Source organism: Lycium ferocissimum, chromosome 11 (assembly GCF_029784015.1).
Source record: "Lycium ferocissimum isolate CSIRO_LF1 chromosome 11, AGI_CSIRO_Lferr_CH_V1, whole genome shotgun sequence".
NCBI classification, from domain to species: domain Eukaryota; kingdom Viridiplantae; phylum Streptophyta; class Magnoliopsida; order Solanales; family Solanaceae; genus Lycium; species Lycium ferocissimum.
In genome coordinates, this window is record NC_081352.1 from 45,671,783 (window position 1) to 45,743,871 (window position 72,089).

Sequence of the window (72,089 nt, forward strand, 5' to 3'; positions counted from 1 at the left end):
TAACATTTCGATATCTCATCAGTTTAGTTGTACATGAAAACCTTGAAATACATCTAATGGATGTGGTTACAGCTTATCTTTATGGCTCACCTGATAATGAAATCTCTATGAAAATTCCTGAAGGATTTAAAATGCCTGAAGCAATTAGTTCAAAGTCTCGGGAGATGTATTCAATTAGATTACAAAGATCATTGTATGGTCTAAAACAATTAGGGCGCATGTGGCATAATCGCCTCAGTGAGTACTTGGTAAATGAAGGTTATATAAATGATGCCATTTGTCCATGTGTTTAATTAAGAAAACAAAGTCAGAGTTCGTTATACTTGTTGTTTATGTTGATGACATAAACCAAATTGGAACTCCAGATGAGCTCCAAAAGGCGATTGAATATTTAAAGAAAGAATTTGAGATGAAAGATCTCGGAAAAACAAAATTTTGTCTTGGTTTGCAGGTTGAGCATTTAGCAGACGGGATCTTTATCCATCAATCTGCTTATACCGAAAAAGTTTTAAAACAATTTTGCATGGAGAATGCGCATCCTTTAAGTACTCCAATGGTTGTTCGCTCACTTGAAGTGAGTAAAGATCGGTTCCGACCTCAGGAAGAAAATGAAGAGCTTCTTGGTCCTGAAGTACCATATCTTAGTGCAATTGGTGCACTTATGTATCTTGATAACGCTACAAGACCTGACATAGCATTCTCTGTTAATTTGCTAGCAAGATATAGCTCTTCTCCTACACGAAGACATTGAAACGGAGTTAAACATATATTGCAATATCTGAAGAGAACTAGCGATATGAGTCTGTTTTATACTAACAAAGGTAGTATAGATCTTGTTGGTTATGCAGATGCAGGTTACTTATCTGATCCACATAAAGCTCGGTCTCAAACAGGCAATCTGTTTACATGCAGATGTACTGCTATATCATGGTGATCTACAAAGCAGTCCATTTTTGCTACTTCTTCAAATCATGCTGAGATAATCGCTATTCATGAAGCAAGTAGAGAAGGCGTGTGGTTGATATCAGTGATACATTTCATCAGAGAAAGATGTGGCTTGAAGTGTGATAAAAAAATACTCACAAAGATTATATGAAGATGATGCTACATGCATAGCTCAATTAAAAGGAGGTTTCATAAAAGGAGATAGAACGAAGCACATTTCACCAAAGTTATTCTTCACACATGATCTCCAGAAGAATGGTGATACTGATGTGCAACAAATCCGTTCAAGTGACAATCCTGCAGATTGTTCACCGAATCTTTACCAACTTCAACTCTTGAGATGATGATATTCAAGATTGGAATGCGAAGACTCCGACATCTGAATTTTGGTCTTCATCAGGGAGAGTGAAATACGTGTTGTACTCTTTTTTTCTTAATCAAGTTTTGCCCCATTGGGTTTTCTTAGTAAGGTTTTTAATGAGGCATCTCTCAAAGAGTATTGCTAGATATGTGCACTCTTTTTCCTCCATTAGGACTTTTTTCCCACAGGGTTTTTCCTAATAAGGTCTTAACAAGGCACATCAACTAATTAATGGATATCCAAGGGGGAGTGTTGTAAGTTGGATGCCCATCACATGAACTTGGGTACCAAGAATACTTGCCCACCAAGTATATATGGCCACCAAGTTATTAACTCATTTCCACCCACCAAGTTGTTAACTTATTTCCTCCTATAAATAGGAGTTCATTTGTAGAAGTTATATATACAATCAATTCCTCTCTATATACTTTTCTCTTGTGTATTTACTTCATAGTCCTTATTTTATAACACCTACGGATTTACCTGGGGAATTTTCATGTGGAATTACATGGGGATTCCTATTCTTATGAGTTTCTACCAAAACAATCATCGAATTTTATTTTATTTTTTTGCAATAAATCCGCAAGTAATTTACATGGGGATTTAAGTCCTCACGTAATTTACTTGGGAATTCTTAAAATCCGCAGGAAAACTTATCTGGGGATTTGAAAATCCCTAGGTAATAATTACCCACGAAGTTTTTTTCATCGATTTTTTTTTTTTTTTTTGAAAAAAAAAATCCGCAGGAAACTGAATTACTTGCGAATTTTCTTGTATAATCCCAAGAAAAATACCCATGTAATTCGCATTTTTCTTGTATGAAGTTGAAAATCAGTTCGGTGGAAAAATAAAAAGAATTAGAGGTGATAGAGGTCGTGAATATGAGTCCAATGAGTTTAATTCTTTTGTTAGATCATTGGGAATAATTCATGAAACTACTCCACCTTATTCTCCTGCGTCTAATGGTGTAGCGGGGAGAAAAAATAGAATTTTGGTTGAGTTAACAAATGTCATGCTTATTGAGTCAAGTGCACCTCTAAATTTTTGGGGTGAAGCTATTTTGACTTCTTGTTATGTATTGAATCGTGTGCACCATAAAAGTCAAAATAACACCGTTTGAGTTGTGGAAAGGCCACAGGCCAAATTTGAGAATTCCTATTCTTACGAATTTCTACCAAAACAATCATCGATTTTTTTTTTTTGCAATAAATCTGCAAGTAATTTACATGGGGATTTAAATCCTCCCTAGGAAAATCGCCATGTAATTCACATTTTTCTTGTAGTGACATGAAGTTGAAAATCAGTTCGGTAGAAAAATAAAAAGAATTAGAAGTGATAGAGGTCGTGAATATGAGTCTAATGAGTTTAATTCTTTTGTTAGATCATTGGGAATAATTCATGAATCTACTCCACCTTTTTCTCCTGCGTCTAATGGTGTAGCGGAGAGAAAAAAATAGAACTTTGGTTGAGTTAACAAATGTCATGCTTATTGAGTCAAGTGCACCTCTAAATTTTTGGAGTGAAGGTATTTTGATTGCTTCTTATGTGTTGAATCGCGTGCCTCATAAAAAGACAAAATTAAAATCGTTTGAGTCGTGGAAAGGCCACAAGCCAAATTTGGGATATCTAAGAATTTGGTGTTGTTTAGCCTATGTCAGGTTAATGAATCCCAAAATTTCTAAGTCGGGTAAAAAAGTTACTACTTGTGCTTTTCTTGGTTATACTTCAAATAGTACAACCTATAGATTTTTTAGTCTCGAAGATAATATGATAATAGAATCGGTGATGCTATTTTTCATGAAAATAAATTTTCATTTGATTTTAAAAATACTGGGGGTCATAGGACTGAAATCACTACCTAGTTCTTCTACTTTTGTTTTGAAAAATAGAGAAAATGATGATTTTGAGTTAAGAAGAAGTAAAAGAGCAAGCGTAGAAAAATATTTTGGTCCTGATTTTTTTGTTTTTGATGTTGGAGTTGACCCTCTCACTTTACAAAAAGCTTTATCTTCACATGATGCTATTTTTTTGAAAGAGGCTTTAAATGATGAAATATAATCACTTATATCCAATAAAACTTGGAAGTTAGTTGATTTACCACCGGGTTGTAAAAGAATTGCGTGTAAATGGGTCCTAAGAAAAAAGTTAAAACCGAATGGTTCTGTTGATAAATACAAGGCTAGACTAGTTGCTAAAGGTTTTAAACAACTAGAATTAAATTTTTCGATACTTTTCCTCCGGTAACTAGAATTACATCCATAAGACTTTTAATTTCTATTGCTGTAATTTTTTATTGGCATATTCACCAAATGGATGTAGAAACTACTTTTTTAAATGGGGACCTAAATGAGGAAATTTCTATGGAACAATTCGAAGGTTTTGTTGAAGCAGGACAAGAAAGCAAAGTATATAAACTTACTAAATCCCTATATGGCTTGAAACAGGCCACCAAAGCAATGGCATGAGAAGTTTGATTCCTGCATGATTGAAAATGATTTTAGAACAAACGAGTGTGATAAGTGCATCTATCATAAGTCTTGGAATAATTCACATGTTATTGTTTGCCTCTATGTTGATGATTTATTGATCTTTAGCTCTAACATGAATGTTATTGGTGAAACTAAAAATATTCTTAGAAGCCATTTTGATATGAAAGATATTGGTGAGGCAAATTTTATTCTTGGAATAAAAATTGCTAAAACATGTGATGGAATTTTCCTTGACCAGTCACGTTATGTTGAGAAAATTTTGAGAAAATATAACTATCTTGATTGCAAGCATGTTGTAACTCCTTTTGATTCAAGTGTTCACTTCTTTCCTGTTCAGAGTGAAAATGATGTGGTAAATCAAAAGGAATATGCTAGCTTAATTGGAAGTTTGAGATATGTGACTGATTGCACTAGGCTTGATATTGCGTATGCAATTGGAATACTTAGCAGGTTTACAAGCAAGCCAGATTGGAAAACTTTATCTGGTGATTCCTGTTCTACCACTGGCTGTATCTTTATTTTGGGGGTTATTAAGCTGCACTTTGGAGAATATAACGACTTGATTTTTTTTCATTGATTTACATACACTGGTATATCAATATATAAAGTACAAATAGTGAGTAGTGTTCAACATAAACTCAACTACCAACTAATAGATATAGGAGTCCTAAACAGCTTCTAACTACTGGACTAATTTAGTCGGTCTAATACCCTCCTTGCAAACTGAAGGTGGGTCGATCACCTTGAGTTTGTCTTGTAAGAACTGAAATCGTGCAGCGGATAGTGGCTTCGTAAGTATATCAGCGACCTGGTCCTTAGACGAAAGAAATTGGATGATGAGGTCACGTCTAGCTACCTTGTCTCGCACAAAGTGAAAACCTATCTCGATGTGTTTGGTACGAGAGTGAAAAATAGGATTAATGGAAAGGTAGGTAGCACTAATGTTATCACACCAGAGAGTGGGAGCACGAGGTAGCTGAAGTCCAAGCTCGAACATTAATGATTGAGTCCATGTGAGCTCAGCAGCAACATCTGCTAAGGCTTTGTATTCAGACTAAGTACATGATCGCGCCACTATTCGTTGTTTGCGCGAAGACCAGGAAATTAAATTCGGGCCAAGTATATTGCATATCCACCAGTGGATTTTCGATCATCTATGCTGCAAGCCCATTTAGAATCTGTGAACGCCTGTAAACCAATGTTAGAAGCTTTTAAAATGGAAAATACCATGGATTTAGTATGCTGAAGGTAGCGAAGGATTTTCTTTACGGCAGCCCATTGATTCACTGATGGATTGTGCATATATTGGCACACTTTGTTCACCACAAATGATATATCCAGTCGCGTGAGGCTGAGGTACTGCAGCGCTCCAACTATCTGCCTGTAGAGGGTTGGATCATCAAACGTAGAGCTGTCACCCTTATGAAGCTTCACAGTAGTTTCCATGGGGGTGCTTAGAGGTTTCTGAAGACTCATACTAGCTTTGGAGATTAAGCCTTGAATATATTGAGATTGAGGCAGTGAGAGACTGGCATTGCTACGGTACACCTGAATACCAAGGAAGTAATGTAACGGTCCGAGGTCTCGGATTGAGAAGGTGCTGCCAAGTACTTGAAAAATGAATTAAGAAAGGAAGTATTATTCCCTGTAAGAACAATGGCGTCAACATACACCAAGAGATAGGCAACAATAGTGGCATGAGAATAGATGAATAAAGAGACATCCGTTTTTGAGGTGGTGAAGCTAGCAGTAATGAGAAATTGATGAAGCTTGTTATACCATGCTCGTGGAGCTTGCTTAAGGCCGTAAAAAGATTTGTGAAGCTTGCATACATGAGTAGGGAACTGAGGATGAGAAAATCCTGGGGGTTGAGCCATGTAGACATCTTCGTATATCTCACCATGTAGAAAGGCATTTTGAACGTCTAATTGACGCAATGGCCAGCCATATGTTACCGCAAGAGACAAGATTATTCGGACGGTGGTCGGTTTTACAACCGGACTGAACGTTTCATGGTAATCCTGACCCTCAACCTGATGAAATCCCTTGGCAACTAACCGAGCTTTGTAGCGCTCAATGGCTCCAACAAAGTTCCGTGTCATGCGAAAGACCCATTTGCATCCTAAAACGTTCATTGAGGAATTAAAGGGAACTAATGACCATGTTTGATTTTTGAGCAAGGCTGTCATCTCATCCGACATAGCAGTGCGCCATTCTTGAAATTTGGAGGCCTCGATGAAGCTTGTAGGCTCAATTGACGGAGGGATATCGAGAACTTGGGAAGATTTAGACACAAGGTGAGACGTAGGCTTTTGTTTTGAAGCTGGACGTAGATGCATTGGATGGGTTCGTTCGGGTGGATTATTAGAATTAATAGAACGGCTGGACCCGCGGTGTTGAACCAAAATGGAAGGTTATGGGGGAGGGTCCATATGGAATGGAGTAAGGGGAATGGAGCAAGTCATGGGAGAAGTATGTGGAGGATTAATTGGGTAAGAGGTTGGACTCGACAAGGGAGGATGGTGAGGAGGAGACGACTCTGAGTCTATAGTTGTTTGGAAACTGTCGAGATTCGAAGGAGGTAAAATTGCGTGGGACAGGTAGGAAGATAAGTATGGTAGAGTGACAGGGGAGGATGCCCAAGGTGACATACGGATTGGAGGTGGAGGTCCAAGAATGGACATGGTTGCAAACGGAAATCGGGATTCATCGAATTGAACATGCCTGGCAATGTAGAGCTTGCCAGAACATTTATCAAGACATCTGTAACCATGGTGCATCGGACTATAACCTAAGAAAACACACGGTTGGCTTCGAAAATTAATCTTGTAGTGGTTGTAGGGACGTAAATAGGGAAAACAAACACACACCCAAAAACTTTGAGGAAGTTGTAATCTGGCACAGTGTTAAAGACAAACTCAAATGGTGATTTGCCATTGTTAGTTGGAGTGGGAAGACGATTAATTAAGTAGACAGCAATATCAAAGGCAAAGTGCCAATATTTCGAGGGAGTAGAACTATGTGCCATAAGACTTAAACCAGTTTCAACGATATGCCAATGCTTGTGTTCCACCTTTCCTTATTGCTCATGAGTGTGAGGACACGAGAGTCGATGAGCTATCCCTAGTTTCACACAAAGAGTCGACAAAGGGAGAAATTCACCACCCCAATCGGTTTGAAGTGACTTAACTTTTGTGCTAAATTGTCGTTCAACAAAAACTTGGAATTGAGTAAAAATTGATAAGACATCAGATTTTTGGGAAAGTGGATAAGACCATGTATAACCAGAAAAATCATCAACAAAAACTAGAAGAAAACGATTGCCTTGAGAAGATAAAAAAGGAGAAGGGCCCCAAACATCCGCAAAAATAAGTTGCAAGAAAGAAGTACTTTTATTAATGTGAATTAGAAGAGACAACTTACGGGACTTGCCAAGTTGGCAAGCAGTGCATAAATTATTTAATCTAAAACTAGAACTAGAAAGCTTGTGTGTGGACATCACTTGACTGAGAACTTTCTGAGGCGGGTAACCCAACCGAAGATGCCAACAAGATGCGAAAACTTTGACAGCAGAGAAGGCTGAAGGAGAGCTTGAAGATTGCGGCTTGATAGACATGGAGTAAAGGCCATCGCTACTCCGACCTGAAAGAAGTGAATCTTGGAATCCCAATCCTTGACAAGAAAATGACGAGGGTGAAATTCAAAGAAAGCATTATTATCATTAGCAAACGTTCGAACAGAAAGAAGCGGTTTAGTTATAGAGGGGACATGAAGAATGTTATTGAGAAAAACTTTATGATGATAGGGAGTCGAGAAAGAGGCATTACCAGTGTGTTGAATTGGCAAACCTTGTCCATTACCAACGTGTAATTAATCCGAGCCTTTGTATTCCTCAGCATGAGTGAAGCTTGAGAGATCCGATGCAACATGATGGGTGGCACCTGTGTCAGGGAACCAATTCTGAGTCAATGGAATTGGTGCCTGATGAGTGAGATGTGCTGATGGTTTGATTATAGCGCTGAAAGCAAGTAGCGGCGAGATGATTAGTACCATTACAAATTTTACATCTTGCACGTCCATCTTTATTTGCATTCCAAGGCTGAGAAGGATAGTTGGGTCCATAATTGTTGTGTGGGTATTGATTATGACCACCTCGTCCCCCTCGTCCCCTATACGATCTGTCACAACCACGGTGAGAGGTCCTATTGCTTTGTCCAGAACTCTATTTATCAGCAGAGAAGACACGCTGAGCAACATTAGCCGATGGTGCATTAGAGTTATCACCTGGAACAATGGAAAGAGAAGATATGGAAGAGCCATGGATGACTCGTGATTCAAGAACAAGTCAGCGAAGCTCCGAGTATGAAACGGCTCGGGTCTTGGCGATAAAGCAAGAACAATATCCTTAAAATCAGGGCACAATCCTTTAAACACATAGATATTAAAATCGGAGGCATTCAATGTTCTTCCCACGGCTGCCAACTCGTCCGATAATAGTCTTGCTTTTTGGAGAAATTGAGAGACGGTGAGGTCATCTTGTTTGAGATTTTGCAACTGCATATGAAGGTTAAGAACCCTAGTGTTGGAAGGAGAAGAGAGCAAATTCCAAGGCATCCCAAATTTCCTTGGAGCTATTTAGGCCGATAACTATGGGTATGGTTTCTTCGAGAGAGTAGGATATGAGTGCGACTCATGACAATTTGATCCTGTTGAATCCAAGTAGCAAATTTAGGATTAGGTTGCGTTTTAGTTGAACCTTCAACAGATATAGTAGCCGACGGACATGGCTTGGGTTCATCAATAAAGCCATGAAGATTTTGACCTCGTAGGAAAGGCAACAATTGTTTCTTCCAAAATAAATAATTTCGGGAAGTGAGCTTAATGGAGATAAAGTGGTGACCATGGTTTAAAGGATTAGAGGAAGAGGACAAAGACATGACAGGGGTTGTTTGAGAGGCAACATTAGACGGGAGGGATAAAGTAGCAGAAGAATCAGAAGCGGCGTCTGATACCATATTAAGCTGCACTTTGGAGAATAGAACGGCTTGGTTTTTTTTCATTGATTTACATACACTGGTACATCAATATATAGAGTACAAATAGTGAGTAGTGTTCAACATAAACTCAACTACCAACTAATAAATATAGGAGTCCTAAACAGCTTCTAACTACTGGACTAATTAGTCGGTCTAATATAGGTGGTGCTATTTGTTGGAAATCAAAAAAGCAAACTATTATTGTTAACTCTACCATGGAGGCTGAACTAATTGCTTTAGCTTTAGCTAGTGAAGAAGCGAATTGGTTAAGAGATTTATTATTTCAAATACCTTATTTTTGAAAAACCAATTCCTCCTATTTTAATTCATTGTGATAGCAGCGCTGCAATTAGTAGAGTTCAAAACCGTTATTACAACGGTAAATCCAGACCTATAAAGAGAGAAACACAAGACTGAGATCATATTTGACGAGTGGTACCATTAACGTGATTATGTCAAATCTTGTGATAATCTTGCAGATCGACCAACCAAGGCCTCGCAAGAGAAAAGGTCCTGAGCACATCGAGGGGATGGGATCGAAGCCCATAAATTCATGAGTCGTATATGAAGAAACCCAACCTGGGGACTACAGATCCTATAACCAGGTTCAATGGGAAAAGCAAATCATATGATGACTTGTTGAGAAAATGCACTATTTTATTTATTCCTTCCCTATGATGTGAGTGCATTATTCTGTAACAATTTGTGGAGGTTGAGTTTATAAACTCTTAATGAAATTTTGTAGCTCATATGAGTGAGGTGTTAAAGTTACAGACCCTTGACAGATTTCACCTATGTGAGTGTGGATGTAGGCCGCTTCCTAAGAGAATTGGGCTCGTTCTCAAAAGCACTCATGAAACCGGGATAGCACAAGGCCGTAATGTGCTGGCTGTGAAAGCTCATGTCAACACCTTAATTATTATGTGTAAGCAATAATTCATTATTTCTCTTAAGCAGTCATAGTTCAAGTCTGAGACCACTATAACTCTGGAATAAAAATTATTGTTTTACTAAGTAAAGGCTCAATGCAGAGCACACCTTCATTATGCATAATAGTCTCCCTTCAGCTGGTAAACTCTCTTATATTAATATTAAAATGAATGGGGGATTGATGGCCATATTAATATTAAATATATTATATTAAAGTGCATTTTATTTGCTTCGTATCCAATTCGTTTGTGTAGAAGTTGTGGCCATACTTTGCACCTTGAAATTCTCATTACCACTACTTATTTATTTAGTGGAAGAATGTGGTAATAATATCCTTGTAACTCTTTTCTTCATTAAATTATTATTCATGCACATTCTTTTCATAACTTATGCAACCTCCAAATAATAATTCTTTCACTATCTGCCAATTTTACTACTCCATTCATATCCTACTCAATTCAAGAATGATTTTCTTAGCTATAAATAGTTATTCATCCTTAACTTGTGGTGGGTAAAAAATATATTGGAGAGTTCTTGAAAAAATGAGTAAAAGAAAAGAGAGTTTATTTCGTTGAAGGAAGGTGTTCTTTTTTGTGGAGCTTTGGACTCGACATTCGTGTCCGCAGCTTGTTTATTATATGACGTGGTTGAGTCGTTTGCGTACGAGGGGACAGTTAAGACATCACGGATCTCCTTAAAGAGAAAGCGAGATATCTCTACCTTCACCAAGAAAACTTTATTTTCTTAATCTTGTTTTTCAATTGTAATTGTATTTTCTATTGTATTATCACTAACAATAGGAATACAATGAAATTGGTGACCAGTTAGGGGCGGAGCTAGAGCATAGATTACGGGCTCAATCAAACTTAGTAATTTTAGTCAAAATCTTATATTTATCTTAGTAAATTCATTAAATATGTATAAATTATTAATTTAGAACCCAATAAATTACATGCTCCTTGAACGATTGATTCATGTATAGGGTTAACTGATCTGATCTAAAACGTTTATCACCGAACGGCAACAAAAGAATGGTGTAAAAAGTGATATAAGAAGAAAAAACAGTAGTAATTAACAACCAGGAAGCTAGTGAGAAAATAAAGCTGGCCAAGAGGGACAAATGAAACAAAAATAAAGCTCGAGTTACTTACCAAAGCAAGAATCATCGTTGAGAAGAAGACATAAAGTAACTGAAAATAGGAAGAGAGATATTGACGCGGCTCAATCCAAAATTACATGGCTAATCATATACTTAGCCACGTCTTCAGATTGAGCCACATCAATATCTATATACTCCATATCTTCCTGAATACCTATCTTCAATTCCCTTCTTCTTGTATAATTAGCCTTTTCTTTGGTATCCTTCTTTTTGCAGAATAATTTCAAAAACGAAATTATATATTTTTCAACTATCCTCATGTCGCCACAAAAGATCTTTCATTTCTTGTGGTGATTCCATCAAAAGCCTAGTGTCCTGCTAGTACTTGCGATCTAAAGCACATGGAAATATTGAAACGAACTCGGTGTTTTATTTTGGGTGTGAAAGGACGAGGAGTTGGAGTTTCTTTGCCTTGGCAACTATTGTATAATCCAATACCTAATTAATATGGATAGGTCCGTTCTTTCTTGGAATATTCTACAATTCTTCCACCTATGGGTCCATATATTTCATCCCTGAAAGACAGGTCAACAGGTAGACGTAGTTGTTTACTTGTCACTAGCTTGACCCTATACACCACAAAGCTCATGGTCAACTATACAGCTCTTTAATATAATTTGAGTTTAACTTCTATACGAAAGTGTGTAGTTTTTACACCACTATCTTTGTTAAGGACGTTCTATATTGTTAGGATACTTAAAAGATATCTACAGATAAAAATTCTCGATACAAACGGTGTATATAACTTAAATGCTTTTATTATACAAAATATTATATTAATTACAAAAACGTTCAAATTAAAGACATTACGCTTTTTTATTTAAATTTTATTCAGCTGCAGCCGTACCATTGCATTGGCTCTTAACACTGCAATTTAACTTTATTATCTTTTCAATTTTATTTGATGCCCCAAGGGAACAACTTAATTAACCCCTAAATGAATGTAGGATGTTCATGATAAAATTGGTGGGGGGCGAGACAGAATTAAGTAGTAAACATTTTTTCTAGCCAACTTTACAGTAAGGCGTGGATTATTTCTTTCAAGGGGCAAATCTGCCTAAATACTTCACTCATACTTGCATTGTTCTACTTCCTAAGATTGAATCCCCCAAGGCTTCAAAGATTTTAGACCTACAAGTTTATGCAATGTTTCATGCAAGATCATTGCCAAAGTCATCAATATTAAGCAAAATTCTTCCTAAAATCATAAGTCCCCCAAGACTTCAAATATTTTAGATCTAGAAGTTTAACTTTTAGACCTATAAGTTTAAATTTTAGACCTCTTAAGTTTAAACTTTCCTTGATCACTAAAGAGATATGTGATGTTGATTACGGGAGAAAAAAGTAAACTTTCTGGCTGAAAATACAATAAATTGGAGCCTATTTACATGTAAAAAGAAGTCTGGAAAAGGAAATACAGATAAGGTGAATACTAAAAACATGATGGTCTCCAAATCCAGACGTATCTCTCCGAAGTGGGACTTTTGATTTGGAATTTTTGTAATCGTGACAAAATGGAGAAAGTATTATTTAATGGAATTAAAACACGTAGAAACATATTTTAATCATGACAGTTCCTGCAAATTAAACCCAAATTTATTTCATGGCAAAAGATGATGCGTCGATGATGCTTCATTAACGTCATATATTGTGTCGTTATAAGTTTTAGACCTGTACGTAATTATCATTTCATTATTTTCTCTCTTTTCAATTTAGTTAAGACTGATCAGTCTTGAAATAAAAGTAACGAAGCTTTTTTAAGAGATTTGTTCATATGCTATATAAATATTTTGAATTATTAATTACTGTGACTTATAGTACTTTTTACGCAGTTTCAAATATACAAATTTTATTTCGAAAAGTTAAAAATTTCACGTCTAACTTCATAGTTAAAATTTAAAAATTTGACTCTTGAAATTCGAACAACATAAGAGTAACAGAAGTCAAACTTCTATTTCAGTAATGGTGTTGTGTTCAAACAAAATGAGATACATAAATTAGGAGTGTATATGGACCAGGTTGGTTCAGGTTTTTTAAACACCAAACCAAACCAGTTGTGTCAGGTTTTTAAATTTTCAAACCAAATCAAACCAATAAAAGTCGGGTTTTTCAACTTCGAGTTTTCCCGGTGAAGTCTTCATACAAAACATATAACTTGCGCGTCAAATATATCTTTAGTCCTAGTAATATACAACTATCTAATCAAGGTAATTTCTTAAGAAAATAACACAAAATGTGAGATGAATAATGACATTGTACTAAAATATTCAACAAAAAATATAATCAAATCGCTAAACCATAATGAAAATGATCAAAATTTAAAGGCATTAAATCATGCTAAATAAGCACGGCTAATAAGTATTAATTACGACTAAATATTAAAAAAAAAACTAAATTAAATTATGTATTTTACAATGTCTTAACTAATGCAAAACTAAAAAATAAAAATCCAACATTATTGTTATTCATATCCTATTCAACTCTCCAGTCTCCACCCCGTCAAATCCACCTACCCTTCCACAGTTCCAATCCTCTCCACAAATAAATAAAAGATTTAAATTATATCCATTCAAATATGTTTACGTCATCAATTTTATGTGTGGTTATCCCGTGCTTTCAAATATTAAGTTACCAAACTTTTGTATCACAGAGGAGACGGGGACCAAAATAGGAATACAATGAATTGGCGACCAGTCAGGGCCGAAGCTAGGATATAGATAATGGGTTCGACCGTAGTTTTAGACTTTTAGTCAAAATCTTGTATTTGTCTTAATAAATCTATTGAATATGTATAGATTATTAATTTAGAACCCAACAATTCAAAAGAACAATTTCATTCATGCTAGGTTTAACTGATCTGATTCAAAACCATTTATCAACGAAAGCAACAAAAAGAATGGTATCAAAGATGATATAAGAAGAAATTAAAAACCAGAAAACTAGTGAAAAAATAATAAAGCCAAGAGGGACACATGAAACAAGTCAAACAACTACCTACGAGTAATTAATTAAAGCTCGAGTTAGTTACCAAAGCAAGAATCACCATTGAGAAGATGACATATACAAAGTATACTGGAAATAGGAAGAGAGATATTGACGCGGCTCAATCCAAAAATCACATGGCTAATCATATACTTAGCCACGTCTTCAGATTGAAAGATCAATATCTATATATATCTTCCTGAGTATAAGGTATTTTACCAGAGTTTGTGGGATTTCACTGAGTATGTTGTTGTTATTGTAATGTATAAATACGTACCTTCAATTCCCTTATTGAATAATTAGCTTTTTCTTTGGTATCCTTCTTTTTGCCACAAAAGATCTTTCATTTCTTGGGGTGATTCCGTCAAAAAGCCTAGTATCCTCCTAGTACTTACTCTAAAGCACGTGAAAATATTGAGACAAACTTTGGTGATTTATTTTGGGTGTGAAAGGATGAGGAGTTGGAGTTTCTTTGCCTTGGCAACGATTGTATAATCCAATACCTAATTAATGTGGGCAGGTCCGTTCTTTCTTGGAATATTCTACAATTTTTCCACCTATGGGTCCATTCCATTATTCATGCCAACAGGTAGTTGTTTACCTGTCACTAGCTTGACCCTGTACACTACAAAGCTCATGGTCAACTATACAGCTCTTTAATATAATTTAATTACTAAAGAGTGTAGTTTACATCACTTATACATCGTTAGTTTAAGGATGCTTCTATACTATTAGGTCACTCAAAAGATATCTACGGATAAAAATTTCGATACGAATGGTGTATATATATAACTTAAACGCTTTCCTTATATAGCACAAAACATTAATTACAAGGACGTTCAAATTAAAGGCGTTATGCATTTTTATTTAATTTTGTTGAACTCAAACCTTTGCTTTGGCTCATAATACTCAATTTTTCTATGTATCGTTCCAATTTTATTTGATGCCCCAAGAAGACGTCTTAATTAACACCTCGATCAATGTAGGATGTTCATGATCAAATTGGTGGGGGCCCGGGTGAGACTGAATTAAGTAGTAAACACTTTTGCTAGCCAACTTTACAGTAAGGTGTTGTGAAGATGAAAGTAGATCAAATTCTTCTACAGAGTTGCCACTGCAATGGGCAAAGCAATGACAAAGGATAAGCCCGTTGTGCCATTCGGAACGGAAAAACAATTTGTGTAGGTAACAAATTTGTCTTGTGTCTCCAAAAAAACGTCATGCGTGGCATTCTCTTGGCTTGCAAACAGTTTCAATCAAAGGCTTAAATGTGATTGATAGCCAACGGTAGAATTAGGAGCACAAGGCCACTGATAAAGGAAGTGATCATAAAGGCTATTTTTACTTGCTATCTTAATCTCATGCAGTTTTGCACTTTCAAAATCATACCAACAGAAGTTTCCTTGTGTAGCTAAGGAAATCAAGTGGGAGCTGCATGGATGAAAATGTCCTATGTTTGTGTCCTGTATGCAATAATTGAAATTATTTTGGTTAATTTCTGTGAAACTCACCTTAAGTTTCATGACCCGTTCAACTCTTTTGTTGTCTGACAAAATCCATAGCTCTATAAGCACTCACTAGTACTTCTAACATAATGGATTTTGCCTCACATGACCACAAGCGAGAAATTGTGGTAATTGTTTCACCTTCTGCAGGCAATTGTGATCTTCAGCCATGGATCAATCAGAAGCCAATTGGAACTCTCGTGGGTCTTTCCAGTAAATCACATCATCTAGCAAAACGCCAAGGCAATTTGTCCAATGCATATTAAATGGCAAGACAGATATATACAAGATGAGACTGTTTCCATTCCCCAGTCAACGAAGAAAATGCCTCTATCTTGTACGTTTTAGAGTATGTTCGCAGATTTGGAATACCAACCCGGAGTATTTCATAGTTGATCCAATCAAGTGATGCACGACCATGATCCCTTTTGCAAATGAATGTCAACGCTACATGTCCTTAAACCTTGTGGGGTCAAGGGAGGACTTTGTATTCTCTGGTGATGGGGTTGCATACAATAAAATGTGACTTTTCCTCGAAAAAGTTTGGGCAACAGAGAAGTAATCCATTTGAAGAGCCCACAATGTGCTTCCAAGGCATGTTGAGGAAATTACGGGAAGCGTCCAATGAGCCCCATTCTCCATCCTGCAGATCTTTAATCGTTGATACCCTCATATTGTGCACGACCGCACATCATACCTTATATTCTATTTGACACTGTACAAGAGATATGAGGTCGGATGAACCTAGGAAAGCGGATAACTCTGGGTCCAGCCTAATCTAATCCAACTTTCGCGAGTCATAGGATTCAAATTAAAATCGAAGAAATTGCACGGTTTTCCCTTCAAATGGGATTGTCTTTAATTTTTGTCCTTCAAAATTGAACTTATAACTGTTTTAAACTTACCTGGTGCTCTCTTACACTTTTTATTACAAAATATATGTATAGTTTTATTTTTTTAAAACATAACGATATATTACGAACCATGACGGATTTTCATATATTTTTTTTTTAAAATAATTTTTTTTTAAAAAAAATATTTTAAGTTTTTTTAAAAAAATATTTTTTTATATATTTTTTATTATTATTTTTTTTTTTTTGCTCAAATGCTTAAAAATTACCTCAAATTTTTGTGTATGAAATGTGTATGTGTGAGCGAAATTTTTAATATAATTTTTATACACAAAATTGTGAGCGAAAACTTAAGCCTTGAATATTGTATGAAAGTTGTTACAGTGTTGTTGTAGTTGTATTAATTTTTCAGAAACCAAATATGAACTTTATATACGAAAAATGTGAATGAAATTCTTAGTCTTGAGCGAGATATACACATTTCATACCATTCTCATATATAAAATTTTGAGCGTAATGTTTAAGCCTTGATCGAGATATACACATTTTATACGTTCTTCATCATAAAATTTGGGCGAACTTTTTAAGCCTTGAGCAAGATATACACATTTCATACACAAAAATTTGAGCAATTACTTTAAGTCTTGAATGTTGTATCAAAGTTGTATACAATGTTATTGTAGTTGTATTAAATTTATAGAAATCTAACATAAACTTTATACACGAAAATGTGAGCGAAATTTTAAGACTTGAGCGACATACAAATTTCATACTATTTTCATACACACAATTTTGAGTGGATATTTTAAGCCTCGAAAGAGATATACACATTTCATACATTTTTCATACCGTTTTCATACACTAAATTTTGAGTGAACTTTTTAAGCCTTGAGCAAGATATACACATTTCATACATAAATTTTTGAGCAAAAAAAAAAAAAAAAAAATTTTAAAAATAATTTTTTTTATGTTTCGTATAGGGTTTGTAATGTAATGTATTGTAAATATAAAACTATCGTCACGTTTTGTAAATATTTCTCCTTAAGATGTATATATACGTAGTTGCTATATAACTAGCGGGCATAAGTTTTTTAAGGGGGGCCAAAAATAACTTGTTGGATATTATGACGCAAAAATATAAACTTATGGCCCGCGAAAAAATTATTGGCCTTGAGGGACAAAAATTAAAGACCAGCACAAAATATGTACAAAAGTGCAAATGACCCTTCAAAATCTCATTCCAGCCCAACGCAGTACTTGAACTTTGGTTCTATTGCATTTTAAATTAATAGCATAAAATTTTATTCATATTTTTGCAAGTGAACTCCTATAAACACATGATAGTAAGCAGAAGTACTTCGAATGGACATCGAGTCTCCATTAAATTGCCTTTCATGAATATTTACTGTTCAAGTGCTCAACTTCCTATTAATACCAAAATTTAAATTCCTCGTTTGCCATTTTTTAAACAAAAACAAAAAGTAATTCCCATCCTATTCAACCGACATGCACCATTTTTAATCCTGCAAAACAGATAGAAGAAAGAAAAAATAAAAATCATAACATTCAACAATGAATTAAGCAAACTAAAATAACAATAATGCAAGATTCAAAAAAAATTTATAACCACTTCAAAGTCAACTAACAAAAGTCACTCATCCACAACGCTGTCATATTCAATGATTTAGGAGAAAGAAATCCATGCGCAGTATAGACAATTTAATCACAAACAAAAAAAATAATTACAAAACAAAGACAAATATCGAGAAGACCAGTCAATCAATGTTCTAACCAATGGATTTAAAAGGAATACTTCTACAAAAACAGAAAAAAGATAAATGCTGAAGTGAAAGTTGAAAGACTTGAGAAAAGACTTTACGTTTGGGACTTTGTTTTGTCATTTTGTTTAATTAGCTAATAATTGATGCTTTTAGTTTATTTTAAAAAAAAAAAAATTGGACCACAAGCCAGCCCAATCTAGTCCCATGAGGTAAGCAGACTGACTTGAGCTACGCTGAACAGTCCCAAGTTTAAATGATCTTAAAAAATGAGTCGAGTGTAATAAAATTTGAAGAAGAAAAAAGGTAAAAGTAAATATTCCTTGATGTCAAGGTTCGAGCTAAATGATCGAAAGGCTCAAGAACTCCACATAGCGAAACTTAGTCTTGTGCCATTCTTTTTTCTTCTTGAGTACGTGTGGGTTCGCTTTTCTTTCAAATTACACAAACTTTGTTTCGGTTCACTGACTTTCCAATTTCATGGCTAAAATTCAGGGTTGAGTCATTATTTTGCTTTAGATTTTCAAAGACTACTCTTCGGGTTCTCTTCTCATCAGGTCTGTTTTTTATTTTTTGTCCTTTTTCACCATTTGCCCAAATTTCTCCCAGTTTCATTATTTTCATTTGATGACCATGTATTTGTTTACTCCTACTTCTAATCATTTTTTAAAGAAGAAAAAGGTAAAATACTCTCTCCTAAAAAAGTTGTCACTGTTTGCTTTTAAAGAGTCAATTTAACTATTTTCGAAGCTAAATTGAATTAGAATAATTTAATATCTAAAATTAAAATTTAGATATTAAAATATAATACAAAAAATACTATAAATTGTAATTCTTTTTTTGGTTTCTCATCCGGTTAAAATACCACACATTGGCGATTAATGGGGATTCGTGTCGGGTAGGGCCCATTCGAAGTCTTGCTCTACCAAGGAAGTTGCAATTCTATGTAATATGTATATCAATATAGTGAAAAGTTTACAGCTTAAAATTGTAGAAATTAGTGTTAACTGCTGCTTTTACTTGTACATTGAATAGGATAGCTTAGACTGGTTGTACACAGTTAGTTATACAGTTAGTTACATAATTAGAGGTGGTTAGTTTACAGCTGGCATTTTATAATCAATGACATGTATATATTTGAGAAGTGTGGAATGAAAGACTAAGTCGGTTATTCTCTAAACTCAACGTGCCTACCTCTCTTCTTCCTCAATCACCTTATCTCTCTCAATCACCATTGATGATTCACAGTTAGGTTTCTCTTTTTAACATGGTATCAGAGCTTTGGTAAACGATTAAGACCTAGCTGATGAATTCAACCATGGAAGAACACATTGGAGAAGAAAGGTGAAGAAGCACACAGTTCGTCGACTTCAACGTGCAATTTCTAAATCTCACAAATCGGAGATTCTCGTGATCTGCAGCTGGTTAATTTTGTGCTTTACATCATCGATTGTTCTGTTTCACAATCGAATTGGAACAATTTTGCATTCAGTCATTCAATTAGTTGAAAATTGAAGATGGCGAATGGAATTCAAAGTTCGCCCTCATCGAACAATGAACAGACTGAACAATTCACGGACATTCATCCCAAGAGTCCTCTATATCTCCATCCATCAGATAATCCAGGTATTGTGTTAATTCCTCAACAGCTCACTGGAATTGAAAATTATGCTGGTTGGAGTAGTTCTATGAGGATTGCCTTGTTAGCTAAGAATAAATTAGGATTTATTGATGGAAAATGTCTTAAGGAACAGTACAAAGGGGATTTGGAACATGAGTGGGAAAGGTGTAATGCCTTTGTTCTATCATGGTTGAGAAATTCAGTTTCGAAGGAGTTAGCCAATGGCCTTATGTTTTCATCAAATGCACATAGTGTATGGAAAGATTTGAAGGAACGTTTTGACAAACGTAACCTAACTCGAATTTATCAATGCGCATCGTGAAATATCATTGAGTCAGGACTCTTTGAGCCGAGTACTTTTCTAGGTTAAAGAATCTTTGGGATGAATCTGATTCATTGGTTCCATTTCATGCCTGCAATTGTGATAAGTATAAGGAATATTCTGAACACATAGAAAGACAAAAGCTCATACAATTCCTAATGGGACTCAATGAGACATTTGCACAATCCAGGAGTCAAATTCTCATGACAGTACCTAGTCCTAACCTCAACCAGGCCTACAACATGATTATGCAAGATGAGAGTCAAAGAGTACAAGCAAACTTGATTTCTAACTCTGTTATGTCTATGCAACACCTAGACATACATGATTCTACTGCCCTGGCATCTATCCAAAACAATAGATACAAGAAGAGCAATGACTTGTATTGTGATAACTGTCACCTAAGGAACCATACTAGAAAGTCCTGCTACAAGTTGATTGGGTACCCTCACGATCATAAATATGCAAAGAAGAAGGGTGATGATAGGAATGATAGAGGGCATAATTTTGGAGAAGATGAATAATAGAGGACAAAGGTTTGGAGGAAACAGAAAACCTCAAGCTAACAATGTGACCTATGCTGATGGAATAGAGATGGGAGAATCAAGCTCATCATTTGCAGCCGCTTCTCCACTGGTAGTTCCAACAGTGCCAACATTTACCCCTGAGCAATACCAGCATGTTCTGAAGATGGTTGATAAGGACGACCTCCAACAACCCGTTCTAACATGGCAGTATATGTCAAAGAAACTTTTCCTCTTTGCCCGATAGTTGTCTTTACTGTTAGATACAAAACCTTGGGTGGTTGACACTGGAGCTACGAATCACATAGTCTCTAGCCTGGATTCATTACTTAAATCTACTGTAGTTCCTCCCCATTTTAGCTTTGTTCATCTGCCAAATGGTCAAACTACTGAAGTAAGGCACATTGGCACAGTGACTCTATTTGGCAGTACTGAGATACACAATGTGCTTCATGTCCCTCATTTTGAGTACAATTTGCTCTCCATATCTAAACTCACTAAAGAGCTAAACTATTGTGCCTTTTTTTATCATTTTTTCTATCTTTTTCAGGACCTTTGCACTGGAAAGGTGTTGGGGATTGGTAAGGAGAAGGAAGGTCTTTACTTGCTTCCATCTACCAAGCAACCTGCATTTGTCACAACATTAGGTTCAACCTCACGTCAATGCTTCTCTTCATCCACTCAAGCTCATCCCTCTATCTGGCATATGAGATTTGGGCATGCCCCAGTTGCAGTACTGCAGAAGATCACGACCTTGCAACCTCTTTTACAGAATAAGACATTCTCCCCTTGTACAGTTTGTCCTCTTGCAAGACAGACCAGATTTCCATTCCCCACTAGTACTTCTAAAACTACCTGTATTTTTGAACTTCTACATATGGATGTTTGGGGCTCATATAAACAATGTACTTACAATGGTCACAAGTACTTTCTCACAATAGTTGATGATTAATCTATAATGTCTTGGTTGTTTCTTTTGAGACTAAAGAGTGATGCCATTGTTTGTATAAAAAACTTTCTAACTCTCATTAAAACTCAGTTTTCTGCATGTGTCAAAGTTGTTAGATCAGATAATGGTCTTGAATTCTTCAATTCTCAATGTAACTCTCTATTTTCCTCCCTTGGAATAATCCATCAAAGCTCTTGTGTTCACACACCTCAGCAAAATGGTATTGCTGAAAGAAAGCATAGGCACTTACTAGAGATGGCTAGAGCCCTTAGATTTCAAGCCCACATCCCCATCAAATTTTGGGGTGAGTGTGTCATTGCAACCTGTTTTCTCATAAATAGGCTACCCTCCTCTTCTCTATCAGGCAAATCACCTTATGAAGCCTTTCATGGAGTTTCTCCTTCTTTTGATCATTTGAAGGTCCTAGGTTGCTTATGTTATGCAACCAAACCTCAGTTTACAGATAAATTTTCCTCCAAAGCTATACCTTCCATTTTCCTGGGATACTCAGACACACAAAAGGCTACAAACTCTACTGCATTTCCTCTGGTGTTTTCTTTGTTAGTAGGGATGTCTCCTTTAGAGAAATTGTTTTCCCTTTTAAGTATCCTAGACACACCTTCTTAGCACCAGACTACTCTCACACTATTTTTCCTACTCACTCTTCATCCTATCCACATCCTACAGACACTGTTTTTCCTCCAACTGCAACACCTCCTGCTACCTCTTCATCCCCATCTCCCACTTCACCTTCTCAGGACTCTGTCCAATCAGCTATTGACCCGCCATCAATTGCCTCTGCACCTCCTATTGATTATGCATCTGATCCCTCTTTTCCATCTGACCCTGCACTCTCTCCTTCTTCTTCTTCTTCTTCTTCTTCTTCTTCTTCTTCTTCTTCTTCTTCTTCTTCTTCTTCTTCTTCTTCGTTTCCTCCATCTCTTCCCTCTCCTTCACACATACAACCTGCTGCTAGAAAATCTACAAGAGTTTCTAAACCTCCTATTTGGCACACTGATTATATCACCAAATCTTCTACCTCACACCCTATCTCCAGTTCCATGACTTACTCATCTATCTCACCTTCCTACAAGTCATACCTTACAGTTTTTTCTGCTTCAGTCCCTGAACCTTCCTCTTTCACTCAAGCTGCTCAAGATAGTAGTTGGGTCCAGGCTATGGAACAAGAGATTGCTGCCCTACATGACAACCACACTTGGGAGATTGTTGACTTACCTGTAGATAATACTCCTATTGGTTGCAAATGGGTTTTTAAAATAAAGTACAAGGCTGATGGCACTATAGAGGAGAAAGGCCGGGTTGTTGCTGAGGTGCATCCACGGTGAAGGTTTGGATTACCATGATATCTTTTCCCCTGTGGTTAAAATGGTAACTGTAAGGTGTGTCATTTCCTTGGCTGCTCAATCTAATTGGCCTCTTTTGCAAATGGATGTCTATAATGCTTTCCTCCAAGGTGACCTACATGAAGAGGTTTACATGACCTTGCCTCCTGGTTTTAGTAGCCAGGAGGAGCATAAAGTATGTAGGCTACTTAAGTCCCTATATGGCCTGAAACAAGCCAGTAGGCAATGAAATCTTAAACTTACCACAGCTTTGACAGATTCAGGCTTTTCTCAAAGTAAACTGGATTATTCCCTATTCACTAAGATTAATGGAACTGGTATAGTCATCATACTTGTATATGTTGATGATCTATTGATTACAGGCAGTGATCCAGCACTGATTCAAGAAGCCAAATCCATTTTACATCAAAACTTCAAAATGAAGGACCTAGGTGAATTGAGATTTTTCCTTGGGATTGAATTTGCCAGGTCTGCCAAAGGTATATTAATGAATCAAAGAAAGTATGCCTTGGAATTGATAGCAGAGTGTGGATTAGGGGGAGGAAAACCAACTGCTACTCCTCTTGAACAAAATCAAAAACTCACCAATCTTGAGTATGGTGATATGTTCAAAACAACTGATGGTGATGACAAACTCAAAACAACTGATGATGATACAGAACTGGAAAACAGAAGAATATATCAGAGACTGATAGGAAGATTGTTGTATCTAGCCATAACAAGGCCAAATATTTCCTTTGCTGTGCAGCACCTAAGCCAGTTTATGCATGCCCCCAAAAAGTCACACTATGATGCAGCCTTACATGTAGTCAGATACATCAAGAAACAACCTGGCCTAGGAATCTTAATGAGTGACGAACTTGCAAGATCAACTGCATTTTGTGATGCTCGTTGGCATCTACCTATATTGTAGAAGTCGATATGAGGTTTTGGTATAAAGTTTGGTGATTCCTTAGTCTCATGGAAATCTAAGAAGCAGAGCACAGTGTTAAAGAGCTCAGCAGAAGCTGAGTATAGAAGCATGGCAACAATAGTTGCTGCATTGTTTGGTTGCAAAGTTTGCTACAAGAGCTGGGTGCTATAGTTGAGTTACCAATGGACCTATACTGTGACAACAAGGCAGCACTACAAATTACCTCAAACCCCATGTATCATGAAAGGACTAAGCACATAGAAATAAACTGCCACTTCATTAGAGAAAGGATACTAGAAGGCCTAATAAGAACTGAGCACATTGCAAGCAAGGAACAAATGGCAGACATATTCACCAAGGCTCTGGGAAAAGGCTCCACAATGACATGTTGTTCAAGTTGGGATTAGTTGACATTTTCAAGGACCCAACTTGAGGGGGAGTGTAGAAATTAGTGTTAACTGCTGCTTTTACTTGTACATTCAATAGGATAGCTTAGACTGGTTGTACACAGTTAGTTACATAATTAGAGGTGGTTAGTTTACAGCTGGCATTTTTTAATCAATGACATGTATATATTTAAGAAGTGTGGAATGAAAGACTAAGTCGGTTATTCTCTAAACTCACTGGTGCCTACCTCTCTTCTTCCTCAATCACCTTATCTCTCTCAATCACCATTGAAGATTCACAGTTAGGTTTCTCCTTTTAACAAAAATGTTTATCAAAGTCCGTATAATTTAAATCTCGAAAAGAAAAACATAATTGGGACAGAGAGATTAGGAAATTAACACTTTTATTTGACCACTATCATGTTCTCACAAATTTACAGAATTGCAATTTCTTAAAGCATATGACTAGTTTTTATGCTCTCTTTTATATTAGTTTTTTATATGTAGGTCAATTGACCGAATAATATCAAAGTATTATGCGTCTTTAGTATATTTTTTTTTGTTGTTTGATTTATCGTCGTTCAAGGCTTGCAAATTATAAGCTTCCAGTGACGTCCTGTTATTTCGATTCCAACTAGTGGTATCAGCGCCAGATTCATTCATCTCAATGGATCTGTAATTTCATTGTAGAAAAAGAACTACTTTCAACCACTTTTAACCCATTTTCAACCAAATTTTAACCTTGCATTTATTTTTAACGCAGGGCTACTTTAAACCAATTTTAACCCTTACTTTTATTTTTAACGCAGGGCTACTTTAAACCAGTTTTAACCCATTTTTTAACCCATACTATTTTTAACCGTATTTCAAATCATGACAAGCAATAATCTCTCTTTCAATGCCCCACAAACCTTCACTGGTGAAAACTATCAAATTTGGTCAGTTAAGATGAAGTCTTATCTTGAAGCTTATGATTTGTGGGAAGTTGTCAAGGAAGATAAACCCATAGAACCACTCCCTGAAAATTCTACTCCTGCCCAAATCAAAGCTCACTCAGAAGAGAAAACCAAAATTTTTACAAAGCCAAAATTGTGATTCAAAATTCTGTTGCTGATTCAATTTTTTCTACAATTATTGCATGTGAAACAACAAAAGAAGCTTGGGAAAAACTTGAAAAGGAATATCAAGGAAGTGAACGAGACAGACAAATTCAAATTTTGAATTTGAAAAGAGATTTTGAATCTCTTAGAATGCAAGAGCATGAGACAATCACTCAATATTCTGACAGAATTTCTTTGATTGTCAATAGAATCAGGTTGCTTGGCAAGAATTTCAAGGATAACAGAATAGTTGAAAAAATCTTTGTGACTATTCTTGAGAGATTTGAGTCTAAAATCTCCACTCTAGAAGAGTCTAAAGATCTCTCTACTATCTCTCATGCAGAATTAATAAGCGCTCTTCAAGCACAAGAACAAAGAAGAGCTTTCAGACAAGATAAAGTTGTCGCGGGTATTTTTTATGCAAAACACCAAAAAGGAAAAGTCAACTATCCTCCTTGCAAATATTGCAAAAAAAAAAAAAACACTAGGAAAAATTTTGTTGGTGGAGATCAGATGCAATATGTGGAAATTACAAACAAGCCGGTCATGTTACCAAAGTGTGCAAGTTCAAAGACACCCTAGGCAATTCACAAGCATTACTGGTAGAGAAGATAAGGAGGATCAACTCTTTTAGATTGCCGCAACAGAAGCAACGAAGAATGCATTTTTCTAGAACAATCAAGTCTTCAAACTCAAGTTGGATACATCAACTTGAGTTTGAGGGGGAATGTTAAAATTTACTTTCCTTCCGCTTCATGATTTAATTAGTGGTAGAAATATTTACTTCCTTTTTGGCTAGAAATATTCTAGAACATTTAGTTTTCTTCTAAGTCTGGTTACTACATTAATTATAGAATATTTAGTTTCCTTTTAGTTTAGTATCTTTATTTTATTCTCTTTACTTTTCTATAAATAGAGATGTATTCTTTTATTTTTCAATGCAAAAACAATTCAAGAATCAATACAAAGAGTTATAGTTTATTCTCTCTTCAATTTTCTCTCTCGGTTTTTTTCATTCCATAACACTAGTAACCTTTATATAAATGAATATGCACATTCTTTTTAATTAAAAGGTAATCAAATTCCTCAGTTAGATTTATGTTAGCAACAGAGAAGAAACTAGTGAATGAATATTGTCAGAAACACGGAAGCTGAAAAAAGATTATTTCAATTTATTAATAAAATACAAGAGATTAGTACAATATATATATATATATAAGAAAATAAACAGAAGGAATAAAATATTCTATCATTAGCGTAGTGGATCCTAAAATAAGATATGTACTATTCACATTTTCTAATGTATATTATTCTGTAAATATCACTACTAAAAAATCTCTATTTTCCCATTGATTTTCCATTGAAAAATGTTCAGTGGCTATTTCCCACTGAATGTCGGTGGGAAAATCTTAAATAGAGTAGTGTTTTCACATGAAAAAAGTAGGAAGTTTCCCAGCGTTTCAGTAGGAACATGTTTCCCACCCTACGTTTTTCCAGTGAGTTGGTTCTGTGGGAATGAGATGGGAAAATCATGTTTTATAGCACAAATTTCCCACGTGAGAAAAACATCTTTTTCTAATAGTGTATATTTTACATTCTTTTTGTTTTTAACGCGGTGTCCGATACCCCTTTAAGACCCCAAATAATCCAAATATATGCTACCAAATTTAAACAATATGTAATATTATCGCCAACATTTTGTAAAGTATAATCCAAATATATGCTAAATATTTAAAGAGTATGTAATATTACTGTCAACATTTTGTAATATATCATTCAAATATATGCTACCATAAAACAATACTATCTAATATTACAATCAACATTTTGTAAAATATATATCTCTAAATATGTGATCATATTTTAATAATATTAAAAGAGCCAAAATAATTTTTTGTCAAAATCTAATTTGATTCACTATATCCCGCAGAATTACAATAATATAGAACTGTTATTAATTTTCCACAAATATTTGGAACCCTGTGTTATAAATGAAGAGAAAAAACTGTTAATTAGACATATTTTGTATTTCATAACCTCAAAATATTAAACAAATGGCAAAACTTAGCATCTCAAAATCTCTTTATGGCGTTATTTTCATTGTGTTCCTTCTTTCAGGTATTTAGTTTCACTCTTTTATTTTGTTTTTGGTACATTCTTTCACCCCCTTTACAGTTTACACTACAATTGACCAGTAGTAATAGTAGTATGAACCTTATGTCCAAAATTGATACTCTTTTCTTTTATTAATTTGTTATCTTTTTCGCTTTCTTTATCATGGATTATAATATGTGTCCAGCCAGAGAATAGTATCAAGAATGAGAAAAACACCCCGAAAAGGAGAAACACACACCACCACCAAAAGAAGCATTTTTTTTTCTATTTCTACTCCCCCACGTCATTTTTATTTGTCACTTTAACAAAACCAATTTGGTACAAAGTATTTGAAAATCAAGAATACATTATTTTTGCCCCCCGTTTCACCTTTAGTTTTCCAATAATACATATAGTCGTAAACTGAGAGATAGATATAATTGAATTAAATACCATTTATAATTGATTTATTAAATATATATTTTTCTTAATGTGTATCGAAACCTTAAGCGTCCTATAAAAAGCAAAACTCCAAGAAGCACGGTGGATAAGTAGTGCCACATGTGAGTCCATGTGAATTCGGTAACTTTGGTCTAGACAAAGTATATTGTATCATGAAATTCACTAAATATTGCATAAGTTCGATTTTGAAGGGCAAAAATTAAAGACCAGCCCATTTGAAGGGCAAGCTGTGCAATTATTTCTAACAAAATTGTTGGTGTGTGCAGTTCCCGAGATATGGGTTGAGGCAAAAGAATGTAACGAAGGGCTGCCGTGGGTGACGACAGATTGCGAAGGAGAAGAGCCAGGCGGGCAATGTTGGAACGAATGTCAAAATAGGCACGGTTTAAGTGTCAAAGCTAGCTGCAGAGGCGATGTTGGTATGCCCACTCAATTTTGCTGGTGTAGCTGGCCTTGTTAATGCCTAAAATACTACTCATGCAGCTTATATGTACTATTCTGGTCATTTATAAGTAATAATATATGTTAGGGTATTTTTCAAGTAATATGGAGAACAGTGTACTTTAGCTTACGAGTAGTTAGCAACTTATATTATCAATTCCGAACTCACAACGTGTTTCATTGAGGTGCCGTATTTGTGATGGAAGTGGCGACGAGAAGCAAAATTAGCCTATAAAATATAACATGCTTAACCTATTCATTAACCTGCTCATTCATTAGCTCAATCATTTTTGACCGATCTAATAGCCAGTGTAAAAACTAAGCTGACTTGGTCTAATATGTTACTTAAACATTTTGACCGGCCTAGTAGCCATGCGATTTTTTTTTTTTTTTTGATAAACAAATTATTTAAAAATAAAATAAAATAGAACTGGTATGAATTGGGCTAGATGGTTTATGACGAGCCCAAGATTTTTCTAACCCAAAAATAAATTTTTGGAACCAAACTAACCTGTTAAAAAAAAAAAAAAAAAAAAGAACCAAACTAGGCTTCACGCACAGAATCTGTGCGTGAAGTGCCTTTCCACCCCGGCCCCAACATTTATTATTTGGAAATCAAACTTAAAATTAAGCTTTTTTCCATACTTTGACCGAAAATTAGTCACGTTTCAAAACACCAGAATATAAATATTTTATATAGAGCTTAATATTTTTTTTTCGTGTACAATAATATCGACTCATTACATCAAGTATACATATACATTTAGATCGTCGTTTTAGAGGTTGTAAAGTGCTCCGAAGTAAGTTTGAAAACTTGTTATACATATACATTTAGATCGTCGTTATGGGGTTCTAATTAATATAGGACGCATTCGCACGAGTTATTATTAATCGACAATAAATACTAAAATAACTAATTATCATTAAAAAAATAATACCCAAAAATATATATAATATTAACATAAAATGTACATTTTATTTACAAATATACAATCTCCTAAGGCCTAAGGATCCTCCTAACCCCACCACCCTCACTATCATCAGGATCCTCTCTCCTCCTCTTAATGACAGGATGATTTATGGCATGATCATCCCCTTCTTCAGACCCTGGGTGAAAATATGCTTCCTGTGGGAGACGGCCGCGGTCTCCACCTGAGTAGCCTTAGTAAATGCCTCAGGAGATGACTCAATCGAAGGAGACTGGACCACAGGAGCAGAAGAATGAACCTGAAATAACATATAAAGAATTTAATGTTTCATAAACTAAACATGAAATAACATATAAACAATTATTTAATAAATTATTTCTTTGTGAAAAAACAAACATCCGTGTGTCGACGCCCCTTGAGATGGGCGGTCGAGAGGGCTCCTTACCGGCTCCTTAACGGTCTCCGAGCGCTACCCGGAGCCGTAGGCGGGAGGTGGAGACGGGTCGATCCGAACAAGAGGAGACGGGTCCACGGGCGCAGAAGAATGAACCTATAATATATGTAAATAATTTGGTTTAGATTAATAAAATAATTAATTAATACATTATTTTATTGTAACAAAACAAACCTGTGTGTCGATGGGCTCCTGAGATGGCATGTGAGAGGGCTCTGGCGCGGCCCGCGGAGCGGAGATGCGGATGGTGCCGCGGAGGCTGGTCGTAGGACGAAGAAAGTAGTCATCGAAAATAATATCCAAGTTTATGTCCTCATCTCCGTCTCCCATACGTAGATCACTAATCGGCTTTGTGGAAATGATGACCAAGGATCATAATGTGGGAACATCTCTGGCGTATATCCAGGTCTCTGTGAAGTCGACGGCCTGGAAGAAGAAGTCGACTAGATATTTGTAGCCGACGAAGCCTGATGGCCTATATTGTCAGGCTCATCTACTAGACCTCTGCCAGCCCGACCACCTCTGCCAGCTCGACCACCTCTATCAGCCCTACCACCCTCAAGAACACCCTATGGTGCAGGCTCTGGAACATCCTTATCGACACGATACCACTCCTGTGCCCATGTCATACCGGTGTCGGTAAGCTGAACTATCCGTGCTGCATATGCCGCTATCCCCGGGGTCGGTGGACTCGTCGGGGAATACTTTCTACGGCGTATCATCAGAGTCATCTGTAGCTGCATATATTTGCAAATTTTAAGAATTGAATAAATTCATAAAGTAATACTAATAAGACGATGGATTAAGTTTAATACTAATAAAACTTACTAGCGCCTCATAAGCTCTTGAGAGTGATGCATATCCTCGACCATCAGGACGCGGGGTCGAGGGGTTGGCAATCAAGGAGCGAGTGATACGCATGTACCACGTCATGTACTCATGGACCGGAGTGTCATGTACGACCGCCGCTAGAGTCGTCATCCTCGCGTTCCATGCATCGACTTCTTGGAGAATACGTGCCCACCATGCCACACTGTCGATTGAACGCTCGTCCCTGGTATAGTGGGTGTGCTCCCAACGTGTAGCCACGGGTATGTTCTGCACATGCCCAAACTGTCGTAATACGCGGTCGGGCGTGTGATGCTCAACGATGTCCATATGGATCAATGGACACCGTGCCATCCACATGTGCTCCCCAGCCCTACAAAACGCCGGCAGCAGACCCAAAATCTGATCATACGGCGTCCATATGAAAGCCTATAAAAGGAATTCAACTAGTTAACAATAAAAGACTAACAAAAATAACAAACTAATGTTAAATAAAAAAAACTTACCTCGGGCGCCGTCATGCGGTCTAACTGATCCCTAAACGGGAGAATGACATGGTGCGTCTCCACACCTCTGGTACGGCCTTGTGACCATCTCCGCGCGTATAGCATATCCTCAGCAACATAGTCATCGGGAGGGTGAGCAGCTATGGGATGAAAAAGCCTAGTCCACACCCATATCTATCATAGTCATCAAAAAAATTATTTATCAGTCATCATTTCGAAAAAATATATTTAGTGTTTTATTACACACACTTAAATATATTACCCGGAGTAAGGGCTAAATGCGCCGACCTCAAGCCTCTCGCCCATGTAGGCTCGATCAAATCCTCCGTACACGTAAGCCGGACGGCGGCCCCAACTGTAACATCCCAGCTGGTCTAGATACTCAATAAAGAGCAGATACCTCATGCTCATATCCGCACTCGACGTGTTCAGGAACATAATGCCCCTGAATATGATGAGAAGATATAAGCGAGCACGTCGGTCAACATCGCCGAGGCGTCGCTCGTCGAATCTGGATCCTCTTCGCATCTACGAGGCGCAAGTGAACATGGAGGAGGACCGTAAACAACCGACTCCGTCCACGCATATCCCTGCGGAGACTCGAAACCCGGTGAGCCTAGTCAACTCACCCGGCGATACGGCGTCTCCGTGAGGCTCCACTCTATACAATGCACATCGTCCATCAATCACAGACGATAAATCACCTTGACATCCTGCAGGGTGATGGTAGCCTCGCCAGTGCGGAGATAAAATGTATGGGTCTCCGGTCGCCAATGCTCAATCATGGCCGTCACTAGAGTCCTATCGTGCATAAGCCGACCAACCTCGATGCAGAGGTAGATACCGCCCGACGTAGTATATCTATGACACATGAGGATGTGGGGAATAACCTCGAATATCCCATGTTGACTCCCCCGAACGGGCAGAACACTTACTCAGGATACCAGTGCATCCCATACATACTGGGACCTATGCTCATGCTATGGATAAAGTACCTCTCTGTTGTCGAAGGGCCCCGGCTCCATGGTGATGTCCTATCTATTTTAGGCATTTTAAATTAATCATTAATACATGAAGTAAGGATTAAAGTGGTATATTTTTTACGCATTTTAAATTAATCATTATTTTTTTAATTAATCTCTAATACGTAGTATTAGTTATGTAATCTTTTACCGAGAAATTATACAAAGGATTGAATCCTAAACTAAGAATTTTCAATTTCTAATTAGCAAATAAATAAATTAATAATTAAAGATATAAAGATTAATAATTAACAAATCAAAAAATTAACAATTAGCTAGCAAACAATTAGCATATAATTAATAAATAAACGATTAACTAACTAATCAAATAATTAACAAATTATTAGCATATAATTAATAAATAAACAACTAACTAACTAATCAAATAATTAACAAATTATTAGCATATAATTAATAAATAAAAAATTAACTAACTAATCAAATAATTAACAAATAAACAATTGGCTTAACAAAAACTAAATAAATAATTAGTTAGTCTAACAATTGAAATAACTAATCTAACAATTGCCAAATACTAAATAAACAATTAACAAATTAACAACAAATAAACAAACAAAAAAATTTAAAAAAATGAAAAAACGGACTGAAAACAGCCCTTTTGAGCACAAAAAAAGTGCGTAAAAGTTTTTTTTTTTTGTCCATATTCGCACAATAGTAATGCTTAGGTTAATAATGTAATAGAAAAATCGTAGTAAAATACCTAGATTGAAGCTTTGATTTTGAGTTTCTTAATTGAATTATACGCCGCTTCATTGCGAAGAAACTTGTTCCTAGACTTCAATATACCAAAAATATTGACTTTTGGGTTGGAAATCAACAAGAAAATGATGTTTTTGATCGCGTGGGACCTCGAAAAGGGACCTTTAATGGCTGATTTTCCTTTTTTTTTTTTTTTTTTGAATTGGGGGACCAGTGGTGGGGAAGAAGAAGGGCGTAGATTTATTTTTACGCATCGTCATACAGCGCGTAAAAGGACTTAAGTGTAAAACTACACTGTCCTTTTACGCACATAACCAGCATGCGTAAAGTTATTTAGGTTTTTTTTTTTTTTTTAAATGGGTTATTTTGGTTAAAAATTTATTTTAGTACACAAAATCTTGGTAAAGTAAAAAGTATGCACCCTATTCAATTAAGTAACTACTCCAACTTGAAGGAACGAAGGTGAAAACATTCTAATCCCTTTATTTATGTTGCATAGCAATACAAAGAAATATTTCTAATATTTTAATATTTAATATTCTGCTAAAAATACTTAGATTAGATTTAAAATTTCATAGAAATTGATCTATTAATTTTTTAATTAAGATTATCATAGTAAAATTATAAATTAAGGATAGAATGATTATTTTGTACTACATCGATCTATCCCATTATATATGGCACGGTTGCCATAAGGAGATTTTAACAACAACTTCGTTATGAATTTTAAATTTATTTTATTAATTTTTATCAGAAAAATTATGGAATTTGAAGTTTGAAATTTACAATAAAAATTAAATAGCTTGACCCAATGAGAGGTGATCGCACTTTAATAACTTAATGTTGAATTTAATTATTTCCCACAACTGAACATAAGAAATAAAATTCTAAACAAATATATGGCTACCGACAACATACATTTTTGAGTGGGAAAGATTAGTTCAACCGTTACAAAATGGTACAAATATACCCCGCTGTTATAAAATGGTGCAAGTATACCCTATTCGCTGACAGAATTTTTTAAAAAAAAAATCATTTAGGTTATTTTTTAATTAAAAAATAACACGTGACTTTAAAAAAAAATTACTCATATTTTTTTAGAAGACATATTTTTCTAATGTCACATAGTAATTTTTTTCTGATAGGTCGGATTTGATTCGTTTTAAAAAATGGATAGACTTATTGGGCCTGGGCAAAAGCTTCGCTATCGTCACTAGTGTGAGTCATATGGCGCACAAGGGCTTCTAGAGGAAATGTAATTTAATCTTCAGATTTCGTTATCTATTGCCTTTTATTCCTTTTGTGCAACTAATTAATTAGTTTGTTAGAGGACTACGAATAGTTAGATGACAAGTGTACAATTAATTAGATTTTCTTTCTATAAATTTTACATTGTACAACTGAAGCAATGTACACAAAAATACATGCTCATTTCATCTATTTTTCTTCCATTTTAACAATATATTAAAACAATGGCCAAGTCTAGCATCTCAAAATCACTTCATGACGCCATTTTCATTGTGTTCCTTCTCTCAGGTATTTACTTTCACCCTTTTAGACTACAATTGACCTGTAGTAGTAGTAGCAACAGCAGCTTAAGTTATAAACGTTATTGCCAATTTTTTCCTTTTATTAATTCGTCACCTTTTTCGCGTTCGCCCCCATGGATTTATAATTTTTGTCCAGACGAAAATTCAAATAACTAGAGAAAGGAGAAAGATAACGCATAAATAAAATTGTGGCAAACATAAAATTCTGTGCAAACTGGTTGCCAAATCACAGTCCTCCTGCCTTTGAGCCAAAAGAATCTGATTCAAAATGATTTGACATTTACGAGTTTGTGTTAGAAAAAGAACAAGCATAATAGAGAAAATAAGACTAGCTTTAAGGCATAAAAGATAGCATAGTGACTTTTAAAACATATTAAATCTATATTCATTAGTAAATTACGGGTAAACTAATATCGTGATATAAAAAAAGCCAAAAATCATACATATTAATTTTGGTAACCACTTCGTCAGAGAAACTTAAATTCAAATAAAACCGAATTATCTATTAAATTTTAAGAAAACATATAATATTTGCATTTGAACACTCTTATTCGTATGAGTTTTAAAGTTGAAGTCGGCATTGACTTATAGCGTATTTAAGAAAAGCTACTTTCACCGGTGTGAGACAAACCCACAATCCCTATAATAACAAACTATTATGCTACAAAAAAGTCAAAATTAGTTATGAACTTCGTAACTAATCCGCCGCAAAATTGATTTTAGCTAAAAAAAAATCTGATGATCCGTCGCTATATAAAGATTAGCAACGAATTTTGTTGTTTAGTTATCAAATTTGTCCGTCACTAATTAACGTATTTTTTTTAATAATGTTACAAAATGTTGATATATATATATATATATATATATATATGCAGTTCATGAGATGATAGGGATTGAGGCAAAAGAATGTAATGAAGGGCTGCCATGGGTGACAACACATTGCCGAGGAGAGGTGGCGGAGGGGAACTGCTGGGTTGAATGTCAAAAGAGACACGGTATGGATGTCAAAGCCAGTTGCAGAGGCAACGTCGCTTTGCCTACTCAGTTTTGTTGGTGCAGCTGGCCGTGCTAATCCCTAGAATAGTGCTACTCCCTTACGCCCTTAATGCTATTGTCAAGCGATTTTTCCATTTTGCTAATCTCTTGCATCTATATATAACAATGCAACTGATAACTTTTGCTTTCAAGTGATTGATATTTGATTACAATTTTTACAAACAAAAAAAATTATAGAAATTGATGTTATAAATGCCCCGAGTAGTAGAATTCTTTAAAATACCGAATGGTCCCTAATGAAATTAATTACTCGAGGATAAATGCTTAAATTATTTTAGAGGTGTAATGTAAAGAACTCGACAAATTACGTTAGAATGGGTTCTGTTGACTAGATACCCAATTTGATCGACCAATAAAAGGCTAAAATCATTTTCTGAAGTAAATAAACGGACTCTATCATAGTTACATGGAATACTATCTTTTCTCTCTCGTCTAGCACATATATTTTCAAGAGTATAAAAGTACAAGGCAAGAGCATTAATTCTATTTCCTGAAGAATTTCAAGCCTTCCGACAAACTCGAGATCTAGTCAACAGTCAACATTCAAAGGTCAACAGTCAACTTCAACATTTTAGACTTCTCTTCTGTTTGTTTTTGACTCCATCATATCATTATCATGGAGCAGTTTAATATAATGAACTTTTATCGATGAATAGTTGGTCTCTCGACTAATTTTAACATACAAAACTATTCCAGAGATGAGGTGAGATAATTAAAATCTATCTATGTTAAAGTTTTTATTCTTTTTAGTGGTACAACTTATAAACAATGTGATCTCGCTTATCACTCAAAAATAAATGGAGAAGGAGATTTTCTTTGATACATTGAATTAATTGAAAAATGATGGAGATTTTATTTTTACACAACGAAGAAACTAAATAAAGAAATCTTTTAGAATAGACAAAATTAAACGAAAATAAGCTAATTATAAATAAGGAGGCTCTTAATTTAGTTACGCAAATTATCTAAGTATATTAATTGTGCCTATGGCAGAAGAAAAATGCACTCTTCTTTATCCTCCTATGTCGCACTATTTTATGGGTTCAATCCTTTTCTAATATCTTTTTATAAGAAAAATTTATGTTCTAATAAAGCTAAATAAAATATTAATGGGAGAAAGAATCTTTCTAAAATTATCAATCAGGTCATGCACTTTTTACCTATATGACTCACCTTTCATTTTTATAAGTGAGGAAAGTCTAAAAGTTGGATGCCTTGTTATTATAGCGTTGATAATACGCCGTGAAGTGTCAGCTCCAGCAATACCACCATCATAATATTATAATATTATACTCACTCCCTCTCAAAAATATTTGTCAAAGTTTCTTTTCTCCGGAATCAAACTTCATGAATTTTAACCAATATTTTTCAAAACTTTTGTCTTCACCACATTGATATGAAGAATTGCAACTTATAATACTTTTGATATTGTTTTTGAATATATATATTTTAATCTTAAAATAGTGAATTAATTTAATCAATTTAATTTAGGAGATTAATCAGATTGACTCTCAAGAAGCGAACTGTGACAACTATTTTGAGACGGAGGGCGTAGCATGTAATGCTAGTGAGGATGACCAGGTTCAATGAACCTACAAAAGGAATCTGCTGAAATAACAGCCCTCAATTCCATTTGCAGGTTGAGAGTTCCTATAAAGAAGCTTGATTGATGATGAAATGAAATTCAAACACAAAGGTCTTCCCTTGTCTTTGTTTTTATAGAATTACTCCAAGGATGTAACTGTGTCATTATTCTTCATCTTCAAACTCTCTTCTCCTCCAATCTCAACTATGAGCTAGCTCAGGTATTTTATCATATCTTTTCTATTTACTTTTTTGTTTTTTGGGTCTTCAAAACCTAAACTTTCATAATCTCTAGTTTCCAATTCTGCAAATATAATAATATTTTGCTCTCTATGTTTCAATTTATGTATTTTACTCTCCTTTTTAGTCTATGCCAAGAAGAACACTTTTATATATATTTAATACATAAGTCACAGTTTCTATATTATTGTTTTACCCTTAATGATGCGTTGTTAAAAGAATGACATCTCATGTTTATGACTATAAAATTCAAAAGATATTCTAGATATATTATACACACATTTACTTTAAGGCAACAAGATTAAAAATAGTACTATTTACACATTACATTTCGTGCCTAATCAGATTAAGACATACAAAATGAAACGGAAGGAGCGTTTGAAAACAATTTGATTTCTCTGGTTGAGCTTCATAAACAATCTCTTCACTGTAATTCTCTATGGAATTGGAGCAAGTTACTGGAAAAAAAGTAAATACGTCGAGAACTTTATTAGTGCATATCTAATTCAACTATGATTTTGCTTACATCAAATAAATCGATGGTTGTTGCTATATTTGGCATTTACTACCTACTACGTACAAGGACATCAATATATACAGATATTAGGCAGATGATAAGGACGTCCTCTATAATCTGTTTTTATTTATTTATAGTTCTCTAATATTTGGAATCTAATGGCCCAACTAATCCATCCTCTGTTAATTTTTTTGTTATCATCTACATCAAATTATACTAAATTGAAAAATATTTTGATTTGAGTCGATCTTTTAGTTCGCTGAGAATTTTAATGGGGGAACCTAGCTCCCCCATAGGCACATTCTTTATATGTTTTCCCTCATCCCAGTTTCATTAAGTGGAAGGAATATCATCAATATTCAAGCAAAAATACTAAAGCTAGTATCAACATGAAATAGTTTTTACTCTGTGCAGGAAGCTGTGGCTAAAGTCTACGAAGACTTCAAGACCATGAAGAGTCCTACGTATGGTACATTTACAACCTTGAATTCATGCCAACAAACTCATCTGAATATCAGAAATTTTTAAAACAAAAGAAACTCTCAGCTTATTGTGTGACTATGATTACAAGAAATGCTTCGCTTGAGGAAACTAAGGCCATTTTAAGGAGCATTTTTGCTAGCAGTTTCTTTTAATTTGACTTGAAGAACGTCCAAAGAATGGACTGGCTAATAAAAGAACCTGAAAGAGTTACTAGTAGGTATCGGTCGCGTGTCCGATGAAATAGTCGAGGTGGACCCACTATAGTCCAGATACCATACCATGCCACCATTATAATTAAAAAAAAAACAAATTGAAAGAAACAACGCACAAGTGGTAGATGCATATTCACCGAGGAGTTCATTATCTATTATATATACATAAGAAAAAAACCGTTGTTGTATATACAGTATGATTCCCGATGATGACGATGCGGATGAGCCCCTTTCGGCCCTGACTCCGTCCTTGAGCGCAGAAAGCATCAATTGATGAGTTCCCCCTGTAAACTTCATTGTTATTGTCTCAGATACTTATTTCTTCTTTCCTCGTCGAATAAAAGGATATTCACCTTCTTTTTATAAGTTAACATTTAATGAAAAATTCACACTACCTTGTAACTCCTCATTGTTTTGTTTTTGCCCCTTACTCCTTTACTTAAAAGGTTTTTGTTTTTTACATTTATGCACTGCCATTAAGGTGAATCTCTAGGCTCTTTTAGCAAAGTACATAATGTATCCTCAAATTTCCAATATGATTTTATAAGATCTAGTTTCATTCAAGTAATGGATTCTAGGCAATTGAAAGGATCTTCTGATCAATCCAAAGATCATTTGGATTGTAACTTTTCATTTCTTTAACGACATAAAATATTAAGAGGGAAAAAAAATATCTTTTTTTGTACCTATCTCCCTGTAAAATCATTTACTCCGTTTAGAAAACATGGTATATGAAAAGAGATAATTTAATACACAGCGATTGCAATATTCGCCTATCTATCACATTGATGAACCCAATGATTTATTTGGATCTCTTTGTCGATATATCTATACTTTGCATCAATTAGTAAAACAGTTCCCCGAAAAAGGAGTGTTTCTTCGGCTAATGTAGTCATCAAATCATAAACATATTTAGAAGTAATCTAGGTTCAAATTTACGTATGTTATTTTTGAAATTTGGAATTTCTTGCCTTATAAATTACTTTTAGAAACCATAACAAAGTTACTACTCTTTTTTATTTATAATTCCATATGCTCTTTCCCATTCCAAAATTGGCATAACATTGTTAGCATCCAAAACAGTGACAGTAACGTTTCTATAGCGGGCTTAGCGGCATTAAATCCACACCTAAAAGGGCTTCTGATCGGGCACCCAAGCCCAATCGATGTGGGCCTAGGATTTAGTTCCTTCTTTTTTTTTTTTTTTTTTTTCGAAGAAATTGCAGGGTTTGTTCTTCAAATGGACTGGTTTTTAATTGTTGCCTTCAAAATCGAACTTTGCCCAGCAGCCGTAAGTTCTTTTGAGGGAAATAGTCATGCGCTGCATTACTTATGAAATATTAAGATGCGAAAATATAAATTTATGTTCAGCGTCAAAATTATTTGTCTTGAGGATAAAAATTAAAGACAAGCATAAATAGGGGCAAAAGTACAGTGGACCCTTTCTTTTCTTTTTAGATGTATGTAACCTGGTTACCTCTTCCTTTCCTCATTAACTGAATACATCGATAATCTTTTAAATTTATTAATAAATTTTATTTACACATTTGAATTTATCATGTTCTTATTAAGCACATGAATATATGATAAAGTATTCCTATTATACACTTTCGCCTCAAACTTCTGAATTTTTTTTTGCTCGTATTTTTAAGCGTCCATTACATAAACACATAAAATATGTCATATCCTTTAATTATATACATCAGCATCAACTGGAACATGCCTAAGGTAATACGACTTATTGAGGATAATGAGTATAACTAAAGGAGGTGATATATCTTAATTGGTTAACGTGTCTATATGTTTGACGTTTGACACGCACAAAAACTTTTTCAAAATTTTAGTCAGAAATTTCCAACACAAACACTTTATCACATGTTAAGATGCTCAATCAAAATAAGTTATAATTTAAATGTCTAAATAAAATGTGTTTACAAATTTAAGGGGCAGTCAATGTATTAATTCAGCCTTTCTCATTTCCTTTTTCTAATTAATTAATTATAAGAAAATGCATGTTTGTCCCACTTGAAGTAAGATTCGTAATCTTTCTTTCTGGAATACTAACAACAAGAATTATTGACAAAAATTCTTATATTTAAATTGTTTTAACAATGAATTAATAATGAGATGGACTGAGCAATCTAAAGTGAATATTCATTGAGACGAATTATGATATTAAGCGAAGGAAAGGGTAATTTTAGGAAAAAGACCTTTTATCCGACAGACAGATAAATGTTTATCAAAGCAAATATTGACCAGATCCCCCAAACAAGAGTCTTTGAGCATCATAAATTTATACACACTCCCCACTTGTATCACTGCATTATCTGACATTCTGACTTGCTCATTTCATTTTTCTTTATCTATTTTTTGTTTTAATGAACCAGGGCAGGTGTTAGAAAAAATGCGCTGCATCCGATCAACTTCAACTGACCTATCTTATACTTTAATATAAGTCAACTTGACAATTTTTTAACTACCACAATAATTACAAATTGGGAGCCATTTATTGATACTCATTAAGTTAGGATACAAATAACATATGATAATTAATTTTTATGAGCAAGTGTTGGAATATTTATAAAGGAAAATAAATTTCACCATATAAGTATAAGGATACTATTATTTTTCCTATTTTGATGAAAAACAGTTTCCATAAAAAAATATTTTCCACAATTTGAAGTAACCCCAAACACTGGAAAATGTTATCCTAGGATTAAAGTGAGTGTTTTAGATTTATAAAGTTTTATGGTATTTAGATAAAAGCTGAGATGCGTTCTTTAGTAGTAATTGTAAGAGGAGCATTTGGAGTCATATGCTCATAATGTTGTGTTTTAAGACCATTAAAGGGGGAAAAAAATGATATCGAGAAGATTGTAAATGGACCGAAGGTAATGGCTTTATAGAGTTTAATATGTTAAGTATAGTTTTCTTAAATATTAATTTAAAACATAGATCATTGTCACACGGACTAATTAAAGGGGCGAGCGTCCAGGTATTTACGTTTTTTAAAAGGATAGGATCCTATGCCCTTTATTATATGTTGGAGTTCCTTTCTTTATATTTTTAAATAGAAATATATCACTTTTAATCACTTAATTATTGGTAAATCATGATTTTAGTTTAGTAATTTCAGACAAGTTATATTTGATCTTCAATAAATTAAAACGTGCACTTTGGTACCATTGTTTGTAAATTTTCACAAATTAATTAGCATAAATATCAACCGTTCCATCACTTAAATCACCCATTTGGTATTATGTTAAGTTTGTATATTGTTACTCATATTTAACGATAATGTAATTCTAAACGTAGTCAAAATTTGACATAGTTCCTGCTTAAGCAAAGCAAAAATACTCATTCTATGAGAATACTCTTACCAGTATCATTAAATGGTAATATAAGTGTTGGTAGTGATTTATCTACACAACTCATTAAAATACTAAACAATATTGATGAAGTCAGTTGTTATAGATTTTAATACCGGCACCGACAAAAGTAATGACAACTCTTCCTTTTAACTTAGTAATATTTTAAATTAGAGACACACCTAATCCTTATAATGGGCCTACAGATTCCCAGGAACTATGGCTGGTGTCACGTTGAATGTTCTTGAACCATGCAGAGGGAACATGACTATGCTAAATCGCACGTGTTTGTGTGGTGTCAAACCTTGCCCATAAGCAACCCATCTCCCTTTGGGTGAGTTTGGAGGGAGAAAAATATACAATTTTTTTTGTATTATTTTATTTTTTTAATTGATCAAAATTTATTTTATTTGAAATTATAGTTCATTAAAATTTTTAAAAAAAAATCTGAGGAAAGTTAAAAAAAAATAAAAAAATTCATAAATAGTATTCTACATCTCTGCGTCGATCCTCCAACACACTTCATCACACTTCCACCCACCAAAGCCCTCACCCCTACCTCCATGCCGCCCTACTCCACATGTATATAAAAATGCTTTTTGTAACATTGTTTTCTGCATACTTATCAAACATCAGAAAATAAGTAAGAAGAAACATTACTCTGTTTGTCTTATTTAACTGTCGCTTTAGCTCTTTACGTCCATTAAGAAAATAATAACTATACAATGTATAGTTTATAAGTTATCCCTATTTAATATGGATAGATTGATCTTTCCTCTTAAATATTGTGTATATTTCTATTTCTTTAATGTTAAGGGTATAATTAGAAATAATTATCTAGTTCAGTTTTGAATTTCTAATGTGACAATAGTTTGGGATAGTTTTATTGAGCTTATAAAACAACAACAACAAACAGTGTAATCCTACAAGTGAGCTTACGGAAGAGAGAAGTATGTCTTATTGCCGACCTTACCCCCTACCTCTAAAGGTAGAGAGGTTGTTTCCGGTAGACGACCCTCTACATTTAAAATAGAACGAAGGAAATATTCTCCGTGAAACATTTTCGGTCGAAAACATTTTCCTTCCTAACATACGCACCATTTATGTCTTTTAACTTTTTTCCGCTAGCACTATATCTCGATCTTGATGTGTGCTTAAATTAAGTCCTGATTTTCACTAAATGCAACCGAAAAATCTAATTTGTCTCTTATCTCGTTGAATAAAGGGGAAAAAAAAGGAGAATATGGATTTCCTTTTGAATTTGTATATGTTTATATTTAGAGGCTGAGTTAGTTTTAGCATAATGTGGGTAAACAGAGTAGATTCAATTTACTGTTATTTATTATTCCACTGACACTTTGCATTTTCAATGAAGAAAATCCTATATTATAGGATAACCAATGCCTAGCTAACTTCTGATACCATGGCAGCAGAATAAAGCAAAATTTAAAGTTGTCTACGACAAGTCCAAGCTGTGTTTAATACTACTTAGATCTTCGCAGTTTATCTTTCCAAGAAAAAAAAAAAGTTTAATTGTTGAAATTTTGATGGCGTATTATATTAAAATAATTTGCCAAACGTATGTAGAGAGGATAGGTTTGTCTTGCAGAGAAGGCAACGAATCAACCAAAATTTTCTCAAACTCCATTGTGCGAAAGGCATTTTAAAAAAAAAGAAAAAAAAAGAAAGGATAATAGTCCTTTTGATCCCTTAATTATAAATAATTTCTGATTTTGATCCTTATGATATATGACGTGACACAGATAATCTTCAATTAATTAAAATGTACTTTTAGTCCCTTTATGTAAGAAATATACTATATTTGAACTATTTATAAATGTATATAACCCTTAAATATGAAATAATTATACTAACTTAAAATAATAAATGGATAATTAAATGATGAAACGGTTAATAATTTTTAAGTACTTACAAACAATGGGATCTGGAGTGCATATTTCATATAATTGATGATTAAATATGCATAGTATAGTATCACAAAGATTAACATTATAATTAATCAATAATTGATAGACCAAAAATGCTGTTAATTAGCTTTAGAAAACAAACTAACGTTTTCAACTTTTGGTCTAATTTTTATTAACATATACTCCCTCCATCCCATAATATGTGTCATCTTAGCCAAATTTTTTTATCCCATAATAAGTGTCACCTTAGGAAACCAGGACATAAATTGACTAATTTTTTCCAATTCTACCCTTAGACAATAAAATAACATCTAAATGATGATTGAAAAAGCCACATAATAACTTGGTATTGTTGGATTTCCCATATCAAAAGGTTTACTTCTTGTTCATGCTCTAATCAAAAGGTAAAAATAATTTATTTTTATTATATAGGGTAATGTGGTGAACTTCATATTGTATTATTGGTTGCTTAATATGCGTGTTTTTTGCTAAGGTGACACTTATCATGAGACGGAGGGAGTACTTTGGATAAGTTTTTTTTTTTTTTTTTTTTTTTTTTTTTTTTTTTTTTATACCCCTCCCCCCAGGAGCTTCCCCTTTTGCTCCCTTTGTGACTCGAACTCGCAACCTTCGGGTTGAAAGTAGAGGGCGCTTACCATCTGAGCAACCCCCTCTTGTCTACTTTGGATAAGTTTTCGGTCTAGCCTTCACGTGTTTTTGTTTTTGTTTTTCATATAACAAAAAAACCGGTCAATCTCGATCGTTCTCTTAAAAAGGACAATGCAAGAATACAATGATAAATAGTTGAAGAGATGGGGAGTGTTGTCATTACGTATCTTGCCCGTACTTTTTAGTTCTTTTACTATCAACAGAGAGGGGAAATAAAAAGAAGAGTTTACCATGAAAAGTTAGCCCATATACACACCACATGTTACCTCATCAAATCACGCCGAGAAGCCAACATGCAAGTCAATCCTTCATATATCGTGTTATAACATCACACAACTATGTAAAGACTACTATCATTACATAGTCCAACCTTTTATTTGCTTCTCTCTTCATGTTGTTATTTTCGTACTATGTACGTTTTTTGTTCACAGATTATGACCCTTAAAGGGATTCAAGCCTCAAATCACGCTTAGATAATTATCGTTTTGTAACTTGTAAAATATACATCCCTCTTTTTGTTGGAATGGAAGAGCTTAACTAAGCCTGGTGTATACAATAAACCAATGAACACAAAACATGTGTCTTGCCTATATACACCTACAACTAAACTATAGTAAGTGATGTGTATTTTTCAATTGAGCATTTAACAATCAAGGTATTGCTTGATTTGGTGTGTATACCCGATGTGAGTAAGAATTTACCCCTACCTTGTACCATTTATGAAGTTGCAACTCAACTCTACCGATTCTCTTATTTTTATTTAAATGATCAACCTCATCATCAAGTTAGATTGCGCTATCAGTACAACCGAAGGAGATTCAGTACAAATAGTCGTGCCTCATCAACGAAAGGATTATGATTAAATTTTTCATTGAAAAATCATACTTCTTAAATTAGGTTACAAATTCAATTTTTTATTTAGATTGTTAAAGTTCTAAATTAAATTAAATTCATTTAATAAATATCCTAACTATAGTTAAAGGAATATGTTATAAAAAAAAACAATTTTAACGTTGATAGAAAGAACAGTCAATTTCACTTTATCCTCTTAACATCTAAGGGTCAGGAAACAATATCCCTTCACACGTTGAATTGAAATAGTAACCCCCTTCTACTATTTCCCAGTCAGATTTGTTTTCTAGACAAAACTACCAAAATATATCTCTTATTTATTAGATATAAGCTGTCTATATATTTGCATAAATGTAAGTACTCAAATAAAATGCCAATTGATTTCATGTAACCAAGCATTTCTTCCATAACCCTCAACAAGACTAAATGATTTCCAGATAATGAATTTCTAACGTGAACCATGAGTTACGTTCAAGACATATTTTTTGAACTAACATAAAGCAACAAACAAAAGTTGGAAGAAGGGAAAACATCCTAGCAATTTGCAATAAGAAAAATCTCACCCACATCACTTTCAACATAAATATTTGTTTAATGAGAATATTTATGTATTAAAGCACAGTTGAAGTGTTCAATGTTTTTTGTTGTTTATCAACAGGTTAAGCAGTTTTGACATAATAAACTTAAAATCTATGATTAACTCAAATTACTACTGAAATTTAGAATTTCAACTTAAGGTTTAACTTATGTTTTAGGAATCCTAATTACTTTTTCCCATCAAAGTTGGAGATTTAAATTATTAATGAAATTTAGAATATTAAACAAGGTTTAAATTTTATTTTGGAGGAATGGAATGTCAATTATATTGTTACCAAAGTTTATTTTGGAGAAATGTCAACCATATTGTTACTAAAGTTAGAGATTACATTGATTGCTTATATTAGATTATTTTAATCTAGATCTTTAACATTTAAACAAAAAAATGGAGAAAAAACTGTAACTCTTGCTTTTAAATTTAGGTGCCGTTTGGCCATAAATATCAAAAATAAATTTACTTTTTTTGAAATTTTTGAAGTTGGAGTTGTGTTTGGCCATAGTTTTTGAAATTATAATGTAAAAAAGCGAAAAATGTGAAATTTTTTTGAAAAATAAGTTTTTCTTATTTTTGGTATTCCGGAATATCACTCCGGAGTTGTATTCTGAATTTTTATGGCCAAATGCTAAAAGTAAAAGAAATGAAAAATATTCCGGAAAGAGTGAATATTTTTATGGCCAAACGGCTGCTCAGTTTAAGCAAGCCCCTGTTTAGAGCAAAAATAGCAATTGGAAGTAGCGCTGTTTACAAAAAAGAAAGAAAGGGTGACCATCTTCTCTGTAGTCTGTTCAGACACAAAAAGCAGAGTAGACAGCTCAACTACAACTTGTGAGCCCATTTCAGCATCTTCTAATCTCTTCATTAGTTTAATCTAAAGTGAGAAAGAAAAGAAAAAGAACTACACAGAAGAGTTTCCATTGAAAGAAAGAAAAGAAAAGTTAGGAGTAACTTAATTCTGTTAGATCTGTCATCTCATCTGCATACTCATATTTTAGTGTTACAGGTAGAGAAACAGAGTTGAAGGTAAGATGAGGAGCTTTTGGTGGTCTTTAATGGTCTTATTCCTATTGGGTTTCTCCAATGGAGAAAGTCCATATAGATTCTATACTTGGAATGTTACTTATGGTGATATCTATCCTCTTGGTGTCAAGCAACAGGTACTACTTGTATTGTCTTAATCTTTTTTCTGTTTTTAAGATTATTGGTTAATGGGGTTGGAAACTCTGTACTTTGTTTACTCTATTTTTTTGACTGTCAATATCAAGAAATGCTTTGGATTTGAAATATGTGCATTGTTTTTACTCTTTTCATGTGAGGAGATTATTTCTGTATATTTCAGGGGATATTGATAAATGGGCAATTTCCAGGACCCCCAATTGAGTGTGTCACCAATGACAATGTGATTGTCAGTGTTTTCAATAATCTGACTGAACCATTTCTCTTGTCCTGGTGAGCACTTATTTCCCTATGCATATTTGAATGAACTGCTTAGTCTCGAATCTGTTTAAGTTACATGTAGAAAATCAGGACGATAATGTTCTACAGCAGTGTCTGAGTTGCTGTCTTAATGTACATTAGATATGTTACTCTCATTATATCATATTTTAATGTAGTCTCTTGACCGATTTTGAATTATCTGCATAGGGTATTGCTTAATCATGAAGAAATGGCTTTCACTTTCAAAAATGATAAATAGATCTGAAACTCCTTGAAGTTATTCAAATGCGTATGAAAGTATTGAATAACATATTCATCATTCTCTAAGCAATTTGGCGCAAAGGCTGTTTTAAGTCCAAAAAAAAAATGTCACATCTATATAGTTAGAAATAACTTAACTTTAAAATTCACTTTTTACCCTTAATGAAACGACTTACAGCCACACAAATATTTAATGCTGTTTTAAGCCACAAATTTCAAAAGTTTTCCTTTTGGGACTACTTAACTGTGAAGAAATGGCTTTCACTTTCAGAAATAACAACCAGATCTGGAACTCGTGGAAGTCTTGAATAATATATTCATCAGCTGAGATTCTCTAATATTTAGTCATGGCTAAGCAATTTGGAACTATTGGATTGTTTTATCTCTTGGTAATTATGCCTCATTCTGTTTCATGTTTGTCATCTGCCTGGATAGTGAACAAAACCTCAATGAACACCTGAAGTTCCAGCATATATAATTAATAAGAATACAAAATCGACTATTGGGCAGGAATGGAATTCAACAGAGGAGGAACTCATGGCAAGATGGAGTTTATGGGACTAACTGTCCAATCCCACCAGGCCAGAATTTCACATATGTCCTACAAGTTAAGGACCAGATTGGCAGTTTCTTCTATTTCCCATCACTCGCTATGCACAGAGCTGCTGGAGGTTATGGTGGCATTAAAATAGATAGTCGTCCGTTGATTCCTGTTCCTTTCCCTCCACCTGCTGGTGAATACACCATATTGGTTGGTGACTGGTTCAAGCAAAATCACACTGTGAGTAGCGTATAAATACATATTCTTGAAACATTTTGTGGATCCGTTAAGACTCTGAATCTTATTGCACATATCACAGGATCTTAAGGCAATTTTAGATGGAGGAAGTGATCTTCCCTTCCCTGACGGCCTTCTAATGAACGGCCGTGGGTCCAATGGTTTAACTTTCACAGTTAATCAAGGTGATCAGACTATTTATTTGCATTAACTCTTGCAAAATAAACACCGCATTTCTTGCTTTTACATTGTAGTGACTAAGAATCTTCTTTCCAGGCAGGACTTACAGATTCAGGATTTCCAATGTTGGCCTCACAACAGCAATAAATTTTAGAATTCAGGGGCACAAGATGGTCTTAGTTGAAGCAGAAGGGACTCACACCCTACAAAACACCTACGAGTCGCTTGATATCCATTTGGGTCAGTCCTATTCTGTATTGGTCACAATGGACCAACCGGGACAGGACTATTACATTGTCGCCTCAACACGGTTCACTTCACCAGTACTAACAACGACATCAATTCTTCACTATAGCAACTCAGCAGGAAGTGTTTCTGGGCCTGCCCCAGGTGGACCAACAATTGAGATTGATTGGTCTCTCAATCAGGCTCGGTCTGTTAGGTACATTGTGAATTTTTGCTGAATGGAGATCAGAAACTGCCTGCATGCTTGTCCTTTTGTTCTCTGTGAGATTGGGATTTTTTCATTTTTGGCCTGTCGGCTGAAATGAATTACAGGCGCTAGCCAAATATTGAAAACTTATATACTGATATATATATATATATATATATATATATAGACACACAAACACACAAAACCTATACATTTATTGGTTGTTATTCTTTTGAGTGGTCTAAAAATGTAATTATGCCACTTTTGAGTGCAGGCAAAATTTGTCAGCAAGTGGTCCAAGGCCAAATCCGCAAGGTTCTTATCACTATGGGTTGGTTAACACCACGCGAACAATTAGATTGGCAAGTTCTGCTCCAGTGATCAATGGTAAACAGAGGTTTGCTGTCAACAGTGTGTCGTTCATTCCAGCAGACACACCACTCAAACTTGCAGACTACTTCAACATTCCCGGGGTATTCAACCTTGGCAGCATCCCGGATAACCCTACTGGAGGTGGTGGTTACCTCCAGACTTCTGTCATGGCTGCTGATTTTAGAGCCTATGTCGAAGTTGTGTTCGAGAATCCAGAAGACATTGTGCAGTCATGGCACATTGATGGGCATATCTTCTTTGTTGTAGGGTAAGTCCGTTCATTTCAGCTAGAAAGGAAAAGAAATGAAAATATAAGGGACAAAAAGCTGTTGGAGTAATGTTTTTGAGGGTTATGCCTTTGAGTTAACTTCCATACAATGACGTCAGGTCGCTAAAAGAATAACTACCGTCAGACCTCTCTATAACAGCATAACAACATTTTACTATAACGGTCAAGTTCTTTTTTGAACTGATTTTTCATGTTATGTCATATGTTCTCTATGACAACATTTTACTATAACAACCAAAAAATATCCAGACAAACGATGCTGTTATAGTCATATAGAAGTTTGACTGTAAATGTAACCGTCCATAATAAGTGAGACTAGTAACACAAAAGTAAGACAGTTAACCTCTACAATTGGTTAAAATACGCTAATAGTGTATATAAATTAAATCCTACGCCTTTAGTTTGTTAACACTGATTATATGAACAGGATGGATGGTGGACAATGGTCACCTGCAAGCAGATCGAACTACAACTTGAGAGATGGAATTTCGCGTTGCACAATTCAGGTATTTCCCAAATCCCAACTAAACTTTTCAAGTTCAAGTTCGACAAAGTTCATCAGCTTCCTTTTATGTGTGTTTTCAACATTTCTTTTCCTTAACTTGGTGATCAACAGGTATATCCAAAGTCATGGACAGCCCTATACATGCCATTGGACAATGTGGGAATGTGGAACATCAGATCAGAAAACTGGGCTCGCCAGTACTTAGGCCAGCAATTCTACCTTCGTGTTTATTCGCCAGCCAATTCATGGAGAGATGAGTATCCAATTCCAAAGGGTGCTCTTCTCTGTGGCCGAGCAGCAGGTCGGAGTACTCGCCCACTCTAATTAAGGAATGAACCATCAGCTTAACAGTCACGAAAGGGTGACTGGTCTTATTTGTTAGTATGAGAGCTGTGACAAACAATTCTAAAGGGGAAGTAGCAGAATCTGCTCTTTTTGAGCACTTCGTTTTTCTTTCTTGCCCATTTAGAATGTTATCTTATTCCATTTTAGGATTACTTTTGAGATTCTTGATTGCGGCATGAGAGGAAAAGTAATGTGTATTCCTCCAAGTTCATTTTGTGCAACTCAATTCATGAAGTTGCTTCCATTTATTCATCCATTCTTGATTATCCTCTGATGCTTGTATAATTCGTTTTCAATGCTTCATACTAGGCATTCAAAATTAGCCCATAAGAATATGACTGGTCCAACTCGTGCAACTCAGCTCATTTTATCCCAACTCATGTCAACCCATCATAAAATCGAGCGGGTCATTTGCTCTTATGCTCCTCTTTTGTGCCGGTCTTTAATTTTTGCCCTTCAAATGAGTTGGTCTTTAATTTTTGCGCTTCAAATCGGACTTATGCCCTTATGCCCCTATAGGCATAACTTCGATTTTGATGGATAAAAATTAAAGGCCAACCCATCTGAAGGTCAAAAATTAAAGACCAACCCATTTGAAGGGCAAACCGTGCAATTACTTCAATATTTAGCCCAAATTAATTTGCCCAAATCCAATAAAACCCACATTTTGACACACTACTTCTTATGTAGTACTGCTCTGTTTGCTTGATTATCTCTTGTTTTATATAAGGCTCTGAATTATGCTTGACCTTTCAATCTTTTACACTAGCAAATTCAGGATTCAATGGCCCTGGGTGTTCACCTTTAAAACAACAAAAAAATCAATTGTTTTGAGTCAATTTCAAACTCTACTCCTTCATAGCTTAGTCTAAGGCCTGCTACCTTTTAATTAAAGCATCAAGTTCTTTTATTGTTCCCTAGGTGCTATTTAATATTTTATGTCAAAATTTAATATTTTCTATATGTAGAGTATTCGCTGCCATTAATGGGTACCTGGACACAAAAAATTAATACACATGGATCTGCCCCCGTTCTTTCATTGTTGTGATGTAAAACCACTAAAAGACAATGATACAATAGCAAAATTCGGACTGTTTTTTTTTTCTTTCAATATTGATAAAAGCGCTCTAATTTTGACTTTTAAAACAACTATCAATTGTTTTCATTTTAATTTCATCTCTTCATTTTAATATACTTTTTCCAATAAATTTTAAAAAGAACCGACTCCTTTTTCAATTTGAAAATTAGTAAAAAAATATCATGCTACCATCAATGAAAAACTTTAATATTCTTACGGGTAACATATTTAGAATCACAAATTTTAAAAGTGGTTAAACACAACTATGAGAGTAGATACAGATATAAATTTTGAGTTGTTATAATAAAGTCGGCAGCTTTAGTGAAATGAGGGAAGCAATAAGCTTAGTAAGAGAGCCGTTCGTAGGAAAAGGTGACACCTTGAATTTCAGCGTACGCGACTCAAACTTCAATGCATGTCTAAGACCAATCAACCATCAATCATAATTCCCCCCCACACCGACACTATTCTATTAGCATCTAAGCATAAAAGAGCACAAATAAAAAGCACAGTCCCTTGTTGTAAAGCGTGTCAAAAAATAGTTGGGCAAAATATATCTATTTTAAGTAAGAAAAGTACTCAATTGGGGAGCGGGCTGTCTCTCTTCATACTTCATTCTTAAGTTTACTCTTCAAAAGTACTACTATCTCTGCTCTTCAAAAGTACACACGCTTCACTGACTCGAAGACAAACAAGAAATATGGGAAAAGGGTGGAGGTGTTATTGGTTACCTTTAATGGTGGTAGTGGTGATGTTACTTCATGTAAATGTCATCAATGGGGACGACCCTTATAGGTTTTATACTTGGAATGTTACATACGGTGATATTTACCCTCTGGGTGTCAAACAACAGGTACCCTCTTTTGACCTTGCTACTTGTTATATGCTGAAATCCTATGTCGCTAGAATTTTTCAAAAATGTTGCCCGCACCCGTGTTGAATTCTTGAAAAATGCACTATTTTTGGAGGATTTGACATGCACTAGTCCGAGCAACATAGTAGAAACCTGTAGTTATAAGAGTGGTTTAAGTCATCTTAGTAAAGTTAATTGTCTCTGTCTGTTTATCTCTGTTTCGCAACAGAGGGATATTGGATTTTCTCTGAGGAATGGATTTTTTCTTTGGTGCTGGCACTGACAGCTTCTTTTTTATATTTTTTTTGTTTAAAAATGGCAGGGGATATTAATAAATGGGCAATTTCCAGGACCAACTATTGACTGTGTGACCAATGACAACTTGATTATCAATGTTTTCAACAACTTGGATGAGCCCTTTCTCATTTCTTGGTAATTATGCTTTGCATTCCTATATTTTTGTTCTTATGGTTTTACTAATTGATTGGTAACAGCTTGCTTATTATGAATTCTTTTTTCCCTTGTGATAGTTATTACTCCTACTTTTTGTTGAGGGCTGCACTTTTAAGTTTTATGTACACAACATAGTGTTGTCGTTATGTGTCATTATTGGCTCTGTATCCCTTCTGCAACTTCATGGACACTATGTACATTGAGATCTTTGCTTACTTTTTTATTTTTTCCTGTATAATGTTAAATTATCAAACGATATGCTATCTTATGTCGTGTGTACCCTCTTAAAGTAGATTATTATTTACAAATATACATTCTTACAAAATGATTTCTGCATCTTCATTATTTAAACAAAGATTTCCTAATAGGTTATCTAAGCTCACTTATAAGTAGGATATCACTTAGTTCCAATTTGACAATATTATTTAAACAAAGATTTCCTAGTAGGTTATCTAGCTCACTTATAAGTGGCATATCACTTGGTTCCAATTTGACAATCTTTTTCATTATCATGATCTGATAGTTCCCCACCATATTGATTCGCGCTACAAATTTGTTCTGTTGAATAACATGCATGGAATGATTTCAATTCAGGAATGGCATCGAGCAAAGGAGAAATTCGTGGCAGGATGGAGTCTATGGTACTAATTGTCCCATTCCACCAGGCCAAAACTTCACTTATGTTCTCCAAGTCAAAGATCAGATTGGTAGTTTCTACTACTTCCCTTCTCTTGCCTTCCACAAAGCAGCAGGAGGATTCGGTAGCATAAATATCGCCAGCCGCCCCAGGATTCCCGTTCCTTTTCCTCCTCCTGCTGGAGAGTTCTACATACTCACTGGAGATTGGTTCAAACAAAACCACACTGTGAGCCTGTGCACTTCCAACAAATTTTATTTAAATCTTATCATTAAGTTTGGTCACTAAGGGAATTCATTTTCTGATAATCCATGTGCTTATTTGCATTTTATAGGACCTCAAAGCAATTTTGGACGGTGGGCATGATCTTCCCTTCCCTGACGGGCTCCTTATCAATGGACGTGGATCAAATGGTTATACGTTCACCGGGGATCAAGGTCACCTTTTAATCAGACATAGTCCTATCAATTTTTTGGCTGTGTACTTTTTTTTGGCAAATAAGGGAACATTTTATTCACCAAGTATACTCTACAGCTCAAGAAAAAGAAAAAAAGAGAATAAGAACATCCAGAAGACTGGGTTATAACTTCCCAGCTTCACTTCTCTACATCAAAACTTGCTATGCCTCATACTAACTAGGGGTAAAAATTCAAGTTAGCTAGTCTTCTATTCAATCTACTCCTCAAAGTCCCTCTCTGGTGAACCTCTTGTATGATGAGCTTCACAATTGCATCTTCACTTCTCTGCTTATGTTGAAATTTTTTGGCATTTCTCTCCTGCCAGATGTGGTAAATAGCCCCAGCCAATGTCATCTTGTAAATCTCTGCATGATCACTCTTGCCTTTGCAATGCTCTATAGCCCAATCAACTTCACCTTGCCAATCTAAAACCTGTCTGGTAATTCCTTGCCATTGTAACAACCTTCTCCACACACCTGATGAGATAACACAGTCAAAAAAACAAGTGGGACACTGTTTCATTGGTTTTAACACAATGAGGACAGTGTTCATCTTCTAATACATCCCAATGAGTTAGCCTGTCCTTGGTGAGTAACCTTCCATATATAGATAGCCTCAGCACAAAAATCCATTTGGGAGATCCCAAGTTGTGGCATAATAGATTCTTCCAAGGTACATTCTGAAAAGTTCCTCTGAGCAGTAAATACTATCTCTGGATTGAGAAGTTGTTCATTTGTATTACTTCACCCTCCATATAGCCTGCATCTTCCAACCTTTTGCTGGCCTTTAATATCTTCTGAATTAACCAAGATGCATTCTTCCTTACCTCTCCCCATAGCGATCCTCCTTTTCCAAAATAAATGTGAACCCATTGAACCCACAACTTATCTTTCTTGGAGCATAGATTCCTGTCCTTGGCTGTATACTTCTCTTTCTGTTAATCTGATACATATATATATCCTCTTTTTTGGGTTTTTTTCATTTTTGGCCCGTCGGCCGAAATTAATTATGGGCGCTAGCCAACACTGATTATGCATATTATGTGTATATTATATGTATATTTTGTATATACAATATGTATGTTATCTGTATATTTATACTTAATATACAATATTTATACTTAATATACAAAACCTATACATTTGCTGGCTATTATTCTTTTGAATGATCTAAAAATGTAATTATCCCTTCTTTTTTTCTCGGTTCCAGGCAAGACTTACAGATTCAGGATATCAAATGTCGGGCTCACGACTTCGGTAAATTTCAGAATCCAGGGGCATAAGATGATGGTAGTTGAAGTAGAAGGGACTCACACTGTGCAAAATACATATGATTCGCTTGATATCCATTTGGGACAGTCCTATTCTGTGTTGTTAACAGCAGATCAACCTGCACGTGATTACTATATAGTTGTCTCGACGCGTTTCACATCCCAAGTTCTCACAGCTACGTCTACTCTTCGTTATAGTAACTCAGCAGGAAGTGTTTCTGGCCCTCCTCCTGGTGGACCAACAACTGAAATCGATTGGTCTCTTAATCAGGCCCGATCTCTCAGGTGCATCTCTCTTTACTTTGATATCAATGATAGCAACTAGAACTAAATGGAGGGATAACTACATTTTTGGACCGCTCAAAAGAATAATAGCCAGACAATATTTATGTTTTGTATATTAAGTTTAAATATACATATATTATATACACAAAATAAACATATAATATACATAATCAGTATATAGGTTTTTTATATTTTGGATAGCACCCGTAATTAATTTCGGTCAACCGGCCAAAAATGAAAAAATACTCATCTTGTTGCAGAGTACTAAATAAGCTTCCATTTGAATTGCTAGATGAACAAAGTTCCTAACTCATTAGGTCATGTAAACTGCTGCTTTGTGCCATTAGTTCCCAATCATATGCTATGCAAAATTTTGTTTTCTTGGTTGTTTAACACCTATGCTTGTATGGTAACAGGCGTAATCTATCAGCTAGTGGACCGAGACCTAACCCCCAGGGTTCCTACCACTACGGACTGATTAACACCACGCGCACAATTAGACTCGCGAATTCAGCTCCAATCATCAATGGGAAGCAAAGATATGCTATCAATAGCGTGTCGTTTATTCCAGCAGATACACCGCTTAAACTTGCTGATCACTTCAATATTCCCGGGGTCTTTACCCTTGGAAGCATTCCAGATAGCCCTACTGGTGGTGGTGCTTACCTTCAGACATCCGTTATGGCTGCTGATTTTCGAGCTTATACTGAGGTTATCTTTGAAAATTTAGAAGACAGTGTTCAGTCTTACCACATTGATGGACACCATTTTTTCGTCGTGGGGTGAGTTTCTAAAATTGAAGTCTTGTATGTTAAACTTAACTCCAAATTCTTTATGTATACAATATCTAACTCTATGAAATAAACAGGATGGGAGGAGGAGAATGGACTCCTGCAAGCAGATTAACATACAATTTAAGGGACACGATTTCTCGTTCAACTGTTCAGGTAACTTAATGGGATAATTACATTTTTGGACCTCTCAAAAAAATTATAGCCATCAAATGTATAGGTTTTGTATATTAAGTATAAATATGCATATAATACATATTGTATACATATAATATATATAAATATACATATAATACAGATTGTATACATATAATATACATAATTAGTGTATTGGTTTTGTATATTTTGTATACATAATGGTATGTAAATTGATTATACCTATAATCAAATCACATCTTTTCGACTAATTTCTGAAATTAAGCACTTAGTTGGTTTGCAATTTGATCATTATTGATAGGTGTACCCCAAGTCTTGGACTGCGCTATACATGCCATTAGACAATGTGGGAATGTGGAATATAAGGTCTCAGAATTGGGCTCGCCAATATTTAGGCCAGCAATTTTATCTGCGAGTTTTTTCACCAGCAAATTCATTGAGAGATGAATATCCAATTCCCAACAATGCCCTTCGTTGTGGAAGAGCAGCAAATAGATGAACTCTGCACCAATGATTATAACAACCTGCAGAATTGTTATATGTAGGTGGCTATAATCATACTATTTATTACATTTGAATAGGGCCATTCTGCATATTATAAGTGCAGGTGACTCTGTTTTTCTTTTATATCTATTGTTTTGGCTTCAAGTAGGTGTTACTGATGTGCTCATTGAAATAATCCAATTCTTGATTTTATTCACTTATCTTTGGCTTCAGTGATTTTTCCTTTCAGACTATTTAACTGTTGTTTTTGTCGGAATCAATGTAATTTCCTTTGTTTTCATACGTTTGGCCGGAGCCCGAAAATATTCGCACTTACTCTTTTCTGTCAAACGAATGATGGAGTTGGGTAGAATTTTAAGTTAACGAGTTCCGAACCGTAGAATAGTCAGCTTCTTAAATTTTGAATAAATTATTTATACATATTAAGTGGATTTCTTAACGGAAGTATAGAATTTTGGCTAAAACTATCAAGTAACAAGAACTCTAACACCTCCCTTGGAGTTATGAGTGCAAGGTAAAAAATGTTGAGATGATAATGTAGTTGGTGGCAGTCTTGTAAGTACAAAGAAGTATAGGGAGTTAGTAGCAATTAGTCTAGGGTAGTAGCAATTAGTATAGGGTCTTAGTTGCAATTAATGAGGCGGTTAGTGGAGTTAGTTGTAACTTTATATATACACAGTTAGATAGGATATTTTACTCATTCCTTTGTAAACAAAATGAATACGATTCTCTCTCAATACACAAGCAATTGATATTTTGTGTTGGCTTCAATATCTTCATAGATCTGGTATTTCTCACTGCAATCTTTTAACATGGTATCACAGCTGGATTAGGATGATCGAATCTAGTTATCACTGATATTGTGTTTATTTTCGAGAAATCTGGTTCAAATTTTGATCGAAAACCTTCATTTTTGAGAATTAACAATGGCGGAAATGGACATTGATGATCATCGTTAGGGGTGTACATGGATTGGGTTCGGGTTTTTCGAATACCAAACCAAACCAATTGCATCGGGTTTTTAAATCTATAAACCAAACCAAACCAATAAAAGTCGGGTTCTTCAACGTCGGATCTTTTCGGTTTTTTCAGGTTGCTCGGATTTTTTGGGTTTTTTTCCCGGTAAAGTCTTCTACAAAATATATGACTTGTACTTCAAATATTTATTTAGTTCTAGTAAGATATGACCATCTAATTAAGATATTTTTTAAAAAAATAACACAAAATGTGAATGAGAGATGACATTGTACTAAAATATTCAACAAAAAAAGTAATGAAATCGCATAAAATAAAATGATCAGAATCTAAAAGTACTACGTCATGCTATAATAAATATGGCTAATTTATAAGGCATATAGAAAGTATTAAGTCATGCTAAAAGAAGTACGGCTAATAAGTCTTAATTACGTGACTAAATATTAAAAAAAAGAAGTAAAATTATGTTATTTATTTTCACTCTCCAAACCAATATAAACTAAAGAATAGATATCCAACATTACTATCATTCCTAGTGTTATAATTGATTTTTTTTTTTTGTTAGCATTAGTATTGATTTGATATTTGTTGGGTTTTATTTGAGTTACTAATATCTATGGGCTATAAAACTTATTGGACCATTCAAAATTCTAATTTCAAGCTTGAAATAATATGTAAAGACAAAAAACTATGAAAAAGTTTAAGAAATATTTATTAATTACATTATAATTAAATACTTTTATGTATAAAATATCTTTGAAATTTTATACTTGTAATGTCGGGTTGGTTTGATTCGGTTTGACTTTTTTTCAGCTAAAACCAAACCAAACCAAGAGTGGTTGGGTTTTTCTGTTAAAACTAAACCACGAGTGGGATTTTTTTCTCGGTTTGATTCGGATTATCGGTTTGGTGCGGTTTGTCAATTTCCTTTGTACACCCTTAATCATCGTCATCCTTTTTACCTACAACCGTCAGATAATTACGAAATGTGATAATTTCAATTCAATTGAAATGATCTGAGAACTATTCCACCCGGAGCAGAGCAATGAGGTTAGCATTGCGAGCTAAACACAAATTAGGGTTCATCGATGGCACCTGCACCAAGGACCAATTCAAAGACGATCTAGAGGAAGAATGGGAGCGTGTGAATGCTACAATTTTGACCTGGATTATGAACACAGTCTCAAAGGAATTGGTGAGTGGGCTTGTGTATGCAGATGATGTTCATACGGTGTGGAAGGACCTTAAGGAGCGTTTGACAAAGTCAATGGATTGAGGATTTACAATATTCATAGAGAAATAGCCACAATCTCTCAAAGTACTTCTGATATTTCAGTATACCATACTCGACTGCATTTACTTTGGGATGAATATTATTCCTTGATTCTTGCAATTTGTGGATGTGATAAGTCGAAGGATTTTATGGTGCATCTTGAGCAACAAAGCTTTTTCAGTTTATGATGGGACTGAATGAAACACATAGTGCTATTAGAAGTCAAATTTTGCTCATGTCACTATTACCATCGGTTAGTCAAGCTCATGCTATGCTTGTTGATGAGGAAAATCAAAGGAAGATTTGTGGCTCTAGTTCACAAGCAAATGTTGTTAATGAAGTGCATGAGAACACAGTGCTAATGAGTGTTGGTGACAATCAACAGAGATACAAGAAGTTTAATAACTTTAGTAATTCTTCCGATAACTCTTCATATGAGAATATAGCCAGGACTAGTAAGAGGTTTAACAGCTTCAGTAATTTGGTTTGTGAGTTTTGTAGAGCTAAAGGTCATACAAAGGAAACTTGCTATAAACTAGTAGGATATCCATTAGGTTTTAAGGGAAAGCAAAAACAGGTGTATAGACAGACAAATATGGTGATAAATGATGATGTGTTAGTTAAGGAGGATGCAGAGATTGGAGGAATTTTGGTTGCTAACAATGGAGTTGCTCAGAATGAACAGTCTCAGAGGGTGGTCCATACTTCTAGCAGCAGTGGAAGTACTCAGAATTACTTCACTGATGATCAGTATAATCAAATCATGAGGTTTCTGATCAAAAGCAAAGGAAATGAGGTGGAAGCTTCAGCTAACATGGCAGGTAATGTTACCATAGCAAGTAATGTTAATTCACAGTCTATGCAGCCTAATGATGAGTCTTGGATAGTAGATAGTGGTGAAACTAACCACATGACTAATAATCCTAAATTGATGACCAATATAATTGATTTGCCTGACTCCAAGAAAGGTAATATGCATCTTCCAGATGGTAAAACTGTTCCAATTGCTTATCAAGAGAAGTGTAGTATTACAAGTGGATATACTATAAAGAATGTCTTGTATGTGCATGAGTTCAAGTATGATCTTTTGTCGTATGTGCATGAGTTCAAGTACGATCTTTTGTCTGTGTCAAAGTTGACTAAAGAGCTACATTGCTCAATGCTTTTCTTTCCACATTTATGTGTATTCAAGGACCTAAGCACTGGGAGAGTGAGGGGGGTTGCTAAGGAAGAAGGTGGTTTGTATCTCTTGCTTCTACAGAAATCTGTAGGAGGAGATGATGATATCATAAGGAAACAAAGTTGTTTTGTAGATAGTGGCATAGAAGATGTTCAGGTTTGGCACAAGAGACTTGGTCATATTCCAGCAAGTGTTATGAAGAAACTAGATTTTTTGAAGAATAAAGTTTCTGTTTGTAATTTCAATAACTGCACTGTGTGCCCTATAGCTAAACAAGTAAGGAAACCCTTTGCTATGAGTACTACTAGATCATCTAAGCCCTTCCAGTTGTTACACATAGATATCTGGGGCCCTTATAATGTTTTCACTTATAATGGCTATAGGTACTTTCTAACAATTGTAGATGATCACTTAATGATGATATGGATTTACTTGATGAAATTGAAAAATGATTCTATTGTTTTGCTTAAAATTTTTGTTAAGATGGTGAATGTGCAATTTGGTATATATGTTCAAATGCTTAGATCAGATAATGGTGCTGAATTTTTTAGCAAAAAATGCACTGATTTCTTGTTGGCTAGTGGGATTGGATACCAAAGCAGTTGCCCACACATTCCTCAACAAAATGGAGTGGTGGAGAGGAGACATAGGCACATCTTGGAGGTTGCAAGAGCTTTGAGATTTCAAGGGAGCATACCACTACAATTCTGGGGAGATTGTGTCCTCTCTGCAGTTTACCTAATCAATAGACTACCCTCTACAGTTTTAGGTGGCAAATCTCCCTATGCAGTCTTCCATAAATGCAATCTTAGTATGACACATTTAAGGGTGATAGGGTGTTTGTGTTTTGCTACTGTCACTGAGAGGATATATAAATTTTCACCCCGGGCAGTTGCAGCTGTGCACATGGGATATTGCACAACTCGAAAGGCATCTAGGTTGTATGATTTCAGGAATAAGAATTTTTTTTGTTATTAGGGATGTTACTTTTAGAGAGCATCTATTCCCCTTCAAACTATTGCAAAAGGAAGACACTACTCTTTTGTTCTTAGAAGTTGACACATCTCCTATTGATCACCATACACATATACCTACATATCCTCCTGAAAATCCAGCTATTGCTACTCAACATGATCCTTTATCACCACTTCCAGATCACCTACCATATGAGCATCTCTTGCATGCCTCCACCACCCTTGACAAATCCCTTACCAGATGAACCTGACTTGCCTGCTGAGCATATCATTCCAGCAGAGGACGTAGAACAAGCTACAAATATTGACCATGCCATTCTTGCTGATATACCAGCTGATAATGTTTCTCATTTGAGGAAATCTGGTAGAGGTGTTAAACCTCTCATCTGGATGAGTGATTATTTATGTTCAGGCTCAGGAAAATCCAAATCCACCCTTTCTTATCCTCTGTCAAATTACTTGAGTTATGATTCACTATCAATAAAATGTAAAGCCTTTGTAACTGCAGTTTCTCTTGATACTGAGCCTAAGTCTTATGATATTGCCTTAAGGGACCCAAGATAGGTTGAAGCTATGCAGTTTGAGATTGATGCTCTAGTTCAGAACAATACCTGGGTTGTGGTTGATATTCCTAAAGGCAAAGTACCTATTGGTTGTAGGTGGGTCTATAAAATCAAATACAAATCCAATGGTGATGTGGAGAGGTTCAAAGCTAGACTAGTGGCAAAAAGGTATAGTCAACAAGAGGGTTTGGATTATCAAGAGATCGTTTCTCCTTTTGTTAAGATGGTTACTGTTAGAGCTGTTATTGCTTTAGCTGCCATGAACAATTGGAGTCTTTATCAAATGGATGTTTACAATGCTTTTTTGCAAGGGGATCTTGAAAAAGAGGTTTACATGCAATTACCACCAGGATTTGGTAGCCAAGGGAAAAATAAGGGTTGCAGGCTCCTCAAGTCTCTTTATGGTCTCAAGCAAGCATCAAGATAATGTAACTTGAAGCTTACTAATGCTCTCACATCTGTTGGTTTCATTCAAAGTCAACAGGATCATTCTTTGTTCACACTAACCAAATCTGGGAAGTAGGTGATTATTCTTGTCTATGTGGATGACCTTTTAATCACAAGCGATGATGAGCAGTTGATTCAGAAGGACAAAGACATATTACACAATGCTTTCAAGATCAAGGATCTTGGTACCTTGAAATATTTCTTAAGGATTGAAGTTTGCAGATCTCAAAAGGGAATCCTATTGTGTCAAAGAAAGTATGTGTTAGAGCTCATATCTGAGCTTGGTCTAGCAGGATCCATGCCTGCATTGACACCACTGGAGCAAAACCATAAACTCACAAGTTTTGAGTATGATCAACATTGTGGGGTTCAGGAACAGGAAGATCCACTGTTGGATAATGTAAAAGAATATCAGAGGTTGGTGGGAAAGTTACTATATTTGATACTAGCCAGACCAGATATAGGTTATAGTGTTCATACTTTGAGACAGTTTATGCAAACCCCAAAGAAGTCTCATTTAGAAGATGCCTACAGAGTTGTGAGGTATGTCAAAAATGAACTTGGATTAGGAATTTTGACGAAAACTGGATGTGATGCATCCTTAATAGCATACTGTGATGCTGATTGGGCAAGCTATCCAAATTCAAGGAAGTCAGTTACAGGATACCTTGTCAAGTTTGGAGGTTTTTTAATTTCATGGAAGTCAAAGAAACAAAATACAGTGGCAAGGAGTTCAGCAGAATCAGAGTATAGAAGCATGGCTTTGACAGTATCAGAATTGATATGGTTACTGGGATTATTCAAGTTCTGGGAGTCAACATTCCAACTCCAATTTAGCTGCTCACTGATAGTAAAGCACCAATGCAAATAGCAAACAATCCTGTGTTTCATGAGAGAACAAAACACATAGAGATTGATTGCCATTTCATAAGGGAAAAGGTGCAGCAAGGTTTGATCCATCCTGAGTACGTTCCAACTGGAGAACAAGAAGCAGATTTATTGACAAAGGGACTTGGTGGAGTTCAGCATTATCATTTACCATCCAAGCTAGGAGTTTTGAATGTTTTCTTACCACCTAGCTTGAAGGGGGTGTTGAGATGATAATGTAGTTGGTGGCAGTCTTGTAATTACAGAGAAGTATAGGGAGTTAGTAGCAATTAGTATAGGGTCTTAGTTGCAATTAATGAGGCGGTTATTGGAGTTAGTTGTACCTTTATATATACACAGTTAGATAGGATATTTTACTAATTCCTTTGTAAACAAAATGAATACGATTCTCTCTCAATACACAAGCAGTTGATATTTTGTGTTGGCTTCAATATCTTCATAGATCTGGTATTTCTCACTGCGATGGTGAGATTTAACAAAAAGCATGTGCATTAGAACACAAATTACATTTAAAGAATGCATAAAAGTATAAATCAGAATTCTTAAACTAAATACGTTTAGATTAATGCTTGAAAACCATAATCACAAAAATGTTCAAATCCCTAAAGATGTCCTGTAAAAGGGACAAAAGGAGTACTAAGGATTCGCCAATTATGAAACTGACCATAGTGAGTTATAATGATCTTGGTTCGTTATATTTTTTGAGAAACTGGAAGATTTTTATTAGTAATATTGTTCCAAGAATAATACAGTCCATACTGATGTCTCTTAGGATATTTTGATTGCCCATACCAGTTAGCATATTACAAACACTATGCTATAGGTATTTAATTAAAAAAGTCATTCCTTCACGATCATCGACTAGTTTAATTTTGGTGCAACAAAAACAAGAGGACCAGCAACATGAATAATATTGTTCAACTTGAACTGGTTGGAAGCTTGCTTAATTAGCTACTAGATGTGCCACATCATTTCAAAGTTATGTCTAACCACCGTTGTCTTCCCCAGGAGCACTAACAACCTGTAATCATGTAAAAGTGACGTTGTTTCAAATTTATTTTGACCCTAAGGCTTTTCATAGACGGTAAATCACTTTCATAACACTTTGCTCTTTTAATAATATCATGTTCCAATAATTTATAGGCCATCGTGTGGGTTCCATAAACCTCGTTTATATTTTATTTTATTTTTAAAGTATGAATTGATTACGAATATTTACAGGGCTTTATAGAGTGTTGCGAATCATACTTACTACAGATGTCTATTTAATGGAATTCTACTTGTACATACACGTAATTAATATCCTATTTAAGAAATGTAACTCTTGGATGATTTTAATTTATATCTTATAAAAGAGACTTTCCTCACTCTTTGAGATACAAACTTGAAAGAAATAAGAAGTACCTTATTTCCATGTTTAACACTGTTGCTATTCCTCTTTATATTACTGTACTTTTACTTTTATTTCACAACTGTTTTGTTAAAAAGTGTGTAAAAGGTTAATTGGATCACAAATTGATTAGAACAGTAGGAGTAGTACAGTTAGAACAGTGGGAGTAGTACAGTTCCTCTATTGCAAATTAACTATCCATAAAACTAGACTTGGCTGTCAGTTTAATTAGTTTCACTTTGGCTCTAATGTGTTGAGTTAATATGGTGTCTCTTCTGACTCTTTTAGAACTGGAGAATAATAAACTAAAGATTCTTGTTCGAGAAAAATAAAAATCTATTGATTGGGAGATGGGCGATGCCACATGGATGCTAAAGAGGTGTGAGCATTTCACTTCTTGTAATTAAAGCACAAAAACACACCATATAAAAGCTTGTTGTGGACCACGACCACTAGATCCAACTTTCTAATTAGATATCTTAATTTAGGTCCAATTTCTCCGAAAAGATATTTTCTGTACCCTACTCAATAAATTCTCTTTTATCTTATTGTCAAAAAGTACGTTAGGACCTACTTTTAAATTTTAATGAAATTAATTAATCTATATATATATATATATATAATTGCAGGACAAAGGCCCGGTGACGTGGCGTTCTAAAAAAATAGCATTTGCATTTATCTATTGTCTTAGATCTGCTCTCTTTTCCCCAATTCTCATGTTTGCGTTTATGTCTTCAAAGATTGTATCTGCGGAGTTCCTGAAGTTTTCGACCCTTGTATTAATTCCTTATGGAGGAAGAAAATTATTAAAGTCACCATACCTATATATACAACAAATAGAGATATGCAATAATGCAAAACGTGAATCAATTCTTCTACATATATCCGGTCGGAAAACACAGATTTGCTACCATTGATCTCTGATCAGGTTTTTTCCTTTACTTGCTGGTGCTCTATGTTCATAGTACTTCTCTTTTTTCATCAAGAAGGCGTGGAGATTTAACTTTTGAATTGAATTTGGTTTCAACAGATGCTTCTTCAAAATAGAGAAAAAAGACAACTAAGAAATAGAAAAATCATTATTAGATGATTGATGCAAGTTAGGAACTATACTTTCTTTTCTCTTCACGGGTAATGCTTAATCAGTAAATGACTCAATAATAAATAAGAGTATTAGAGATTAGGATATTTCTCATATCTTTGAGTAAAATTTTCACAAACAGCTACCTTTTAACTCTTTCTAACAACCTATAACTACATATTCTATATTTACAATTCGTAACTAGAGGAGCCTATATTTATCTAGTAGTCGGGTATACCAAAATATAGCATAAATATAGCGGAAATACGGACGCGAGTTTTACTTGTGATTATATTTATGGAAACAAAATCGTTTCAATTTTAATTAGAATCGGTTATATTGTTCCCGATTCACGCAAATATCCTCCCATTCCATATCCGATTCCATATCTCATTCAAACGGTAACAAATTCAAAAAAATTTGAATTCAAACAATACAATCATATTTTTAACCAAAAATAAAAAGGGCGAAAAACCTTTGAAAAATAACAATATCAAAACAAAGAACATAGCTTGATTATCACGACGAATATATATTTGATTTCATCAAGTTGAGTTCATAATTGAGGTAACGATTTTTTTCACCGCAAACTTTTTTTTTTTGTTCGTCTTTTCCGAAATTGTTTTAGCTAAATTGAATTTAACACATTCTTTGTATTCGAAAACAACGGATAATGACAAGCGTAAACGCGTTGATCCGTCATTCGGTTTTTGGAACGATCGAATCGTTTTGTGAATTACAAAATTGATCTTTGTTGTGTTCATTGATAATTGCAATTACGATGAGTTAGTTTGTACGATTGTAAATCAATTAGGCGTGGATACTGTTAGGAAAACTATTTCAATAAAATATACTGTTGAAGGCGATTTTCAACCAATTGAAATACACAACGATATGGGAGTTCGTGTGTACGTTGAGCTTAAGAGAGAAAACAGAGTTTTGGGGATGTATCCGATGTGCGTTAGTATTCATGATTTGGATGTTGAGGATTGTGCAACCGGTAATCGTATTATTGGAGATGATGTCTTTAAATTGGATATAGCGAGAATCGGGATGATATGAAAGTTTGTGATTCTACTGTAAACACTGTTGTTTTGTTTGGGAATGATAACAATTTGATAATTTCGAAACCGGAAGCGAAAGGAGTTTTTGTCGATCAAATTTACCAGGATAAGGAAACTTTGAAAATTGCGATGACGAAATACGCAATTCGTGAAAGATTCAATTTCAAAACGAGAGAGATCGAATGCTATAAGGTATGATTTTCTAAATGTATTCTCGTATCGAAAGTGCGGATGTATTTTTGTTATATTTGTCTTGTATTTATATGATCTTTAATTTTCGCTATGCCGCCAACAAAGATACACTTGTTAAGGAATTACACATTTTATGGGACCGGCATACATACTCATGCCTTATGGGCAGACTTGGCATAAGTATGCCGGGTCCGGCATAACTTTGATAATTCCTTCACAAAGTTATGCCGGTGGGGGCATACTTTTAATGGGCAAACTTTTATGCCGGATCCGGCATAACTTTGTGAAGGAATTATCAAAGTTAACTTATGCCAAGTCTGCCCACAAGGCATAAGTATGCCGGGTCCGACATAACTTTGGTAATTCCTTCACAAAGTTATGCTGCCGGGGGGCATACTTTTAATGGGCAAACTTTTATGATCCGCATACACTTTTGAATGAATTATCAAAGTTATGCGACCGCATACTTATGCCAAGTCTCGATATATTTTTTTTATACTTATGCCAAGTCTGATATGAATTCTCGACACTTTTGATGCAATATATTCTGATATATTTTTTTTATATATTTATACTGTATTTAATTGATTCAATATGTACTATTTGAATTGTATTATGTAGCTACACTCTGGCATGCTGGTCGCCAGAATGTAAATGGAAATTCGAGCGTCGAGAATTGGGGATTCGAAATGTTCGGGTTAGATCTTTCGATGACGAACATATGTGTCCGTTGAAGGACAAGGTGTATTCACAAAGGCGGGCAACAAGTTGGTTTATTGGAGAAGCGGTTGTGAAGGCGAAAATAACTAACCATAAAAGGAAGGTCACACACAGGGATATAATAGATGATGTTAAGAATGAATTCGGCGTAGATGTTTCTTATATGATGGCATGGAGAGCTAGAGAGAAGGCTATAAAAGATTTCGAGAGGTGATCCGGCTGATTCATACAAGAAGTTGCCGGCATATATATACATACTTGATAAAACGTATCCGGATCGCTCGTTAAAATGCATAAATCACCGTAAAATGAGTTTATGTATTTGTTTGTAGCACTCAAAGCATTCATAAAGGGATTCGAGTGTTGTAGACCAATAGTTGTAGTGGATGGTGCACACCTTAAATCAACGTATAATGGTACATTTGTGTCGGCAAGTACTTTGGATGGAGCAGGTATGTGTAATTCTATTCTACGAATGTTTTTTTTTATAAATACAACATTATGCATATTGATTTGCAAATAAAGCGCTAAAAACATACTGGGATGTATTGTTTGGTGTAAATTTGTGAATATTATATGATGAAATACACTGTAAATATGAGGTAAATATATTGTAAATATATACTGTTGTTTTATAAATGATGGTGCTAAAAATACAGTGTGAGATCAAATTCAGTTGAAATATGTTTTGAATATAATATAAATATAAACTGATTTTTGTAGGTAATATCCTACCACTAGCGTATGGTGTGATAGATTCTGAGAATAATAAGTCGTGGACGTGGTTCTTTGAACTGTTCAAGCAGGCTTATGGTGTTAGGCAAAATATGTGTGTCGTGTCCGATAGACATGAAAGCATAATACACGCGCTTTCTAAGGTGTATCCTCTTCGTTCCTCATTTGGCTTGTGTATGGCATTTGTGGAAAAATGTGACAAAGCAATACACAACAAACGGTGAGGTGTTGAGTCCTATATTTTATTCACTAGCGAAAGCATACGACGATGAGTTCGATAAATTGATGGAGAAGATTGGGAATGTTGATATTCGGGTAAAACGATACCTAGAAGATCTTTGGAAGAGATAAATGGTCTAGGCTTTATTCACTGTTAATAGAGGATGGACAATGACTTCGAATATAGCCGAATGTATTAATGGAAAACCAAGGTTCTTTGCAAGAGAGTTACATATTTTTGATTTCCTTGAAGAAGTGAGGAAGATGTTTGGTAGATGGAATTGCACAAATAGAAAAAATGGTACCTATACATTCACAACACTGATGAGGCGGTATCAAGAGATGTTGTCGATCAACGAGTACAAATCAATACGAATGAGGGTAACTTTGTTTGCAACACAAAAATTTAATCTACATTTTTACTATATGTAATGTATATTTATATATATTCCTAATATGGTAAAACTGCTCGGTAATGCTTGTTTATTTGTTAAATGGTTCTCAGGTTGAAGCGTCAACTGAATATGTGTACACAGTGAATGATGGACCGAGGCGTTTCATAATAGATTTGAAGAAGAAAACTTGCAGCTGCAGGATGTTCCAACTAGACGAGATACCGTGTTCTCATGCATGGGCAGTATTGAAGAATAAAAATTTGACTGCTGATGTATATTGTTCGATTTATTCAAGCCGGAAACAGATTGTGAACACATATGATGTGCCGCTTGATCCTCTTCCCGATGAGACCGAGTGGAATGTTCCTAAAAGTATATTAGATGAAGTTGTTATGCCACCGATCTATAAGAGACCCCCCGGGAGGCCAAAAAGAAGAGGGACAAGCCATTACGGGAGTTGATGATTGGTAAACGCAAATTCGTGCGGTAAATGTGGACGTCTTGGTCATAATAGGCGTTCGTGTGATAATCCGCCGCTCAATAAGAAGAATAAATAAGTCCATTTTGATTTTATTTGTTAAGACAATTCTACTTTAAATTTCAGTTAAAAATAAAAAATGAATTCATCTTGAATTCATATCGTTCTAGTATGATTGTATTTCACATCGTTGAACATCCGATGTTTTTCAATGTAATGCTATATTGGTGGTTAAATTTGGAAAGTTATGCCGGTGGGGGCATACTTTTAATGGGCAAACTTTTATGCTGGACCCGGCATAACTTTGTGAAGGAATTATCAAAGTTATGCGGACCCGATACTTATGCCAATTCTGCCCATAAGGCATAAGTATGCCGGGTACGGCATAACTTTGGTAATTCCTTTACAAATTTATGCCGGTGGGGGCATACTTTTAATGGACAAACTTTTATGCCGGACCCGGCATAAACTTGTGAAGGAATTATCAAAGTTATGCGGACCCGGCATACTTATGCCAAGTCCGCCCATAAGGCATAAGTATGCGGTCCGCATAACTTTGGTAATTCCTTCACAAGTGTATGCCGTTGGGGGCATAGCGAAATTTAAACTCTGCCTTGTGAATTTTTTTTAATATTTGTTTTTCGTATATATTTTGGCTATATTTTAGTTGTATTTTGTCTGATCTGGTAGATAATACTTATTCTGGTTTACTGTTAACTATATTTGATATATATTTTATATATATTTGAAGTGTATTTAGATGAAATTTTAACTTTTGTAACACACTGTACATTAAAAAATGGACTTATGAAATATATCTGAGTTATATTTTATGTATATTTCGATTTGTATTTAATCGGTTAGATATCTTGCTTTGTTAAATGAATACATTTCACGTAAAATGAAAAATGGAATGTATACATTGAAAAAATAACATACTTGAAAGAAACAACAATATAAAAACCATAAGGTGGTGTTCAATATTAATCATCCTAAAAAAGATTGCTGCACATGAAACGATATGTCCAAAATTAAAAAACAGCAACAAAAGTCGCAACCAACTACGCTATTGTTCAACATGAAAATCAAAAACACAAAAGACTTGGTGGCCTAATCAAGATCCTGTTTATCAACTGCATCGTAATCAACCGCCGGTCTAATTGGTCTTGGAGGTCGCTCGTTATCACTTGACGCATTGTTGTTTGACTTATCCCATGCATAGTCGCATAAAAGGGCGCCGTATCTCATACGGAGTAACTTTGCATCGAATTCGGTTGGGATGACCGCACTTGAGCTCGTGTATTCGGCGAAGGCGGCCACATACACACCACAATCCCCGGAACAAAAATGATCAAAAAATTTACTTATCAAAAAACCACGATAAAAAAAGATGTATTTATTGTGTTTTTTATTGGAAGAGATTCTTACATGCTAGATGGAGCTTGTTGCGGGAGATTGTCTACATTCACAATGTCAAAGTTGTCGGTTTGTTCTCTATTTCTGTAAGAAGGATGTGTGGCAAAATCTATATCCGCCTTCTTCTCATAGAAATCAGTCATTTGTAGACTGTGTGTCACTAGAGTAGCCAACATTTTCACTCCGACTCTAACGACAGCATCATGCCCTGCAGCTCGGTATGAGTTGTATACGTAGATGGACCTGTTTGTAAAAAGAAACAATAAGAAAAAAACAAACATATAAAATTTGTAGAAAAATGAATGATCTTTTCATTGGATGAGAGCAGACCTGTCAGTGAATGATATCACAACCAAAATCCAGATTTTCCTCTTTTATGTTGACGGAATTAGTACGTTGTCAACAAGATATACCATGGTACATTAGCCAACGAAACTTTTTGTGCCGTTAATGTACTCACACAGGTTCATCTTCCTTCTCGGCGACACATGTGGATGAATCAGGGTTTTCCCAAGATTTGTAAATTTCAGCAACTAAAGTGTGAAAAATACAACTGGCAGTGGTGAATCTATAGTTGCTGTTATTGTGATACTTCCCCTTCTTGCGTAGGTAGTAGAAAATAACATCAATATGCTGTAAAAACATCAATTCAATGACTATAATCAACACTATGTTCAAAACAAATATTGCTGTATATATAGTAAATATAGTGCAATATACTCTTATATATAGTAAAAATACAATTTCGTATACACAAGATCTTGTCTTGAACTAGTAAATTAATGTCTGTATATTAAATATAGTGCAAGTATAATGATGACAATATTCTATAAATACAAGTTGTGACAATAAGTACCTCAACCTACTCCGTCAACCTAAAACAATAAAAACATGGTTCAAATGAATTTAAAGGCATCAAAGAAAACTATACACATATACACATATATAGTAATCAAAAGTTAAAAGTTTCAGTTAAATGTAGAGAAAATATATGGTAAATATGCCTATATTTTTTACAATATATGTCAAATATTGTAAAAAATATACTCTAGATACATCACATTGTAATTCTATTATAAAACATAAAAAAATTAGATAACAAGCAGAAAGATATCAAAACCTCATCAGTCCAAAGTTGCCCATCCATAGATAACAAGTAGAACCAGTTTTTTTGTCGGCTACGTAACGCCTAAATGAAACCGAAGTTCGGCATCCGCAAGATCGAGTCCTTCCTTGTTCTTTCGTAATGATTTTCATTTGGCTTCCGTATATCAACAATGGAAAGAACA

The 72,089-nt window shown here is 34.9% G+C and overlaps 4 protein-coding genes and 3 long non-coding RNA genes across 7 annotated transcripts; 6 read left to right on the plus strand and 1 right to left on the minus strand.

Moving 5' to 3' along the window:
- Positions 1-7,166: 7,166 nt before the first annotated feature.
- LOC132036841 (uncharacterized) lies at positions 7,167-7,968 on the minus strand. Its single transcript, XR_009409689.1, has 2 exons — positions 7,846-7,968; positions 7,167-7,736 (listed from the first exon to the last, which is right to left on the minus strand). It is a non-coding gene; the product is annotated as an uncharacterized LOC132036841 (long non-coding RNA).
- An 11,259-nt stretch (positions 7,969-19,227) lies between these two features.
- Positions 19,228-21,607, plus strand: LOC132036600 (uncharacterized). The gene is made up of 2 exons (XM_059426969.1): positions 19,228-19,662; positions 21,054-21,607. The coding sequence occupies exons 1-2, from the start codon at positions 19,561-19,563 to the stop codon at positions 21,453-21,455; spliced, it is 504 nt and encodes a 167-aa protein (XP_059282952.1). The 5' UTR covers positions 19,228-19,560; the 3' UTR covers positions 21,456-21,607.
- Positions 21,608-21,928: 321 nt separating this feature from the next.
- Positions 21,929-22,798, plus strand: LOC132038404 (cell wall integrity and stress response component 1-like; the record flags this gene model as incomplete). The annotated part of the gene is made up of 1 exon (XM_059429078.1): positions 21,929-22,798. A coding segment is annotated over one exon (870 nt), but the record flags the coding sequence as incomplete, so codon positions are not given.
- An 11,288-nt stretch (positions 22,799-34,086) lies between these two features.
- Positions 34,087-35,408, plus strand: LOC132035876 (uncharacterized). The gene is made up of 2 exons (XR_009409457.1): positions 34,087-34,207; positions 35,097-35,408. It is a non-coding gene; the product is annotated as an uncharacterized LOC132035876 (long non-coding RNA).
- Positions 35,409-36,608: 1,200 nt separating this feature from the next.
- LOC132036737 (uncharacterized) lies at positions 36,609-38,715 on the plus strand. Its single transcript, XR_009409654.1, has 2 exons — positions 36,609-37,082; positions 38,033-38,715. It is a non-coding gene; the product is annotated as an uncharacterized LOC132036737 (long non-coding RNA).
- A 7,725-nt stretch (positions 38,716-46,440) lies between these two features.
- LOC132036063 (L-ascorbate oxidase homolog) lies at positions 46,441-50,591 on the plus strand. The gene is made up of 9 exons (XM_059426291.1): positions 46,441-46,553; positions 46,729-46,882; positions 47,065-47,174; positions 47,934-48,204; positions 48,284-48,386; positions 48,478-48,823; positions 49,089-49,454; positions 49,903-49,981; positions 50,092-50,591. The coding sequence occupies exons 2-9, from the start codon at positions 46,754-46,756 to the stop codon at positions 50,302-50,304; spliced, it is 1,617 nt and encodes a 538-aa protein (XP_059282274.1). The 5' UTR covers positions 46,441-46,553; positions 46,729-46,753; the 3' UTR covers positions 50,305-50,591.
- A 1,217-nt stretch (positions 50,592-51,808) lies between these two features.
- On the plus strand, positions 51,809-57,022 carry LOC132036175 (L-ascorbate oxidase homolog). Its single transcript, XM_059426441.1, has 8 exons — positions 51,809-52,256; positions 52,579-52,688; positions 53,304-53,574; positions 53,681-53,783; positions 55,014-55,359; positions 55,776-56,141; positions 56,228-56,306; positions 56,608-57,022. Exons 1-8 carry the CDS (start codon positions 52,104-52,106, stop codon positions 56,803-56,805), a joined length of 1,626 nt encoding a protein of 541 aa, XP_059282424.1. The 5' UTR covers positions 51,809-52,103; the 3' UTR covers positions 56,806-57,022.
- The last annotated feature ends 15,067 nt before the right edge of the window (positions 57,023-72,089 follow it).

Coding starts and splice junctions, on each gene's coding strand:
- LOC132036600 (XM_059426969.1), top strand. CDS start 19,561: ATGGAATTCAAAGTTCGCCCTCATCGAACAATGAACAGACTGAACAAT. Junction 19,663..21,053: donor CCATCCATCAGATAATCCAG/GTATTGTGTTAA, acceptor TATCTTTTTCAG/GACCTTTGCACTGGAAAGGT.
- LOC132036063 (XM_059426291.1), top strand. CDS start 46,754: ATGAGGAGCTTTTGGTGGTCTTTAATGGTCTTATTCCTATTGGGTTTC. Junction 46,883..47,064: donor CTCTTGGTGTCAAGCAACAG/GTACTACTTGTA, acceptor TGTATATTTCAG/GGGATATTGATAAATGGGCA. Junction 49,455..49,902: donor CATATCTTCTTTGTTGTAGG/GTAAGTCCGTTC, acceptor TTATATGAACAG/GATGGATGGTGGACAATGGT.
- LOC132036175 (XM_059426441.1), top strand. CDS start 52,104: ATGGGAAAAGGGTGGAGGTGTTATTGGTTACCTTTAATGGTGGTAGTG. Junction 52,257..52,578: donor CTCTGGGTGTCAAACAACAG/GTACCCTCTTTT, acceptor TAAAAATGGCAG/GGGATATTAATAAATGGGCA. Junction 53,784..55,013: donor TACGTTCACCGGGGATCAAG/GTCACCTTTTAA, acceptor TCTCGGTTCCAG/GCAAGACTTACAGATTCAGG.